We start from the raw sequence: 72,089 nt of genomic DNA, 5'->3' as shown, positions 1-72,089 counted from the left end.
GATCAGTCGGGAAATTTTATTCAAAGAAAAAGAAAAGATCAACTTTAATTTGTAATGTTAAACTGTTAAACTAATACTTCTAACAGCGTTGCTGAACTGAACTCTTCAAATAAAATAAGGATTCTTGTCACGCGCTTTGCAGGCACGCATCCCCGCTGGCTTCAGTCAGACGCGTTCTTCTTCTCATGTGATGTACACCTTGCTGTGGAAGATAGCTTACTTACACGAGGACAATAGCTGTACTTTATCTACCTGCTATTGAAATGTACTTAATGGCGCTAATCGTGCCGATACTCTTCTGTCTCAATCGTGACTGACGTATCTAAACACTTGCTTATTTATGTAGTCTTCTGTTTGTTTATTTAATATTCTTTCTTTTATAACTTTCCATCCTTTGCCATTCTTTGCATACTTTTCTTTTGTTCTCGTTTGTTTTGTGTTGGAATAGTTGGAATAGCATCGATCTACCGCCTCTCTTTTATTGTTTTTAATTAGCCTTCCTCATGTTAAAATCGCACCGCAGGGTGTGTGTGCAATGGAAGGTGCTGTATGAGCAGCCACGTGACAGAGAGGACTGACCAATGCGGGTGCGCGGAGCTCTATAAAAGAAACGGTCTTCTCCTCATCTTCATAGTCTGGTGATTGGAAGAGTAAAGCAAGTATCAGACTGCTGAAGATAGACTTGCCTAGTCGCCGATTACAGTATACACTGTGTGACTCGACTGATCACACTGCCAAGGCTGGGATCAAACCCAACGGCTTAGCAAATTGAAAAGGTAATTATGCTTTTACTTGTATTTTAATCCGTATATTTTTGTTGTTAATTAAGCATTTATAAAAAGAGTTGAGTAGACTACAGCAGATTTTAAGGAAGAAGTACAAATACCTACATTGCAGTAGTTTGCACTGGAGACATGCAATGTAGTTGCTTATAAACTCCTACAAAAACACTGTAAAATGATATAGTGTAGATTACCAAATGCATTACGCAGTGTGCATGAAGCCATATAAAGTACGGTATTTTACAAAATATATATCAGTATTATTATTGAAATCAATATACATTCTAATGTATTAATCGGCACGGGCCTTTCACGATACTGTGCCACCAGAAGCAGTGTAGTCTACGGGCATACCTACAGTATGACTTTTTGATAGCGATAAGAGTTGGTAAAACTATGAAAATGCATTTTATAAAACTTAAAAACAAACTTAAAAATAGATCATGGAGAAATATTTTAACTACTAGATTCGTTGTATGAGAAACTACAGCTTCTGCAATTTTAGTTGAAGTCTTGACTTCTAATCTATGATTGAGCGTTTGAAGTTATGGTTAATGATTTGTAATTTACTGTTCAGCCTGCAACGTTATCAAATGCTAGAGTCGATTCGGCGCTTTATTCGTGTCAGGCGCAGGTGGTTTTAATTTGTAACTCGGTACCTGTTGAGATCCAGGTGGTTTGTGCAGTTTTTTATAGGCGCTGTTAATGTGCCAGTGTTGCAGATTGAGATCTGGAATCTCTCTCATTGACGCAACAGTCATTGTCAGCAATACTCCTCGAGCACCGCAAGGTTTTATTACAGCTAGGGGTTTGAAAGCTGCATTGTTTTACAGTGCATTAGATAGCACTTACAGGTGCTTCCGACACTCCAGTTGCCTATATGCACGATATGTGCAACAGGCTACAAAAATACAATACAAAGGAAAAATAAACTAGATGAAATCACAACTTCCTTGAGGGCTAGGGTGGCATATTCTGTGCGATCTGAATTACACCTGACCACGGTTAATTGTTGTGCAGTGTGGCGCTGTAGCGAAGTTAGGGGTCGAACATAAGTGACTGTGGCACAATGCGCGGTAAAGTGCGCAGGTCACTTACACATAGGAAATCAGAAGACCGAATATTTCTTAATTGGTTTAACGTAATTCGGTATACTGCTACCCAAAACTCTATCCAAACACAGACATGCGCGCCAGTGCGTTGCGCATTGCTGCGCGGGTTGTTCATATAGTGCCAGGTCGCTCCAGTGCGTTGCGCATTGCTGAGCGGGTTGTTCATATATTGCTAGGTCGCTCCAGTGCGTTGCATATTGCTGAGCGGGCTCCTCATATAGTGCCAGATCGCTCCAGTGCGTTGTGCATTGCTGAGCGGGTTGTTAATATAGTGCCAGATCGCGCCAGTGTGTTGCGCAATGCTGAGCGGGTTGTTCATGTAGTGCCAGGTCGCTCCAGTGCGTTGCGCATTGCTCAGCTTGTTAATAGGACATGCGTTCATAAAGTAATGTATATGCAAATTACAAGGTGTCATTGTGAATGGGGGAGTGTATATTGAAGTTATGTGCTTGTGCATACAGTGTGTAATGGAAATTGGGGGGTCTTTAAAGAATCAAGGACTGTTTTTAAACGGCAGTTGTGTGCCAGTCTTGTACAGTAATCTTGTACACTGTACAAGACTTGTAAGTTCCTGAAATATAAATATTATTGTTCAAATACTTTTTTTTCTTTATGAAATGTGTGTGTGATAGCGCTATGGCCAGTTTTTACAATTGCTGTCTCTTTAACTAGGGTTTTTTTTTTTTATCAGAGCACACAAAGGCTGTTTCTTTATTGCAAGGAAAAGTCTCCTACGTCTGCACCTTGCTAATAAATGCTGTATTTTTCTGTTTCTTTAAACAGATATCTGAGCTCTGAGATCTGTGTGCTGCATTTAAAAACCTTTGAAAGGAAAAACAATGGCGCTCATATCTCTACCCATTCTTGGTCCCATCTTGGTGTCCGAGAGCCTGGTCGCCGTGGCAACGTTGTGCGCAGTCTACCTGTTGCTGCGGCTCCTGCGCACAGAGATCCCAGCGGGTCTGCGCAGACCCCCCGGGCCCACACCCCTACCCCTGATTGGAAACGTGCTGGAGCTAGGAGGCAACCCCCACCTCAGCCTGACGAAGATGAGCCAGCGCTACGGGGACGTCCTGCAGATCCAGATTGGCACCCGGCCCGTGGTGGTGTTGAGCGGGAACGAGACGGTGCGCCAGGCTCTCATCAAGCAAGGGGACGACTTTGCTGGACGGCCTGACCTCTACAGTTTCCAGTTCATCTCTAACGGCAAGAGCTTGACCTTCAGTAATGACCATGCCGGGGTGTGGCGAGCCCGGCGCAAGCTGGCACAGAATGCCCTTCGCTCTTTCTCCACCGTTGAAAGCCCAACCAGCAGCTACTCCTGCGTGCTTGAGGAGCACATCTCCCTGGAGGCGGAATACTTGGTGAAGCGGCTCTCTGGGATCATGGAAGCTGATGGGAGTTTTGACCCTTTCCGCCACATTGTGGTCTCGGTGGCCAATGTCATCTGTGCCATGTGCTTCGGCCGGCGCTACAGCCATGACGACCAGGAGCTGGTAAATCTGGTGAACCTGAGCGCCGAGTTTGGGCGTGTGATTGCCAGCGGCAATCCTGCCGACTTCATCCCTGCTCTCCGTATCCTGCCCAACCGCAACATGCGCGCCTTCATTGGCATCAGCAACAGATTCAACACCTTCATCCAGAACATTGTGACCGACCACTACCGCTCCTTCGACAAGGTAAGGGCTGTGCATGTGAGTGGTTGTGCTGCCAGTGAAATACTCTGGTTATGCTATACTCTAGAATACTGTAGTGTTTTGAGCATGGCAGTTTCATACTGAGAACATTACCATAGTGTTGTGAGCATACCCTACTAAGAACTATTAGCAGTTAAGATTTCTACCTACTAAGTCACAGATGCAAAACCAGAATTCCATAATCACACTCAGATCTCAGTCATTTGAAATCAAGCAAGCCATGATGCTTCAAGCCCCCACTTGGCCATTAGCCATGATGTTCATCACTGTTCTGTTTCTCTCACCTCCAGAGCAACATTCGTGACATCACTGACTCACTGATTGAGCATTGCCAGGACAAGAAGGTGGACGAGAACGCCAACATTCAGATCTCTGACGAGAAAATTGTGTCCATCGTTAATGACCTTTTTGGAGCTGGTGAGTTTTTCCCTCAATTTGAATTAACGTATTATACAGCTTTATTTATTTGGTAGATGCATTTATCCAAGGTTACTTACATGTGTTACAGGGCAGTACAGGTATACAATGCAAGATTAATATTTAAGTACAGTAAGTACAAATACAATATGAAATAGGATGCAACAAGTTAGGATTACAACAGGTTATATCTACAGTGACATATTAGTAGTGCAAGGATATTGCATCAGCTGAGGATGCAGTAACGTGATGCCTAGGCCAGGCAAGTGCAGTGCATAGCAGAAGGGGTATAATCAAGAGAATTTAACCATTTGTTCAAACATGCTATTGTAATAAAATCCTTAGTAATGACTTGCCTTCGGTGTTCAATCCCCTGTGCTTTAGCACATCTCAGCACATACCAGGTTGTTGTGTGTTCCATGAGCTGACGTGGTATCCCTTGTCACTTCATTTCCAGGCTTTGATACAATCAGCACTGCTCTCTCCTGGTGCTTAATGTACTTGGTGTCCCACCCTGATATCCAGAAGAAGATCCACCAGGTATTAGGTAAGTCTGTCTAGCACCTTTTTTGCATATTTTTTTCCTGTACAAAACAGCAACACATTAAGGCCACACTGCTTCCCTCCCAGTCACTCGGCATTAACCAATAGGCCACACTGCCTCCCAGTCCCCCAGCTCTAACCCCTAGACCACACTGCCTCCCAGTCCCTCAGCTCTAACCACTAGACCACACTGCCTCTCAGTCCCTCAGCTCTAATCACTAGAGCACACTGACTCCCAGTCCCCCAGCTCTACCCACTAGACCACACTGCCTCTCAGTCCCTCAGCTCTAATCACTAGACCACACTGACTCCCAGTCCCCCAGCTCTACCCACTAGACCACACTGCCTCCATCCTAGTCCCTCGGCTCTACCCACTAGACCACACTGCCTCCCAGTCCCTGTGTTCTGCCCACTAGACCACACTGCCTCCCAGTCTCTCAGCTCTAACCACTAGGTCATCTCCATTTGCTGACCTCTTTCTCTTCCTCTGCAGATGAGCATGTGGGCAGGGAGCGTACCCCCAGGCTCTCTGATAGACCCAGCCTGCCGTATGTAGAGGCCTTCATCCTGGAGACCTTCCGCCACTCCTCCTTCCTCCCCTTCACCATCCCTCACTGGTAAGCCCCACTCTGCTAACTCTTTCAGTTCATCCCAGTTCCCCTTGGAAGACAGGGTTGTGTGCTGTGAACACATGTTCTAAAAGCGCTGGTTCTTTCCTCATTTTAGCACGACGAAGGACACGGCTCTCAATGGCTTTTACATTCCCAAGGACACGTGTATCTTCGTGAACCAGTGGCAGGTCAACCACGACCCGTAAGTTACCTTACCAAAATCTCCCATGCTTTCTTCAGTCTTTTTGCAGCAGGTACATTTCTACAATGAAACGTATTGTAACTAATTATATAAACCTCGTATCACCCAAGATCATCAAATGTGCAGCTATGGTCAAATGTTTTGCATCACCCTACAGAATTAATGTTGCTTCATGAAGTCATATTGCATATCACTTAGTAGTTTTCCATATGCTTAATGAAAAACGGACAAATTGAAAAAAATGTCAATCATGTCAATCTAACATGAAATACTGTATTATGGCTTCTGCTAGACTTTTACGATATCATTTAGTCATTTCTTTGATTGCATTATGTCAAATAAAATATCGAAATTATGTTCATATAGTTTGTTATAGATTGTGTCAGTCCTAAAATTGTAGATGATGCAAAACCTTTTCTCATAACTGTAGACCCATACAGTGCCACAGTGCTTGTTTAGCTGCTGTGCCAAGCTAAGAGAGAGGTTCTTTGGAAGTGATGCTAACCTGCACTTGGGTTATTCCTCAGGAGTCTGTGGAAGGATCCCTCCACCTTCTCTCCAGAGCGCTTCCTGAATGCAGAGGGCACTGGTATCAACAAGGCTGAGTCGGAGAAGGTCATGCTGTTCGGGTTGGGGAAGCGGCGCTGCATTGGCGAGTCTATCGGCCGCAGTGAAGTCTTCCTCTTCCTGGCTGTGCTCCTGCAGCGGCTGGAGTTTCGCAGCCTACCTGGCCAGAAGCTGGACCTCACCCCCGAGTACGGACTCACAATGAAGCACAAGCGATGCCAACTCAGCGCCTCCCTGCGCTACCGCCACGGAGCTGACTCCGAGGAGTGAGACACTGCCCTCCACGGAAACACAGCACGACGCGTGCCAGGGACACCAATCCGCTGCTCCACTCACCTCAACACTGCGGCTAGCTGCTCTGTTAAGTTTTCTGTGCCTTTTACAATTAACTTTTGAGCCTAATCAATGTTTTTTGCAACAATACCTGCTTTTAAGCAACTTTTCTCAAGGTGGGGAATGAGAGGAACCCAACAGACAGATTGTGTTTTTAAAAACATAGTTCGCCTTCAACAGAGCTACAGTGGCTAACCATTGGAAATCTAAAACTCCAAGTACAAACACTGGTAACTGGTCTAGATGGTCATGACTTTAAGTCCTGTTAGAATGTATCAGGCAATGTTATACATTTGTTGACAGGAGATTCTAATCAGTTGAGATATATGCTGTAATGTTTATCAGCTAGGCAGTTTTTCTATTACGCAATGCACAGTGGTTATTTCTACTTGCTGCTTGAGGTTTAAAGGGGGAAGTGGGGTCAATGAAAGCAAGATCAATCTGAGCCATGGACTTATCAAATCTCAAACATGTAAAAGCTGTTTTACCTGGCTTTAACTTACTTACCTTTTACCATTTTGAGCTCAGCTGGCTAGATAACCAGTATCCAATTCCAGTAGTTCACATAGAAGCATTTTTTACACTTTTCTGTTCCCCAGACATTGCTCCCTGTACTTGTAGCCAAGTTGTCTGATCCATTATGGAGAACAAGGATCCAGTTGGTTGCCAAATAGCTGAAGCAACCCTCTGGGTGAAGAGCAGTATATTATATACCCAGTGACGTTACTGTTTGAATAAGACGTGCCTTTGGATTGGGTGAGATGTGTGGGAGAGCTCACACCCAGCTAGCACATAACCCCAGCATCCTGGATACTGAGCCATTTCTTGGCAGCACTTCCTGACTGGTGATTTATTCCCAGTGCTGTGGCGATGTTAAATCAAACTCGCCATTCTACTTAATAAGCTAGGCACTACCAAGCCATGGACTGGAATTGGCTGCTTTATTTCTATGGTAAATGTGCTCCAATAATGATATAATACGATCGATTAATAAGATTGATGATAAAACTGCAAACCTCCATTTCTAAAAACAAACTCCAACACCAGTACATGAACACAACAAAACACTGTCAATACCAAACAAAGCACAATGTTCTACCCTGCAGATTTGTCACCAGAAACCCTCCATAGAATTACAGCCTTGTTATGCACAGTTGGGTGTACACTGTTTCTTATAATTATCAGTAAGAAAGTCATTTTGTAATTTAAACATACACATGAAGGATTTTGCTGAACTGATCATGAATTCAGCTTTTATTTTGTAAATGTACAAGCTGTTTGAATCTATTTGTCAGATGTATCTGTATGTAACAAGCTATTTTCACATTGTTGGTATTTTTAACAAAGTCCAAATGTATCCCGAGAGAACACTTGTTTTAATTGTGTACACGTTTAATCTCTGAGATCATAAAAAGCTATTGGATGTATAACTCCTTGTCGTCTTTTTGTTTTATTAATGCAAGTCAGTTAGTATGTGGAAACTCCATGAGCAAACCGGGGCACACAGTCCACCAGCTCGACAGGGAACAGCTTGTGCTGTGCAGTGCACAACCTGCCCCCAATATACTGACATCAGTGGCCTTGCTAAACAGGCCATCAATGAACTGGGCTTGACAACCAATTCAAACCTACCATATGTAGCACACACTTTTGTAAAACTGCAAATGGAATACCCGGCAAGTATTCTATACTATCAAAGGGCCAATGTAATGAATAACCCAGAACTTTGTGATATTAAGATATTTCTCCAAGCTGAAGATGGGCAGAACTTAAAGAGTAAGTAGTGGGGTTCCACGTGTTGCTACAACTGTGTTAAATAACGCACCTGTAATTTGTCTTTTCATTGTTAACATCCTGACAACTTTTTATACTTATATCTTTAAAGTCTGTTTCATAAGAACATAAGAAAGTTTACAAACGAGAGGAGTCCATTCGGCCCATCTTGCTCGTTTGTTTGTTAGTAGCTTATTGATCCCAGAATCTCATCAAGCAGCTTCTTGAAGGATCCCAGGGTGTCAGCTTCAACAACATTACTGGGGAGTTGGTTCCAGACCCTCACAAAGCTCTTTTCAATATGGCTGCCTAATGCACTGGGGTTTGAGATCTGTCCTCTAAATCTGCAGGAAGAGCGATTTAAAAAAATAAACGTGCTTTGGCTTTTCTGTTCTGTACCACATCATGGATCGTTATTGCTGTGTTACCTGTTTGACAATGTGGGCAATAATTCTATCGGTGCACTAGAGCGGCCATTTTGAAAAGAGCTTTGAAACAGACTTTATGTGTAAAAAGCTGTGAGGATGTTAACAATGAAAAGAAAAATGACAGGTACGTTATTTAAGCAGTTGAAACAGGTGGGGTCGTGGAACGCTATATTTTCGGGAACCCTGCTACTTACTCTAAGATTCTTTATGTGTTCCAGAATGTGGTGGACGGTGCTTTGCAAACCCAATAGTGCTAAATCTGGATTACAGGTTAATCTGGAGTGTAACCAAGTCTTCTTCAAGTGTTTATCATAGATTCCTATCCCTTATAAAAGTGTCCCATAGTGAAAGCATGATAAAGCATAGTTAAGCATTGTAAAGCCCTGTGGCAGAGTGTCCCGCCCCTATTATTATTATTTGTATTATTGTTTGCGGTGCGGATAACAGCGCCGCATATTTCTTATTATTTATATTAAAAAACCCCGTGAGGATGCATGACTGATCAGCTACTGATTATGTAACTAGCTGACAGTCATGCATCCTTGCCAAACGCGTGCAGACTCTGGCCGAGGGGTAATAAGATAATTAACAACTAGTTAACCCCTCGGCCAGAGTATAAGAACTTGCAGCTGTCCGTTCTGCGGTGGTGGAGTGTACAGAGGAGAGTACGGGGAGAGAGCGAGAGTGAGGGCGAGGGCGAGGGCGAGGGCGAGGAAAAATAACATTTAAAAAAACGACTGCTAAACAGTCTTTGTTTATTTGTTTGGCCCTCGTGCCCTTTGGTTTCTGTTTTGTGTATTTAAATCTTTTGTTTTGTTTTGTTTATTAATAAATTCAGCTGAGTGCCATAGCATTCAGCTCCACCCGCCCATCCATTGTTTTGGTTTCAGTTACTTCCTGGTCTGTGACGTCACCACACCTCACCACTGCGAGCCAGCCTGTCACAAGCCCAGAGATGTATGGTAAAGCACATTGAAAACAATGAAAACCATGCATAGTATAACCAATGGAAAATTTGTGAAAGTTTGTGACATGTTTTTTTTCATAGTTATTGAATGATGCAACCTAATCCCGTTTACCGTTTGACCTTTTCTTTACAATGCATGACACACTTGTAGCACATGATGGCCATATGAAACTGATTTTGAGTTTAACGCAAAACAAAACAGGCTTTTTAGAGTCTCAGATTGTATTTAAAAAAGAAAATTTAACCAAATCTTCTTCTTGATTCATTATTGGCTAAAAATCTAAAGTTACTTCAGCCCCTTGGCCCTGGAACTTCCAGAAGTATTTCAAACCAAGATCAGGACCTCCCTTTGGTCACTCTAACTGTACCAGACAGAGATTCCTAACACATGGTCCTTGAAATACCTTCAAAATACTGCATCTCCCACACCCCACACCATTCCACTGCAACACAGCACACAACAAATAATTGAAATACCCTCAAAATACTGTCTGTGCACCTCCCACACCCTACACCATTCCACTGCAATCTCAGCAAACACAAACTGGGTCCTTAGTTACTATTTATCTACCAATTCTGAAGAATATTCAATGTTGTTCACTGCTAATATGTAGCAACAAAATGTAGCATCAAAAGCCTTTGTGCAATTTATCAATAACTCAAAAAGTTCACTTGGCATCATAATGTCAGAAAATCAAGAAAAAGTCAATTTTCTAGATTCAGTTATTCATACAAATAAGGCATGTGGGGCTCAAGTTCCACTGCTCTACTCTTGAGTTCCACTGCTCTACTCTTGAGTTCCACTGCTCTACTCAGGAGTTCCACTGCTCTACTTATGGGTTCCACTGCTCTACTCGGGAGTTCTTCTGCTCTACTCTTGAGTTCCACTGCTCTACTCTTGAGTTCCACTGCTCTACCCAGGAATGCCACTGCTCTACTCTTGAGTTCCACTGCTCTGCTCTTGAGTTCCACTGCTCTACCCAGGAATGCCACTGCTCTACTCTTGAGTTCCACTGCTCTACTCAGGAATTCCACTGCTCTATTCTTGAGTTCCACTGCTCTACTTTTGAGTTCCACTGCTCTACTCTTGAGTTCAACTGCTCTACCCAGGAATGCCACTGCTCTGCTCTTGAGTTCCACTGCTCTACTCTTGAGTTCCACTGCTCTACCCAGGAATGCCACTGCTCTACTCTTGAGTTCCACTGCTCTACTCAGGAATGCCACTGCTCTACTCAGGAGTTCCACTGCTCTATTCTTGAGTTCCACTGCTCTACTCAGGAGTTCTTCTGCTCTACTCTTGAGTTCCACTGCTCTACTCTTGAGTTCCACTGCTCTACCCAGGAATGCCACTGCTCTGCTCTTAAGTCCCACTGCTCTACCCAGGAATGCCACTGCTCTACTCTTGAGTTCCACTGATCTACTCTTGAGTTCCACTGATCTACCCAGGAATGCCACTGCTCTACTCTTGAGTTCCACTGCTCTACTCAGGAGTTCCACTGCTCTATTCTTGAGTTCCACTGCTCTATTCTTGAGTTCCACTACTCTACTTTTGAGTTCCACTGCTCTACTCAGGAGTTCTTCTGCTCTACTCTTGAGTTCCACTGCTCTATTCTTGAGTTCCACTACTCTACTTTTGAGTTCCACTGCTCTACTCAGGAGTTCCACTGCTCTACGCTTGAGTTCCACTGCTCTATTCTTGAGTTCCACTACTCTACTTTTGAGTTCCACTGCTCTACTCAGGAGTTCTTCTGCTCTACTCTTGAGTTCCACTGCTCTATTCTTGAGTTCCACTGCTCTTATTTTGCACACACAAGACCCAGCCTGGAACCCTGTTCTACATCCTAGACTCCTCCCAAGATATGGCACACTTAAGCTAGAATTACCCCAAATTTTAAAGAAAGATATGCACAAGTAAATCACACAAATTGTGTCCAAAATATTATGCACAGTATAACTGAATTATATTGTGTGCTGTGTCTCTTTGAAATGCCAGTTAAGGTCATTTTGAAGTACACATAAGAATGTTATAAGCATTCACAGAATCCTATTAGATTTCAATATGCAGTTCATCTGATACGGATAGTGCTGTATTATGCTATTACAATGTTACTTGTCAGAAAGTATCATTTGCACCAAAAGTACATATTGTATAAATGAAGGAAGTCCTGATTTTAGTAAAAAGAACACAGCATGAACAATAGACTAGGGGTTAAAGGCACTTTAACCTACACATTTTCATGATTATGATTTCCATTACACGAGAGTAGATGTTAAAACTTCATGCTGATTTGAACTCGGCTCTCGCCAAGATAAGCACCAACTAAGACGTAGCTTTACAGTAAACTAATGTGATCCATATGTGTCTCCCTCCATTTACGTTTCCTTCCATATGATGATGTAGATATCCTTCTGTCTGGTGTTAATGGCTGAAGTGTAATGCTGGCTCCAGGGATCAGCTTATTTTGCCTCCCTGGCGCATCAGCACACACAACGGCTGCGATGCTGGCTCCGGGGATCAACCAAAGTGCGGCCTCCCCAGCGCATCAGCATGACAACCGTTTGGATTGAGCTAAGTAGGGTACATCTCTGGGGTTTTCAAGTGGGCACCTTCCATCCTCAGTGTTTCGTCGACTAGCCCACGACACCTCAAGAGGGCTCGACGGCGATTCTGGCGTCCCAGCATCACCCCCCTCCGTCCCCCACTCAACTCAGCCCAGCTTACTTACCTGTCCCCAGCCAGAATCTTTCCGTCTCAACCACAGCCAGTTGCTGCTCCTCTCTGCTGCTTCAGATAAGTTCTTCACTGTGCGACGCAACTCTTGGCCACTGAATCCGACGTCTCTGAGAAACCGGGTTGTAGAGTGTGCCACAAATCCTCGACAACCCACTTCCACTGGGTAAACCCGAACTCTCCATCCTCGCTGTTCCGCTTCAGTGGCTAGTTGAGCATACCGCAGTTTCTTCCTCTCATACGCCTCATCTACAGCATCCTCCCATGGCACTGTTAACTCTACCAGGTGAACAAGGCGTGCTGATCCAGACCACAAGACAATATCTGGTCGAAGGTTAGTGGTGGCAATCTCAGGTGGAAAAATAAGCCGTTGACCAACATCTGCCAGCATATTCCAGTCTCTAGCAGCTTCCAGTTGTCCTGGGCGAGGATTGGTTTTAACACCTTTTCTTGGTGGTTGCTCTCCTGGGCGGAGGAATGTTGTCTTTTGTGTGTAATGTTTTGATGGAACAGGTGGCAACTTATTGGTCATGTTACGCTTGTCTTCCAATGCTAAGGCCAAACATCGCAGCACCTGGTCATGGCGCCAAGTAAACCGTCCTTGGCTAAGAGCCACCTTACATCCTGTCAAAATGTGCCTTAATGTTGCAGGTGATGAACACAAAGGACATGAGGGATCCTCTCCTACCCAGAGGCTTAGGTTCTGTGGCGATGGGAGAACATCATATGTTGACCTGATGAGGAAACTGATCCTGCTCTGTTCCATTGACCATAGGTCTTGCCAGCCAATCTTGCGTTGTTCCACACTCTCCCATCTCATCCATTCTCCCTGTTTGGCCTGGGAAATGGCCTTTATACACCTCATCCTCTCCTCCTGCTTTTGCACCTCGTTGACTACCAGCTTCCTCCTTTGAGCTGGGACCGCCTTGTGCCATGTAGAGTGTTGAACTGAAACCAAGACCCCCTCTTCCATGCTAAACTTGCCCCATGATATCACCAATTCGAAGGGCAGCCTTTGCATCTTCCACAGCTTTCTTTGCCGCCCACTTTCTTCCAGTTTTCAACACAGGTGCTGCCTCCCTTACGCATTTATCGCGTGACTCTACTAATGTCATTTCCAGTCTGACCTTGGCGCACTTAAACTCCTCGGTTAGAGCAGAGACTGGTAGCTGCAGTATTCCTTTACCATAAAGTCCCACTCTGCTGAGGCAGCGTGGAACTCCCAACCATTTCCTGATGTATGAACTGATTAAAGCTTCCAGCTTCTCTACTGTTGTCAAAGAAACCTCGTACACAGTCAGTGGCCACAGCAACCTCGGCAGTAGACCAAACTGAAAGCACCAGAGTTTTAGTTTACCTGGTAGAGCGCAGCTGTCTATGCTCTTCAACCCTTCCACTGCTTGTTGTCTAACTTCTCCCACACGAACTGTGTCCTTTAGATCCCCGTCGTACCATCTCCCAAGACTCTTCACTGGCTTCTCAGACACTGTTGGTATTGCCTCACCATTAATGAAGAATGTTTTATCTACTACTTTGCCTTTAATTATAGAGATGCTCCTTGATTTAGTGGGCTTGAATTGCATTGGTGCCCATTCAATGTTACTGGTTAATTTGCCCAATAATCGATTAGTGCAGGCTACTGTTGTAGTCATGGTTGTCATGTCATCCATGTATGCTCGAATTGGTGGTAGTCGCATTCCAGAAGCCAAGCGCTCTACTCCTACTACCCATTTTGATGCCCTAATGATTACTTCCATTGCCATGGTAAAAGCCAGTGGAGAAATGGTGCATCCTGCCATTATTCCAACCTCTAGGCATTGCCATGTAGTGCTGAATTCTGAAGTTGAAAAACTGAATTGCAAATCTCCAAAATAGGCTTTCACTAAATTTGTTATTGTCATCGGTACACTGAAAAAATCAAATGCTGCCCAAAGTAGTTCATGTGGCACTGAACCATATGCATTAGCCAAATCCAGGAATGTCACATGGAGCTCCTTCCTCTCCTTTTTAGCTGATTGAATTTGTTGCCAGATCACATTGATGTGTTCTAAGCAACCTGGGAAACCTGGAATGCCCGCTTTTTGTATTGAAGTGTCAATGAAGCAGTTCTTTAATAGGTAAGCTGACAATCTCTGAGCAATAATGCTGAAGAAAATCTTGCCTTCTACGTTTAATAGGGAAATGGGACGAAACTGACTGATGCTTGTAGAATCTTTTTCTTTAGGTATAAAGACTCCACCTGCTCGGCGCCATGCTCTTGGTACAACCTGTTTTTCCCATGCCACTTTCATCAATGTCATTAATATTCTCATTCTCTATCCTGCTTTAGATAATCATTTACCTTGCTTACTGAACTATTCCAGCTAAAATGTCATTTTTCAATCTCTTCTAAACGTTGAATTCCTGAAGTTAGGTGGTTTGATCACTTGGGTGTGAATTTACTCACAGATGCACACCCCTAGTGGCCATGTATAAAACCACCCCAGAATTTTTGATGGTACAGTAATTGGAATGTCTTGTATGTATTGTAGCATGCACAGGGGTAGAGGTCAGGGCTGGTAGGTGACGCAATCAAATATGAAGACATAAGCCCGATACCAGCTCCTGAAAGGGAGCCTGGCTCTTTTGTGCAGCAGTATTGGTGCTATATACCAGCTCCTGCATTGGAGCCTGGCTCTTTTGTACAGTGGTATTGGTGCTATATACCAGCTCCTGCAAGGGAGCCCAGTTCTTTTGTACAGTGGTATTGATGCTATATACTAGCTCCTGCAAGGGAGCCTGGCTCTTTTGTACAGTGGTATTGGTGCTATATACCAGCTCCTGCAAGGGAGCCCAGTTCTTTTGATTTCTTTTGTACAGTGGTATTGATGCTATATACCAGCTCCTGCAAGGGAGCTTGGCTCTTTTGTACAGTGGTATTGGTGCTATGGTTCAAAGGAGATCCCAAGTTCGCGTCTGACCCCCGCCCGTGAGAAGCCCCTGCTTGTAGGAACCGAGGCTCACCACAGTATTATTTGTTATGCAAAAGATTTTCCAGACATATATTATTAAATGCATAAAAGTTGCTTCCCTATTACAAGTCCGATTTAGTCACAATGGGTAAGACAGGTAATACAAATTACCGCTGGTGGTGTTTCAGCAGTTTGGAATTATTGTTGTATGTCCGTTATAGATGGATAAATGAAATACTGGATAAAAGTCAGGGCCCTTGCGTGAATACCCGCGAGCCACGGCAACTCATACTGCGAGGACGGCTGGACAGTCTAATTACCTTCTCTCCTCGACAGCAGCAACACGGAGCCGAGAAGGCAAGGGAGAGGAAGTGAGGTAAGCAGCCATGAGGCCTTCAGGAAGTAGCGGACAGAGAGAGAAAGCAGGCGTTACACAAGACCAAGGCTTCGGATGTTTAAAAAGACGCTCGAAACGGCTAATTCAATAAAACCCAAACTTTCATTACGAAAAGTGAACAACAGGAGCAGGTAACCCATTTATAACCACGGATTTCAAACACCGGGTCAACAACACGGTGCGGGGAGAAGATGGAAATAAACACTGGGATTTTTTTTTTTTTTTTAATATTATATTTGTTATCACTATATATATATATATATATATATATTTAAATTACCGTTTCAGCTACAAATATGCCCTTAATGAACAACATTACAATTGGGTTCTCGGGTTGCATTTATTGCGTTGTTTTTTCATTGTTAATGTGGAATTTGTTTTTGAGAAAATGTACACAACTTAAGGACGGACAGTATTATGTAGGCCTCGCACCGGGAGTTTTGTTTGTATTAGCTTAACTAGTGAGGTGTCCTTAGCAGTGTTTTGTATTGTTTTAATGGTACAACAATAAATACATGCTGGTAGTATCGCCGCTAGTTTCTTGCTGCCAGTGACGACATTGCAGCGGGAGTGGTGCAATGTTTTTGTATGATTGTTGGATTACAAACTGAATGATGTACAGCGGACGAATTGCTTCCACTTAAGTCTGCATTCTCAGTTGTTATTTATAATTTTTACAGCATTTCTGCATTCCTTGACTGTACAGGGATATTATTACAGCAATAGTAACAGCTGGAAATAGGTTTTGATAACACGAAAATATATACTTCTGTTTACTGTGTCCAAGCTTCATACATTTCTTCAGTATGTGTGCTATACTATGAGGGGATCTGTGTTCCCGAGATAGCGGTAACCGCGTAGCCCTGTTTCTGTGGAAAATGTAACAAACATACTGAGTGTACATCCAAAAACATACAGAAAGCAATCAAACGTTGAGCTGTACTGTATTACACTGGAGTTTATGAATTATTACTTCCTGCAGATAGAGGGACGGAGGGGAGGGTTAAAGGTTAGCCAAATGCTAAACCTTAACGTTTAACTCTTGTCTAAAATATGCAAACCAAATATAGATGTGAAGCCTTAGTGTTTACGTAGTAGTAAGTGTACAGAGTAAACCAATTGTCATGTGCAGCATTTGTTCACTGTTTATCCCTATACTATTAAATGCTATGCATATCCAGTCTATACACAGATTATATTGTAGGCAGCACTCCATATAAAGTGAGGGAAGTTCATATGGCTTTTCTAATAGGTTACAAACACTCAATATGATAGTTTTAAATGTGTTTTAATACTGAAGTTAAATGTTTAGGAAAATAATTGTCAACCCCTTGTATAAAACCTGAAAGGACTCGAATTGCTGTGTATTGGGAGTCTGACTTTCATTCCTGGGTTGTCTCTTTCTGGGGTTCAGTTTGAATTGCTGTGTATTGGGAGTCTGACTTCCATTCCTGTTTTGTCTCTTTCTGGGGTTCAGTTGCTGACAGGATGGCTGCCGACTGGCTGGGGAGCCTGGTTTCTATAAACTGCGGGGAGACACTAGGAGTGTACCAGGGGAAGGTGTCGTCTGTGGACCAGGGCAGCCAGACCATCTCTCTGAGACAGCCCTTTCACAACGGAATGAAGTGCCCTGTGCCAGAAGTCACGTTCAGGTGAGGCCTCTGCTGTTATACCAACACACTGTTATACTAAGTACTGCCTACTGATCGTATATTTCCTCCAATAAACACTGCCAGGCCCACCATGCTATCTGCTTATTTTTGTAAAGAACAAATGGTGGGGGCGGAAATTGTATAGGGTTGTTCCAGCTCAAGTGAACCAAATTCCTGGGAGGTGTTCCTTCCATTTCTGGTGTGATTGAGAAAATGGTTCTGGGATAGGCTATCTGTGTGCATAATTTTAAAGATGGTTTCAAGGGTGTTAATGACGTAAAAGGGTAACCCCCGCTGGCCCACTTGAATGACCTAGATCAGCGTTTCTGCTAGGAAAAACTACTACCTGTCACAGTGACTGGTCACTAAATGTTTCACCAGTCACAACGCGTAACAAGTCTGTGCATTCTTAAAGCGATACACATGCATGAAATTCTGGAGATTAAATAGGCCAATGTGAAAAAGTTAAATTTAGCAGCAGCCTTATTTTTTGTTATTAAAAAGGACATGAAAGAACATAGTTTATAACAATTTGTTTTTAAAAGTTGAAATATTTTTTCTTATTTAACATTCATGTTTTGCTTGATAATTTCAAATTCAAATATTTGACAATAGTTCTTGGCGTATCTGAAACGACCAGTATAATGTCAGCATGAATGAAAGCATTACTCAACCAGGCACCCCCCACTGCTCTTAATATTAAAGGAGATCAAATGCTGCAGAAGTTCAGAACCTATCGGGTTCTTAAATTCATAAATCATAATTGGGTCTTCTGATATTCGGTTTTAAAAAATGAAATCTGAGTATAACCAATAAACACCAGAAAAATACTGGAAATGGTTACTCGGTTCACATTGACTTTACCCCTTTCCCATTTAAATAAATAAAAAGTAACTATTTCCCAGTGCAGCTGGGCAATGTCCCTTCTTCCTGATTTGTATCTATCATTGATTCGTTCTGTATACTTTAAACCCACCCAACTTCCGAGTTGCAGCAAATTCCTACATTTATATTGGAGACTCCGCTTGCAAGATTTAAAATGAGATTACGAGGCTTGTTCGCAAGATTTAAAGCTGTATTAGAGTTAAGATACATAGGATTTAAAACAGAATTGCAAATTGTGGCAAAATGTTAAATGCCTACACAAAAACCCCAGAAGAATGTGCCTGTGACCATAAGGATTTTGTTGTGGAAGACAGCAAAGGAAAGAAGGTACAACTTAAGTATGCAAGTACTGTTGAGTTACTATACATATTTTGACAGAAAAACACCCAAGCATTTTGGAAAATAACCGAAAACACATATTTCATACAGTATATAAAAAGTGAAAGCCCTGAAAAGAAACGATTTACGTAAAACTTGAAAATAGCCAAAAATAAGCACAGAAAAATGAAATAAAAAAAAATAAACAGAAGTGCTAATCATAATTAATATTTTGGTCTCAATTATATTTGTCTACTGAGTTCCCCAAGCTAATTAACTTGTTTATTCAATATTGCAAACTATGCGTGCTCTGCTCTGCTCACCGTGCCAGAACACTAAGCTCTAGGAAAGTAGTAAGTGAAGTCCTGCTTTCTTTAGATTTTTTTTCTTTTTAAGTGCATCAACTTAATTCATATCAAATTTAACTCGAGGGGAGCTAACTTTTAAAAAATATATATTTAGTGCGATCAGTTAGTAGTAGGGAGATTTAAATGACCACATTTCTTTCTTTTACTTTATAGCTGCGGTCATTTGGAAAAAAAAACAAAAAACTTACACAACCAGAACTACCATCAGTTCTGTCTAGAATTGACAAGCAACCAGTAGACCGTTAAAATTAAAAGTATTACTATAGTACAGCTAAATAAACAGCGAAAAAAATCTTTTCAACTTCTGAGCCATTTATTTCTGTCCACAGCCACGAACATCTTTCAAACAGTTGTTTATGCTTTGGAAGCAGTCAGCAAGAAAGCCTGAAATGTATTTCTGTCAAAACAAGCAACTGTACACACAGGTGATCATGTGAAAAGGGCACAACTCCGTATAGCTTCAGTTCTCTCCATTCCAAGTATTCCCAGGTCCATGTTTTCCACTTCTCCACATCGGGAACTACAACATAAGAGTAGGAGCTTGTAACATTCTGATAATCGAACCTCACAACACAGCTGCATTACCTGCACAATTAAAGAGTCTTGACAAACCCTTCACGTGTAAATGATGCGAGTGCCTGCGTCCAAGAGCCTTGAATATAAATTCCATTGTATTGCACTGTCTACAAATGGCACGTCCCCTCTTCCTTCCTCCAGTGCCATGGACATCAAGGAACTGAAGATCCTGGAGATCCCTGGTGGTGGAGCCCCAGCAGGGCAGACAGACTCTGGCTCCACTGCCCACAACGGGAGGAGCACCAAAGGGCCTGGCAGTGCCCCCAGCAGTGCCCCCATGGCTGTGCCTCGCAAAGGTGACCTGAGAGCACAAGAGGAGCTCCACTCGCCACAGCAGTGTTCAAAAAGCTACGGGGATCGCCACTTAGAGGCACTCGGCCTGGCCAAAGGCTTTCGCCGGCGGCACAACTCCTGTAAGTACCACTGGCCATGAGGTGGGAGGGGGGTTGGCAGCTCGGGGAGCACCTGAAATCCCTGTAAAGGTTTTTGTGTCTAAGGAGTTTGTGACCTGGTTTTATTGAAGACTGACTTTACACATTTTCAGCCAGTACTGTGTGTGAGGATGCTTTGCTATGAACATAGACCTGCTCTTTCTACCAGCACCTGTATTGGAGTGTGGCTGCCGTTTTGTTAAGAATAATTGCTGGTGTCCACCTTATTTATAAAACTGCATCTACTAAGAAAAATGTTGCACCTTTTTGAAGCAACCCTATTCTGATCTTCTAGAATTGAGTGTTGGTCGTTATCTTGGGTTTAATTTCAAGTTAAAAAATTACACATTTATACCTGAAAGAAAGGTAAGCAAACTGAGAAATTTGTTTCCCCTTTTCACTTGGGATGCAAGCTGCTTATGATCAGCTGTTTTTGACATCATCTGTTTTCGGTAAAAAAAATCGAAAAACCAAAATCGAAAAACCAAACTGCATTTGTGCAGCCAAGGGAACATGACATACCATTATTAAACACGTTATTTGTTTTTAAATGTGATGGATAAACTCATAACCTTTGCATCCCTACTTTTGACTGCAACACAAATAAAAAGTAGATTGTTGTAAAATAATCCTCATATGAGGCATTGCAGTTATCCTGCACATGCATTTTCAATCAAGCAATCCTTTTTATATAGCACCTTTCATAGTGGACCACCATCACAAAGTACTTTACAAGATGCAGCAATAAGAAAATCCATAATACTTTAAATACAGAGAAATGCATAATACATGATGTACAGTAAAAAAAGCAATGCATAATGCAGTACAGTGAAAAATGCATAATACATGCTATAGTAGCATAAACAGGAAGTGTATTCTGCTACTAAGGAAGTGCAGTACAACCTCGGAGTTACGAACCCCTTGGGGAATGGAGTCTGGTCGGAAGTCTGAAATGTCTAACCCTGGACATGAGTTTTCAATGGTTTTAATAAATGTGTACACCTGCTTTCTGCACCCTCAATCTGGCAAATAATACAAGGATTCACACTGGTTATGTAGTGTGAAACGGGCGGCGTCTTAATATACTGTGTTTTAGGGCTGAAACGAAGGGTACGTTTTGACCTTCGAAGGTTCCGAACACATTACCGAAGGAAGGTTCAAACCTTCAATGGTACTCATTTGCATAATTTACTGGTAACGTCACCATAGCTGCTTGTTTTATATTTGATTGAAAATCCTATTTTCCAGGTAATCCATATAAATGGAATAAAACATTCACATGTAGTTTAAAAATACGTTGTATAGAGCAGTAATCATGTTTTTTCATTTAAATAAAAAAAAAACATGTTTATTTACACAGAATTGATGCTGCTTGTGATATATACAGTAAGCTTACATTGCAGCAGACTTGGGCAAAACAAAGCTTTATTTAAGTCATCATTCCAAGCAGGTTCAGTCACATTTTACTACTAAAAATATAAATAGTAATACTAATAATAATATGAACTTCTCTTGTCAAGTGACCCTGGAGATTGGTTGTGCCTCCATGGTACATCAACAGTTGTTTGCACAGTTTACATTCAACTTTTTTTTTTTGATCGTCTGGGCATTTAACAAAACTATCCCAAACAGCAGAGGGGTTTGAAGACATTTCTTTCAATACAGCTTACGCTATACAAAGCTTTGCTGTCGAGATGGAGAATGAAGAAATTAAAGGTTTTTGTTTCTGGATAACACGAGCTGGATGGGGAGGGGCGGACGGTGCTCAGTTTTCGAAATTAAAATGATTAGTTTTAGCGTATATTTTGTATGATTCAAACATATTCTACCATAGCACTTCTCTTACACTGTCTTGTACACGAGGTATTCAGTACATATTTTACTGAAGCACTACAACTTCTATAGGTACCCCCCAGTGTTTTGGATACTATACCCTGCTCTGTACACGGCAGCGGCACCATATAGAATTGCTACGTATAATGATTTGGTAGTGGATTTTAATACAACAACTTTTGTTTACGTAATATGCATTATACAAATCCAAAGATCCCATTTTTGCATGTGAGTGAAATTTAATGTGTGATTTCCAGTATTCACACACTGGCAAACAGTTTCTGTTAACACAGAAAAAAAAAAAAAACGTAGTGTCTGAATGAGCTTGACGAACCTTCAACGGGTTAAACTACCTTCGAATTCCTGGCTAGCGAACGAACCTTCAAACACAGCCCTACTGTGTTTATTTTTCTCTGGGTGTCTGGCTTAAAAGTGCTTATTTAACCAATATATTTATGAAAACTATACATCTACATCTAATGTGGCAAATGTTTTTATTACCGTGAATTTATTGTGACTGGCTGTTTCTGTGTAGGCTACTACAGCACTACCTTTTAAAAAAAATAATAAATAAACAAGCCAGAGTTGAAAGGTCACAGCACAGAGGCAGGCTACAGTGTCCAAGAAAAAGGTTTCAGAAAGATGAAGACAGAAAAAAACAGATAAACCTCTCGTTTTAGTTTGAAAAAAGATGTTCACCCAGTCTGAATTATTTTGTTGATCTATGTTTCGTTTTGGAGAAAGTGAGCATTTATTTTCAACAGACTAGGGTGGGACCAGGGGAATAAATGTTATGAAGATACTTTGGGGTACCATGCATTGTGCAAAAGAAGTTGCAAGTAATAGTGTAATTATTAATTCATCATTGTTTTATAAAGGTTGCAACTCTCTTTTTTGGGTTCAAAAATAAATTGGCAAGAGCTGTATGAAGAACAGCAAAAGAACAGTTTAAGTGCTCATGCGCATTTATTTACATATACAAAAACAACAAAACAAACACAGTCCAGCACCGTACCTTCACCATCACAAATCAAACCTGTGATCACCCTTTTTAGACACCTGTGGCCTAATTAATAATGTAATCATTTATTCAATTTATGGCTCCAGCCACATTCCCACATTTTTTGCAGGGAGGAATTTAACCCCCTCCCTGCCAACCAATATTCCCCACACACCCGTGCACCGGCAGGGCTTTCACACTGCTCCATTCCTCCTCATGGAGCAGCACACATGGCAATCTTTCCTCTCATGGATTCTTGTGGGCAGGTTGGTGATCGGGGCTGTGGTGGAAGTGGTCTCCACCTCCTTCTGTCGGGGTGACCCCAATGCTGACAGTGGCAAATGCTGGCAGAGGTGCAGGGCACTCCGACAGCGGAAATGCTGACAAGGGCAGCGACAACACTGGCAGCAGAAATGCTTTAAACGGTGCGGGGCACTCCAGCAGTGGCAATGCTGGCTCCTCCGGACGTATGTGTGATAGTGGCAACGCTGGCAGTGATGCCAGGCTATCCGGCAGTGTAAACTGTATTGATTTTATTTTTGTGTCAATGCAGTGTTTACTGCCGTGTATCACCCAATTGTAATTTAAATAGCACCCCTTTTAATGTAAACGTATAATTAATCCTCCCAGTTGTTTCTTGTGCTAATTCTGCCTTATTTGCTAAATTTAACCAGAGGCATGTAGTGTATTGACTACATCCTTTACACAGTAAAGCGATCAGTTTCCTTTAAGGAATGTACAGCTAAAAAAAATTGCTTTGAGCTCATTTCTTCATCGTCTGATATAATTTAATTAAGAAGCGGTCATGGTTTAACATTGCTAATTATAGGTTTATTAAATGCAAGTAGAGTGTAAAAAATAAACTAAACAATAATTAAATAAGCAATTAATTTAGCTTACTTGCTTTGGAAAGCCCTGCCTTGAGCGCAGTACCTTGGGTCTAAGTTTTTTAGCATGGAAGAATGCGGTGCTTTGCATTTGTTGTCTTTTTTACGACTGGCACTATGGTCTTCATGCAGGGCTTGAATTTCATTTTTGTGTGCTGGGGGGATTTTACACTTGGCCCTATTTCTGCCTGTTTTTTTTTTTTTTTTTTCCACTGTTTTCATTTATGTACAGTACTGTGCAAAAGTTTGACAGGTGTGAAAAAATGCTGTAAAGTAAGAATGCTTTCAAAAATAGACATGTTAATAGTTTATGTTTATCAATTAACAAAATGCAAAGTGAGTGAACAGAAGAAAAATCTACATCAAATCAATATTTGGTGTGACCACCCTTTGCCTTCAAAACAGCATCAATTCTTCTAGGTACACTTGCACACAGTTTTTGAAGGAACTCGGCAGGTAGGTTGGCCCAAACATCTTGGAGAACTAACCACAGTTCTTCTGTGGATTTAGGCAGCCTCAGTTGCTTCTCTCTCTTCATGTAATCCCAGACAGACTCGATGATGTTGAGATCAGGGCTCTGTGGGGGCCATATTATCACTTCCAGGACTCCTTGTTCATCTTTACGCTGAAGATAGTTCTTAATGACTTTCGCTGTATGTTTGGGGTCATTGTCATGCTGCAGAATAAATTTGGTATTGATGGTATTGCATGATGGATAAGTATCTGCCTGTACTTCTCAGCATTGAGGAGACCATTAATTCTGACCAAATCCCCAACTCCATTTGCAGAAATGCAGCCCCAAACTTGCAAGGAACCTCCACCATGCTTCACTGTTGCCTGCAGTCACTCATTCGTGTACCGCACTCCAGCCCTTCGGCGAACAAACTGCCTTCTGCTCCAGCCAAATATTTCAAATTTTGACTCATCAGTCCAGAGCACCTGCTGCCATTTTTCTGCACCCCAGTTCCTGTGTTTTCGTGCATAGTTGAGTCGCTTGGCCTTGTTTCCACGTCAAAGATATGGCTTCCATGAAGGCCACTTCTGACCAGACTTCTCCGGACAGTAGATGGGTGTACCAGGGTCCCACTGTTTTCTGCCAATTCTGAGCTGATGGCACTGCTGGACATCTTCCGATGGCGAAGGGAAGTAAGCATGATGTGCCTTTCATCTGCTGCAGTAAGTTTCCTTAGCCGACCACTGCGTCTACGGTCCTCAACGTTGCCCGTTTCTTTGTGCTTCTTCAAAAGAGCTTGGACAGCACATCTGGAAACCCCTGTCTGCCTTGAAATTTCTGCCTGGGAGAGACCTTGCTGATGCAGTATAACTACCTTGTGTCTTGTTGCTGTGCTCAGTCTTGCCATGGTGTATGACTTTTGACAGTAAACTGTCTTCAGCAACCTCACCTTGTTAGCTGAGTTTGGCTGTTCCTCACCCAGTTTTATTCCTCCTACACAGCTGTTTCTGTTTCAGTTAATGATTGTGTTTCAACCTACATATTGAATTGATGATCATTAGCACCTGTTTGGTATAATTGTTTAATCATACACCTGACTATATGCCTACAAAATCCCTGACTTTGTGCAAGTGTACCTAGAAGAATTGATGCTGTTTTGAAGGCAAAGGGTGGTCACACCAAATATGGATTTGATTTAGATTTTTCTTCTGTTCACTCACTTTGCATTTAGTTAATTCATAAATATAATCTATTAACATGTCTATTTTTGAAAGCATTCTTACTTTGAAAGCATTTTTTCACACCTGCCTAAAACTTTTGCACAGTACTGTATATGTTTAACTACTGGATAGTTTGTACTGCATGAATGTAACATATCAGATGAAAGGCCACACAATTTCCTTTCATACTATAAGTTGCAACAGGATCAGGCATACTATATCATTTTTGGTCACTGCTGTATTTATTGTAATCATATATGGCTTAAAAAAAAAAAACAATGCACCATTGAATCTCAATATGAAATAAATAAACATGGGGGGGCTAAGCTCCTAATCTTTCCATCAATAACGTCCCTTTCAGTCTAGCTGTTACAATGACCGAGCATAGACTCAAAACTCTGTCACATGATGAGAGGCTTAACTTCAGACAGTCGTAGTTCCCGCTAGGAGTACCGCATACCCACACTGAATACGTGTTTGGAAAGCCCCGAGTGGTCTGAACAAGCCAGTTAGGTGGCTTTTACGGTGCCCATGTAATATATGCGTAACCTTTGGTGTGCTGGCGCCCTCAAAATGAATGGAGCGGAGTTTTAAGAGTTAAAGCGAAAGTCACCGCTTACAAAACAACACCTAGATAGACTTAAAACATATATATATATATATATATATATATATATATATATATATATATACACATTTTCAAAACTCTTTACTTGTACTGCAGTGTACAGAGTTTCTATAATGCTTAAAGATAGCGGCCTAGAATCACGTACGAAAGAATGAAGGAAAATAACCAATGCCGCTGCAAACTCTTCATGACTTGACCAGTTTGTAAAATTCATATACAGTACCTTGCGAAAGTATTCGGCCCCCTTGAACTTTGCGACCTTTTGCCACATTTCAGGCTTCAAACATAAAGATATGAAACTGTAATTTTTTGTGAAGAATCAACAACAAGTGGGACACAATCATGAAGTGGAACGAAATTTATTGGATATTTCAAACTTTTTTAACAAATAAAAAACTGAAAAATTGGGCGTGCAAAATTATTCAGCCCCTTTACTTTCAGTGCAGCAAACTCTCTCCAGGAGTTCAGTGAGGATCTCTGAATGATCCAATGTTGACCTAAATGACTAATGATGATAAATAGAATCCACCTGTGTGTAATCAAGTCTCCGTATAAATGCACCTGCACTGTGATAGTCTCAGAGGTCCGTTTAAAGCGCAGAGAGCATCATGAAGAACAAGGAACACACCAGGCAGGTCCGAGATACTGTTGTGGAGAAGTTTAAAGCCGGATTTGGATACAAAAAGATTTCCCAAGCTTTAAACATCCCAAGGAGCACTGTGCAAGCGATAATATTGAAATGGAAGGAGTATCAGACCACTGCAAATCTACCAAGACCTGGCCGTCCCTCTAAACTTTCAGCTCATACAAGGAGAAGACTGATCAGAGATGCAGCCAAGAGGCCCATGATCACTCTGGATGAAATGCTGAGATCTACAGCTGAGGTGGGAGACTGTCCATAGGACAACAATCAGTTGTATACTGCACAAATCTGGCCTTTATGGAAGAGTGGCAAGAAGAAAGCCATTTCTTAAAGATATCCATAAAAAGTGTCGTTTACAGTTTGCCACAAGCCACCTGGGAGACACACCAAACATGTGGAAGAAGGTGCTCTGGTCAGATGAAACTAAAATCGAACTTTTTGGCAACAATTCAAAACGTTATGTTTGGCGTAAAAGCAACACAGCTCATCACCCTGAACACACCATCCCCACTGTCAAACATGGTGGTGGCAGCATCATGGTTTGGGCCTGCTTTTCTTCAGCAGGGACAGGGAAGATGGTTAAAATTGATGGGAAGATGGATGGAGCCAAATACAGGACCATTCTGGAAGAAAACCTGATGGAGTCTGCAAAAGACCTGAGACTGGTACGGAGATTTGTCTTCCAACAAGACAATGATCCAAAACATAAAGCAAAATCTACAATTGAATGGTTCACAAATAAACATATCCAGGTGTTAGAATGGCCAAGTCAAAGTCCAGACCTGAATCCAATCGAGAATCTGTGGAAAGAACTGAAAACTGCTGTTCACAAATGCTCTCCATCCAACCTCACTGAGCTCGAGCTGTTTTGCAAGGAGGAATGGGCAAAAATTTCAGTCTCTCGATGTGCAAAACTGATAGAGACATACCCCAAGCGACTTACAGCTGTAATCGCAGCAAAAGGTAGCGCTACAAAGTATTAACTTAAGGGGGCTGAATAATTTTGCACGCCCAATTTTTCAGTTTTTTTATTTGTTAAAGTTTGAAATATCCAATAAATTTCGTTCCACTTCATGATTGTGTCCCACTTGTTGTTGATTCTTCACAAAAAATTACAGTTTCATATCTTTGTTTGAAGCCTGAAATGTGGCAAAAGGTCGCAAAGTTCAAGGGGGCCGAATACTTTCGCAAGGCACTGTAATTAGTGCTGGGACAAACATGGGGTTTTCATGTCTGACTATTCTTTCAAAACATTAACGAACATTCAAATATTGAATTTGAATTAGCTGGAAAACAAAAGTAAAACTCAGAACCCTATTAGATTACCTGGTAAAGATTTTATTAACAGTTTGCATTGGTTTCCTTTCATGATATCTTTTTGTTTGTCATTTATAAATTCTGTGTTGAACAAATAAACATGGTCACTTTTGTCCATTGAATATAGTTCAAGCAATGTTTTTCGGAATATTGTTCCCAGCACTAATAATAATGCAGTGGTAGGGAAAGCGATCCAGCTCTTGTTTGGTAACTTGAACAAGTAAATAAATAAAATCCAATGTTATCTGGCAAAAGGAAAAGTCTCAAATGGAGTGTTTGCGATGAACAACTTCTCGAGAATCCTTCCTGCATGTCACTGTCTCGGGGCTTTTCCTGTCTGGGCACTGGGTTCCTGGGCATGCTTAACACCACAGCTGGAAGCAATCTGTCCAGTGCGTGTGTGTGTGTGTCCAGTTTGGGCAGCGGGATATAAACTAGGATGAAGTGCCTATAAAGACCCAGTGCATGGTCTGGATTAGGAAGTGCGGTGGAGTTAGGTCTCACCTCCTTGCATTCCCATAGCGTGCTAAGGCACGGGCCAAAGTTCCTCTTTTAGAAAACTTGTGTGACAGAAATCAATAAACCGCAAATACCCCTGAAAGAGAGGTTATGCAAGCCTGGCATACGTGCCGAGTCAGACCTCCACTCATTCTCTCATGCACGCTACAGGAGGCTTTCTGAGCAGCCTGGAGCTTGGAGGAAACAGCCTTGCCTCATGGGAAGTTAGATTGTCCCAGCGTGATAATTACAAGTAAATAAATCCTGGAAGCCGTGTTTACCTTCTTTTTATGCTCTTAGGCTGTGTGCCAAGTTGACAAGGAGCTCAACCCCATTCTGTTGAACAGTTCGATGGCACGGGAGTGCTGTGCATTTCACACGCAATGTGATAGCACTGCTGCCGAGACCATTCGAGGGAGGTGGGGGTGCATGCAGAAGGTGGAGGACTGTAATTGCCAAAAGGCAAGAACAATGTCACTGATGCCTGACCTGGTTATTTTAACCCTGTGTAGTGTGTGTGGTTTCATGGCAGAAAGTGAAGACCCCACTTAATCCTGTAAGATCAGTGTTATTTATCCCGCTGGACTGAACTGGACAAAAGGAGAAGAAAGAAGCTCATTTTATTGTTTATAATTGTTTTTGTAATAAACACTTTGTTGTGATCTAAAATACACCAACTGGATTCTCATTGCAGTGCCCAGTATGCAGTGCATCACTGCTGCACTTCTTGTTTTTGGAAGAAATAGTGATGCCCAGAATGATTGAATAGCAAGTGTATGTGTTCTGGCTAAAGTAAACAAAAGAAAGTACACTAGCACTTCCTCCTTTTGAGACAACAGGGGTGCTGTGAAAGTGCAATCATTGTTTTTATTTATTTTCTCTTCCCTGAGCACGATGACCATGCTGGTAGCAAGTGTGCAATGTGAATTCCCTTCCCATTCTCTTCACTTTACAGAACAGCAGGGTGCGAAAATAACCGGCGGCAATTGCCTTGGTGCCCAAGCCACTTGCTGCAATGACTCTCAAATTAAAAAAAAAAAAAAAAAAAAAAAAAAAAACTTACGGCAAAAGTTGCCTATATGCCCATCCGTCAACACCATCACATCTGATCTACAACCCATTCACAAACTTGCTCAGCGTCAGCTGGCCCGTTCAGTCACAATTCAGTTGAATTCTGTCTAATCTCGTCCTGCGAGAAAATGACTCATTTTCATAATGTATTATTATTATTATTTATTTCTTAGCAGACGCCCTTATCCAGGGCGACTTACAATCGTAAGCAAAAACATTTCAAGCGTTACAATACAAGTAATACAATAAGAGCAAGAAATACAATAATTTTTGTTCAAGTAAAGTACAAGTTTGACAAACCACAATTCAATAATACAGCAGGTAATAGTGATAGTTACATCAGGATATGATTAAATAGTGATAGTTACATCAGGATGTGATTAAATACAAAGTACTACAGGTTAAAAACTTGGCAGATTACAGTATTCTGAAGTACAGGATTAAATGCAGTAAAATAGGGGCTGATAAGAGCAAAAAAAAGCACATTTACATGAATGGTGATAGTGTCCCAGGATACAAACAGAGGAGTTCTACAGGTGCTCTTTGAAGAGGTGAGTCTTAAGGAGGCGCCGGAATGTGGTCAGGGACTGGGCAGTCCTGACATCTGTAGGAAGGTCATTCCACCACTGCGGAGCAAGGGTGGAGAAGGAGCGGGCTTTGGAGGCAGGGGAGCGTAGCGGTGGTAGAGCTAGTCTTCTAGTGCAGGCGGAGCGGAGAGGTCGAGTGGGGGTGTAGGGAGAGATGAGGGTCTGGAGGTAGCTGGGTGCAGACTGGTCAAGGCATCTGTAGGCTAGTACAAGAGTCTTGAACTGGATGCGAGCGGTGATCGGGAGCCAGTGGAGCGAGCGGAGTAGTGGAGTAGCGTGGGCGAAGCGAGGCAGAGAGAACACTAGGCGGGCAGCAGAGTTCTGGAATAGCTGGAGCGGACGGGTGGCGGACGCAGGGAGGCCAGCCAGGAGGGAGTTGCAGTAGTCTAGGCGGGAGAGTACCAGGGCCTGGACCAGGAGCTGGGTAGCATAGTTGGTGAGGAAGGGTCGGATTCTTCGGATGTTGCTCAGGAAGAATCTGCAAGTGCGTGCCAGAGTGGAGATGTGCTGGGAATAAGAGAGGCAGGGGTCCAGGGTGACTCCAAGGTTCTTAGCTGAGGAAGAGGGAGAGAGTGTGGTAGATTCCAGAGGAACAGAGATGGAGAGATCAGAGGAGGGGGAGGAGGAGGGAAAGAAAAGGAGGTCAGATTTAGAGAGGTTGAGTTTGAGGTGATGCGAGTGCATCCAGGAGGAAATAGCAGACAGACAGGTAGAGATACGGGAGGAGATGGTGGAGTCAGAGGTGGGGAAGGAGAGGAAAATCTGAGCATCATCAGCATAGAAATGGTATGAGAAACCATAGGATGCGATGAGGGGGCCCAGGGAGCGGGTGTAGAGAGAGAACAGGAGAGGACCCAAGACTGACCCTTGGGGGACTCCAGTTAAGAGAGGGTGAGGTGTGGAGGTTGCTCCACGCCAGGTTACCTGGTAAGTGCGGTTGGAGAGGTAGGAGGAGAACCAGGCCAGAGCAGTGCCAGAGATCCCCAGGTCAGCAAGAGATGATAGTAGAATAGAGTGATCAACAGTGTCAAAGGCAGCAGAGAGGTCAAGGAGAATTAGGACAGAGGAGAGAGAGGCAGCTCGGGCACATTTAAGTGAGTTGGTGACAGACAGGAGGGCGGTTTCAGTAGAGTGAGCAGAGCGGAAGCCAGATTGGAGAGGGTCAAGCAGAGAGTGGTTGGACAGGAAAGCAGAGAGCTGGCGGTGTACAGTCCGCTCGAGGGTTTTGGAGAGGAAGGGTAGGAGGGAGACAGGACGGTAGCTCTGGAGGGAGGTGGGGTCGAGGGTAGGTTTTTTGAGGAGGGGAGTGATCGTGGCTTTTTTGAAGGCAGAGGGGAAGATACCAGAAAGTAGAGAGGTGTTGAGGAGGGAGGAGATGAAGGGGAGTAGAGCAGGAGCAGCAGCTTGAAAGAGGTGAGTGGGGAGGGGGTCCAAGGCACACGTGGTGGGTTTGTGACCCTGGAGCAGGGAGGAGAGGTCAGAGTCTGAGAGGGGCAAGAAGGTGGAGAAGGAGGGTGAGTTAGTAGGGGTTGCAGTGGGTGTAGGAGTTGGAGCGGGAGGGGGTGCGGGGGAGGGAGAGGTGTTAAAGAGTTTGCGGATATCTGAAATTTTAGAAGAGAAGAAGGAGGCAAAGTCATCAGGGGAGATAGAGGAGGGAGGAGGGAGGAGGAGGGGGGGGAGGGTTAAGGAGGGAGGAGAAGGTAGAGAATAGTTTACGTGGGTTGTTAGTGGAGGCTTGGATTACAGATTGGAAATAAGCACATTTAGCAGAGGAGAGAGTAGAGGAGAAGGAGGAGAGGAGAGTGCGGTAAAGGTCTAGGGCAGCAGGGAGTTTGGTTCTCTTCCATTTCTTTTCAGCAGATCGCAGTGTGATTCTTGCCGAGCGGAGCGCAGAGGAGAGCCAGGGATGGGGAGGGGAGGGGCGAGCAGGACGGGAGGTGAGGGGACAGAGGGAGTCGAGGGAGGAGGTGAGTGAGGAGAAGAGGGTGGAGGTAGCAGAGTCTACGGAGAGTTGTGAAAAGGAGTCGATAGGAGGGAGGTGAGAGAGAGCAGTGGAGGCAAGGACAGAGGGGGAGAGAGAGCGGAGGTTACGGCGAGAGGTGACAGTGGGGGTAGGAGGAGCAGGGAGAGGGGGGAGAGACAGAGAAAAAGAGATGAAATAGTGATCAGAGAGGTCCAGGGGGGTGACAGAGAGGGTGGAGGGGCAGCAGGCCCTGGAGAAGGTGAGGTCCAGTTGACGGCCAGCTTTGTGGGTAGGAGGGGACGGAGAGAGACAGAAGTCGAAGGAGTGCAGGAGAGGGAGGAATCCAGCAGAGTGGCTGGGGTTGGAGAGATGGATGTTGAAGTCACCCAACAGGACAGTCGGGGTAGACAGGGAGGGGAGGGAGGAGAGTAGATAGTCGAGTTCATCCAGAAAGTGAGTGAGAGGCCCAGGGGGGCGGTACAGAACAATGAGCAGGAGTTGACAGGGAAAGGTTAGTTGGACTGCATGAAATTCAAAGGTACTGACAGAGAGTGAGATGAGATCGGAGGGGACAGAAAAGAGTAAGGAGGGAGAGAGGAGAAGACCCGTCCCACCTCCCCGTCCAGTGAGACGCGGGGTATGGGACAGGACGTAGAGAGAGGACAGGGCAGCAGGAGTAACAGTGTTATCAGGGGACAGCCAGGTTTCAGTGAGAGCAAGGAAATAGAGCGAGAGGTGGGAGGCAAAGGCAGATGAAATCAGCTTTGTTAGCAGAAGAGTGACAGTTCCAGAGTGCACCAGAGAGTGTGCGGGAGGGGGGGGAGAGGCAGAGAAATGAGGTTAGAGGGGTTAGAGGAGCAGTAGCGGAGGGAGGGCAGAGGACGAGGACGGGAGGACAGAACAGGGATGTGAGAGACAGTCATAGCAGGACAAAAGGCACAGTGGGAGCAGTAGGGTGGAGGGTACAGACCTGACTAGTAGAGAGCTTCTTCTAGAGCCCCGTTAGGTTTGGATCTATTGGAACAGCGTCTCAGCGCAGGCCTCCCCTCGCTGGACTCCCACAGCTAGACTCCCGGCTCTTTTGTTGAGGCTCTTCTGTTGGCTGGCGCGTCTGGCTGGCGCTGTAGACTCCCACAGCTAGACTCCCGGCTCTTTTGTTGAGGCTCTTCTGTTGGCTGGCGCGTCTGGCTGGCGCTAAAATAGGCTGCTTAGTATATATTAAAAAAAATTTTTTTATTATTGCCATTCTTTTTACTGTGCACCTCCCAGCATTAAGCCTCAAGAAAGACATACTGTATGATTGGTTAATGACGGGCAAACAGAGGGAGGGACGCTGTCAGACTGAGCTCAATATGACCGCACCTCAAGGAATTTTCAGTCACACGTGTTCACTGGCAGTGTCACTGTGTTTTTTTTTTTTTTTTTTCCATCTGTGAGCTCCATGGTAGAGAGCTGTCTAAAGCGTTCTGAAGTGTTCTAGGATTTCTCTAATGTTCAGGTAAGCAATGGGTGCACAACAATTCGTCCCCGATTTAATAATATTAATGTGAACTTACATCAAGTACTGCAGAAATTGGTTGTTCCTTCATATTTTAAGAGCCACTTGTACAGTTTGCATTCCACTGTGCTTGGATCATCATTTAGGCATTTGACAAAAAAATATCAAAACAGCAGTGTTTTCAGGCCACTTCTTTAGCAACTGCAATTTAATTAGTTTTCGATGCTTCACTGTCTGGTATTTCACAGACACGTGAATATCCTTCAAGCAATGTAGACCTATACTTAAATTTCCTTTTTAATTTACAGCTTAGTAAAAAAAAAAAACACACACACATAACCTGTACCACGTTTATACATAATCATATATTCTGTGATCATATATGGTATAAGCAGGTAAAATTGTAAAACTTTAAAATACAACGGTGCAGTACACATTCTGACTCCTTCCATGTCTTCAGTGTACATACATTGCTAATTTATATAGGCATTTCAATGACTGTTGCTGTTCTGTAATTAGGTGTTTTCCCCACAAAACATCAACGCTAAAAATGCTCAAATCCTTGCATCAAAAAAAAAAAAAAAGAGCAAGTAGCTATGTATGACATGGTTCAAATAGCAGCTCCCTGCGTTATGAAACGAGTTGAAGAGATAACATAGTGAACGAAACCCGATACAGAGAAGTGAATCGATTTCTGTTTTTATTTATTTTTGTGTAATACCTTTTCACTATCTTACGTAGTTGTGCTTTTTAACCAGTAGAATGTGTGCTTTCACTAAAGGGGTTACAATGTGTGTGCTTTAAAACATGTGATTCAAGAAAAAACAGCGTGTCCAGCAATGCACCATAACAAAACTGTAAATCCTTTCCAACTGTAAATTTCAAGCACTCTCCATTGCCTGATGAAGTTTCGAGGTTTTTTTTTTTCTTTCTTCAAAGCCGTGGTGTTAGTACAGGTTCCAGTGCAGACACACTGCAGACTGAACAACTCATTTGGCCCCTATCGTTATTACACTCCAGCCATGGGTAAATCTTCAGCCAGTTTGCCTGAAAATCTATCTTTAACTTTCACTTCACTGACATCGCTTATTTGTGCTGTTGTATCACTGTATTTTTTCACACATTGATTTCTCGATTTCCATGAATTAGAACCAGTTCCTTGTAATAATAATATCCAATTCTCCATAAAATCTCAATTTCTGAAAGAATTTTTAGCATTTAAAAATGCACTGATTTAAACGTTCGCTTCACCAGCAGACAGCTTGTTATATGAAATCCAGTTGAACTTGCTTACCCTAAATTATGAAACACATGACAGAGGGTTTTTAAAAGCTTTCATTACAGGACGCAGACAAGCGCTATATTTAGCTATTGTTAACAGACCTACAAACTTAAGTAAAAATAACCTAAATATTTATTTTTTTGCCAAATTACCCTTTTGTATTTTTTCATTATGAAAGAAAGATTAACAACCAGGAAAGACCATGAAACCTAGTGGACAGTGAAGATTTTGTATAATTCTTATGAAAAGAGCAGTGTATGTATGGAGAGTGCTTCAGGAAACCGTTACTGAAGTAAGATACAACTGTGCTGTGTGAGTCACGTGTTGCAAGATCAGCTTAACAAGTTGGCAGATATTGGACTTTCACTAGGCTGAAGATCTTATAGCTCTCGTTTACAGAACAGTATCCTTTACAGTACGAGGAACGGTGGCGCACAGGTCAAGTACATCGAGCTAACATACATGACCAGTAAATCTCACCTAATATGAATTGCCATTGTTTGGTACGTCTCACATTTTGGTAAAGATCCATTTTTACTAGTAGGCTATATTTTGGATTTTTGGATCAAATACACCAGCTGGATTCTCATTGCAGTGCCCAGTAGGCAGTGCATCACTGCTGCACTTCTTGTTTTTGGAAGAAATAGCGATGCCCAATGAATGAGTGAACTCACAATAGGGTGCTTAACACAAAAGAATGGGCGGCTGTGTGCAGAAGAGTGTTGTACTGTACCTCTCTGTCTTCCCCTTGCGTGAGAGAGCAGAGTGCTGTCAGAAGGGAGAACAGCAGGTTTGTCCAGTTTTTCAGTTTTTTTTATTAATAGAACTCTAATCGGATATCTGGTTTCTTTAAGACATCTTTAAATACCATTGTTTTGAGCTGATGGAATACTTCACCTTTGGACCCTTCAAACCAGTTCATGTAAAGTATTGTCACCCTTGGCAGGAAGAGTTGGTGTAATGCTGGCTTTGTCCCTAGCTCTCTGATATAAACCTGTCCCTGATGCCAGGCTGCTCTCTTCTCTGCTCTAATGCTGCCTCCCATATATCCTACCTCTTCCATCTAACCCTTTAATGTTCTGTCTTTTGAAAACTGCCCTCAATCATTTTATCCAATATTACATTTGCAATATTTTAGGGTACGTTCTCATTGCATTTAGATCTATCCATAGGATTAACACCTGCACATTTATTCCCAGACTATTTGCTGTTTGTTCCCTGCTGTTTGTTCCCTGCTACAGTATGTGAAATCTTAGAAACACTAACAGAAACTTAAGTTCAAGGATAAATGTTTTGCCTGGAGGTATTTGTGTCATTTTTTTTTTTTTTTTTTTAGTATTTCTAATTTAGCTGTATTGAGAGTTTTGTAGTTTACAGGTGATTTGCGAAAACAATATCCCTGGCAACATCTGGGACCTGCCCCTAATTGAATGACCTTTTTCTGATTCCTTCCTGTGATCCCTCTCCCTTCAGGGTCTTCAAGCAGCCGGGGCAACAACCAGACGACCCCCAAGAAGAACGGCATGAAGAACGGAGGGGGGCTGAAGAACAAGGATGACGAGTGCTTCGGGGACCCTCTGGAGGAGATCCTGGACACAGACTTTGACTTCGAAGGGAACCTGGCGCTGTTTGACAAGGCGGCTGTCTTCTCTGAGATTGAAACCTCTGAGAAGCGCAGCGGAGCTCGGTCTCGTGGCACGCCCAGTGAGCGAACCCCCGCCCGCTACCGGCACGACGAGAACATCCTGGAGGCAGAGCCCATCGTCTACAGGCAGATCATGGTGCCGCAGAGCGGAGGCAAGGAGTACTGCACTGGTGAGTAGACCCGTCTGCCTTTGAGCGCCATGCTGTTTTTATTGTGCATATTGCACTGACATGTTTTGGAGTAAAATAAGGAACAATGGTATTCTGCATTGGTAGTAACCTTGACTTGCATAAAGAAGGAAAAACATTGAGTGCAATAGCTTGCATCACTCTATTTTCAAGGTGTGGTATCCGAAGCATATCAACAAGCACAGAGAAACATCATCTGTAATTGACAAACCCAGGACTGGAAGACCCAAAAAGCTGTCTAACAAGAATGAGCAACAGTGGCAAACACTGTTGCAGTAGCAAAGGTCATTCAGAATGATCTAGACACCATTCAGAACTGGGCAGACACATGGCAAATGACAAATGATGCTTGGAACTGTAACTGAACTATTTCAATAGTAATAGTGTGTGTACGCATTATGCCTGACTAAACATGAAACGGTACTCCAGTGTGGACACTTTGAGCTGGATTAATTAAAATGTTTTTGAATACGGTTCTCGATCGGTTATGGAGTTGGACAGGGCCTAAAAGTAAATATCCTTAATATTGCTGTGTAAGCCAAATACGAGGAATATTGCTGCCACCTACAGGACGGGAGTGTACCTTAATCAATGCTGTTGTATTCCAGAACAGATTTTTTTAATGTATGGAATTTACGGTCATGTTGCTGCAGTGTAATAGATTACCGCAAATATGCATGTCTGCGTCCCTTTCCCATTCTGTGTGTCCCATGAACGCAAGAAAAAATATTTTTCCGTCCAATGGATTTATTTTGCGTCTAGGACGCAAAATTTTGCATTAACGCGACCTCTTATCAGTTCAATTAAGAGTCTAGTTAAGTAATCGGGCGCTTAGTTGGAATGAAAGCCAGCAGACACAGTGGGTCCCCAGGACTGAGGTTGAGAAACACTGGTATAAATGATGTTGGAGCCAACAAATCGATAAATATATAAATAAATGTATTGCTTTAAATGAACTAATGCACACTGTAGGTGACGCAATCAATACAAAATTGAATTTTTTGCATCCGGTGTTTATTACGTACACCATTCTCAGGCTTCATCTAATTGAACAGGTTAGTAATTGCTGTGCATTTAAATGAACTACCAACCAAATTTTAATCATGTGTTCCAAAAATACCAAAATCAAGAAGTATAACTCGCCTGCTAAACAAAAGCCAACAGTAGATTTGTTTTCATTTACATCCACTGGCGACAAGCCATAATATTTCTGATATTCGGTTTTAACCAGTAAAAACAGATAAAACACCCCCGATACAAACAACAAAATGAAATTGGTGTATAGCCAATAAACACTGGAAATGGAGACTCAATTCCCGTTGACTTGACCCCTTTCTCCTGTGAAAAAAGTTAATGAAATACCTGCAGCTGGGCAATGTCCTTCCTTCCTGATTTGTATCTCTCATTGATTCGTTCTGAATACTTTAAACCCACCCAACTACTGAGAGACAGCAAATTGTACATTTCTATTGGAGGATTGTAACACACTTGCGAGATTTAAAACGAGAGATTCTTATTTTTCTTAGATTTAAAGTATGATAGGGAGGATTTACACGCTTGTGAAACTTAAAACAGAATTGCAAATTGTGGCAATGTAAAAAAAAAAAAAAATGCCTAAACACACAAAAACCCCAGAAGAATATGCCCGTGACCATAAGGATGCAAGTACTGTCTAGTTACTATACATATTGTGACAGAAAAAAACGAAAGTAACTGAAAACACTAATGTCATACAGTATATAAAAAGCGAGAGTCCCGATAAAAAACGATTTAAATGAATAAAAACAGAACAGGAGCCCTAATTTATATTGAACACATTGCTTGTCCTTTCTCTTGTAGAATGCTGAGAGCTTAGCATTTAGCAGAATAATCACAACAATTAAGCATAGACCAGTTTTATACAGGTATCCTCTGTACAATTGAACCCCCTTTTTTCTTTGTGAACCAGTGAGTGACGCTAGATGGTTCTGAAATCTACATAAGTTTTGCCATGCAGTTAACTCAAAACTAAGGCTGGGGCAATGCTTAATTTTTCACTATCGATGTATCGTTCTCCAAAAAAGCAGATGCATTGACGTTAGGTTAAAAAAAAAAAAAATGCAGTAATACATGTGGAGCTGTGGATTACTGTGTAATATTGCTAGTAACTCTTTAAAAACTATTATGCATATTAAATTGATTACATTAATTTATGCATATACAGTACTAATTATATATTTTTTTATTTTTTTATTTTTTATCTTATTCGCATTGATTTGTAACAGTTAGGGGTCAAAGCAAAATCCCCCCCAAAAAAGTTGTTTAAATCCATAACCAGTCAGAGTAACAACCAATCGAGAGAAAAACTAAGGACGACATTTTAATAAAACACAGATGTGAAAGACATTTCCCCTTTTCGTCCCTAGCCAATAATTTTGTTTATATTAAAGTTTATATTATACGATACATCGATGCATCCCCTAAGACTTACTCAAAACATATACTGTACATAAATGCTATTGTATTTGATGCAGTGATTTTAGCAGCCCTGCCGCAGGAGGGACACGGTTACTGGTAGTGGTGTGCTGATTCACACGATGAACCGTGATGTTTTTCTTGATGATATGATTATTGATACAGTAACCCCTGTATCGATACTGTGTTCTTATTTTTTTTTTATTGAAGTACAATGTGATCTGTTAACATAAGCATGAGCATGCACTAATCCGTGTCTACACTGACAATTAGAGAATATTATTTATTAGTATGCACTCAAGCAGCCTCACCTACCAATCACTGTGTTCAGGGTGTTTTTGTCAAGGCCACCGGAAGCTGAGCGGAGGTGTTTAGTAATGTTGATGATCTCATCAGGGCGACGGCGGAATCAGACCTGCTCTGGCCTGTTTCAATTCCACTGTAGTTTTGTGAACCAGAACATATAGATCACTTTGTGTTCCTCCAAAAAAAAAAACAACCTCAAAACATAAAATGATTCTATTTGTTTAAAAAGAATCTGAATTTAGAGAACTGCTTTGTTTTTCTTTTCTTTTTTTGTCGGATTCAGAACTTTTGAAAAACTTTTGTTCCAAGAACTGTGCACATTATTATTTTAGTTTTATTTAGGGCTCATTTTGACCTTCGAAGGTTCGGAACACATTACCGAAGGAAGGTTCAAACCTTTGGTGGTTCTAATTTGCATAATTTACTTGTGACGTCACCATTGCTACTTGTTCATTTGATTGAAAAGCCTGTTATTTTACAGGTAATCCATGCAAGTGGAGTAAAACATTCACTTTTATAGTTAACAAATGTTATATAGAACAGTAATCCTGTTTTTATAATTTACATTTTTTTTTTTTTTTAAATACACGTTGTCAATAATATGAACTAATGCTTGTCAAGTGACCCCAGAGATTGGTTGTGGCTCCATGATACATCAACAGTCGCTTGCACAGTTTGCATCCAACATTTTTTTTTTTTTTGGTCTTCTGGGCATTTAACAAAAAAATCCCACAGCAGAGGGGTTTCGAAACCTTTTCTTTCAATACAGCTTGCACTATACAATGCTTTGCTGTCGAGATGGAGAATGAAGAAATTAAAGGTTTGCTTCTGGATAACACAAGCTGGAGGGGGGAGGGGCAGATGGTGCTCATTTTTCAAAATTAAAATGATTAGTTTTAGCGTATATTTTGTGTGTTTCAAACGTATCCTACCATAGCACTTCTCTTACACGGTCTTGTACACGAGGTATTCAGTACATATTTTACTGTTCGCAGATAAGTACATATTTTACTGTTCGCAGATAACAGCAAGCACACCGATACGTTATTTTAAACAAAATTAACTAGACCTAGTCCGTTTGAAATGGACCCAGTGTGAATGCAGCATTAAACTACCTTTTGAATTAATAATAATAATAATAATAATAATAATAATAAATAATAATAATAATTTTTTACAGGGCTCCAGACTGCAAATGGTTGCCAATGCTGCAAAAAAAAATTGTGAACAAAAATGCTGCCTCTCCCTCAATTTTTGTGACTGTGCTATGACGTCAGTCTGTAAGGGGAAGAATAGCATATCACATGTTTGAATAAACTGAAGCGCGAGATGGACAGTAATAAGTAAACTAATAATAAGAATTTCAACAAATACAAATGCGTGTAAGTGCAGATAGGTGCTGTATTAACACCAACAGAATACTGTAACCCCAGTTTCATGCAACAGTTGTGACAGCAACCAAACATGAGCGAGTGTTGGTGTAAAAATGTAGTGTTTAATATCTTAAATAGCAGAACCAACTCGATGCAATTTAAACTTGTTTTTACTGAAAAATAAAGGGTAACGTAATCATAGGAGCTGCCTGTTTTACATGCTGACAGACTTCGCTAACACGGAGCATGGGAGCAGCAGCATGCTGTCAGATCAGGACTTCACTAACACTGAGCATGGGAGCTGCAGCATGCTGTCAGATCAGGACTTCGCTAACACTGAGCGTGGGAGCTGCAGCATGCTGTCAGATCAGGACTTCGCTAACACTGAGCATGGGAGCTGCAGCATGCTGTCAGATCAGGACTCCACTAATACTGAGCATGGGAGCTGCAGCATGCTGTCAGATCAGGACTCCACTAATACTGAGCATGGGAGCTGCAGCATGCTGTCAGATCAGGACTCCACTAATACTGAGCATGGGAGCTGCAGCGTGCTATTACACATGTTACACTGCACACAATCAGAGGTGCCGTCACCAATTCATATAAACATGCTGAGTTCATTGCAGTCACCAGCTGCATAGATTAACCATTCAGCAGAATGAGGCAACAAACATGTGAGTACAGACCTTACTTTAAAGGTACTGTTATAGTATCACTTTAGTGTCTGAGCAAGTTGTTGTATTCTAAGCAGTTGAATAATAGCAAGCAGCTTGCTTTCCACCCAGCAATTGGATTTGGTGACCTTTTTGTCTGGAGCCCTGATTTGTAATTTAGTTTTAAAGAAATGTATTTTAAAGAATAAACGGGGAACAAAAGCAAAACCAGTTGTGAAGCTCATTTGACCAAACGTGCTTTTACCAGTGTTATTGCAAACACTTGCACAGCAAATGAGAGTGTTTGTTTGTTTGTTTTTTTCTGTTTCATGCTTCATTTACTGTATTGTGATACATATCATATCGTGACCCTCATATCGTGAAGACACTGCCGATACCCAACTCTAGTTACTGGGTAGTTGAAGCCCTCAGGGAGGAGTGCACTTAGTGGAGGTGAATGTAAACCAGCAGACACTTTTTCAAATGTGGATGTAATGAAATTGAATCATCATTATATATAGTGAAAACATCATTCCAAATTTATTGCAGATGTTGAATGTTTTTTTTTTTTTTTTAAATAACCTCTATATACCCATTTTTATGTTGTGTGTTTGTAGTATAACATAAGCATGTCCCTTTCAAATGAATATGTATTGCATTGCAACTTATTCATACTAATGTACCGGTTGTTTTCAGTCATTACAAGGGAAACTGAAACATGCACTTCTATTTTTACATACTGTAGAAGACAAGGCTGCTTGCGGCTCGATTCACTATGGAAAATACTTCTAATGGGGGTGGTCTTATTAACCTTTTGCCAATAAAACTGGTGCTAATACAGTCGGCGCCACTTTATCAGGAAGCCTCGGAAAAATATCCCGAATAAGTGTCTGTCCCAGTTAAACGAGAGGCAGTGGAGATGACCTTAGTCACACTTTTTATTTTGTTTCTTCTTGAAAAGAAAAAAAATGAAATTACATCACATTGAGTTAAATACATCATTTAAAATGTCAATGTTCTGCTTTTATTCCTAAACAAAATGAATCGTTTTTTATTTCTACATGAAATTAAAAAGAATGAAATCACATCTTATCACAAGGTGAGGCACCTGCGATGTTGACACGCCAACTTTCTTTGCAACAGCAGCCTGAGAAACCACAGGAGGAGACGCCTCCTCCTTCAAGAGTTCAACATGGTTTACGGTAGTCACAGTGTACTCACTACACTGTGCTACGCGACCTGTCTTGCTCTGAAAAGCGATCTCCATTCATCATTTGAAAATACTGTATCCCAATTAAACAAAGTGATGTCCCAATTAAATGACATAAATAGCATTGGGAAGAGCCATCTCCCAGAGTTGTATCCTTTTTAAGCAGAAATCCTGATTTATCAGTATCCCGATTTTAGGTGGTGCCAGCGGTATGAATAAGGGCGACCAGTCAAGACCGGGCGCTATATCCAGTAGATCTGGTATTTATATGTAAATTATGTTGTTCTTTTAATTTATATATATATATATATATATATATATATATATATATATATATATATATATATATATATATATATATATTTATTTTAAAACCATCCAAAATAGCTGTTCAGCACCATCACTGTATTGCCAGACTGGCCGTACATTGTTACATTCCTGGTAGCCCATGAAAAGGAACCTATCTGATTACAGGGTAGCAGTTGTAAGAAAAGTCTAACCCCTACATTTCAGAGCCACACTGCATCCTGGAAATCTCACAGAAGAGTAATGTCAGGGTGTTCAGTAACAGCTATCAGGTTGTGTAACACAGGTTGCACTACCTCCTGAGGTCAAATGTAAACATGAAAGAACTTCGAAGGGGGTAGAAAGCTGTGTGGTTTATGTTCATTGAAGCTACTTGGAATTGTGCATTGAATACATCCATTGAGCATTCATTCTCTCTCTCTGTGTCGCTCTCTCTCGCTCAGCAGTAATATAAACTAAGGAAGGGGGTGTGTGAATGTGATTGTTTTTACCACTTAATCTAAACCGGTGTGACACGGTAACAGAACGGCCTCTACATGGCTGTAACCGGATCCAGGCTGGCATTCTTGGAGTACTAAACCGCCCGAAGCCAGAGAGGCTGGCACAGTGCCATGGCAAAGGGAGGCCTGTTTGTTATTGTTACAGTGGAGGGGATTCTGTTGTAGTGTTTTGCAGGTGTATTTGTGCTCTGTTTCTATCTTGGCAGGTGGTGCCTCTGCTTCTTTTCATTTGCAAAGCTTATTTGAACCTTTTGAGTTATTAGATCACTTTCACACACGTAATTGTTGTTGTTGTTAAAGGTATACGCACACATCTGTGTATACAGTAACCTTGCACGTAGGCACCTCTGCTGTGTAACAATAACAAACAGATCTCCCTTTACATGTACAGAGAGAGACTGGTGTGGAAATGTGCAGCTGTATAGGTCATGTACATAGGTAGTACAGTACAAAGCAAACTGACTGTTCCCTGGGATTCCTCAAACACTACTGGCGCAAACGCAGTAAAACAATCCTTCTGAGTAAAGAGCTTTCGCTGTGTGTACCAAGGACAAGGTGTAGGGTTTAACGTACTATTTCTTTAATTCCTGTTCCCTCCCTTAATCTCTTACCTCTCAAACATATAATTAAAGACTGCGCTCTCGGGCACACAGCTCTCTAAATAAACATAATTTACCAAACTGGAAGCGCCAGTATTACCTTGAAGTGAGATTACTGTAAACAGGGACTCATTTTATGTGGGAATGATTGCATTTGGTGATGCTGAAATTGGAACCGTTCGTAACAGTGCAACGGTACACTGCCTTTCAGTGTGCATGTAACCGTGAAATCCCAACTGGATCAAACAAAATAAATTATTTTTTGAAATCAGGGTAATTCACACTGCCTCTCTGTCCCTCAGCTCTGACCCTTAGACCAGAGGTTCTCAACTGGGGGTCCGCAGCCCCCTAGGGGGCCCTGAGGAGGTTTCAAGGGGTTCTTCAAAAATAAACCAGAGAATGTGTTATTTTCCCTGCATGCTTACGACACGCTGAAACCTATTAGCTTGAGCATGTCACAAGCATGTGCAGAAATGAACACGTTCTCAGGTTGCGTATGGAGTAATAGCGCTATTTCAGCGGGAGCACGACGGATTACAAAGCAGAGGAAAACTCAATGGAAACAAACACAATAAATACCAGATATAGATACATTTTAAATTCGACCATCAGCATCAAAACAACAAAACCCACAGAATGATACAGAACTTCCTTCAACAAGTTCAAACGTAAGGGCTGAAGAACAGCAAGGAGGTGGTGTTGTGAGTTAAAAACATAAAGCCGTTATTAACCCTGCAAAATTAAGGAAATACGAAGACAGCTACGTGAACTTCAGTTTTATTTGTACTGGAAGTGAAGATATACCTCAACCTCAGTGTGTAATTTGTGCACAAGTACTGTCCAATGAATGTTTAAAACCATCCAAATTACAGAGACATTTAATTCATTAAATATATAAAAACAAGCAACATTCATTTTTTGTGCGAAAGGCTAAGGAACTGCTTGGTACTAAAGCCGTACTCAAATCCACAACTACCGCGGATAAAAAGCTTGTAGTGTCATTTTACATAGTGCCGCAAAAAATTTCTAAAGCAGAAAGATCGCATACAATTGCTGAGGAGGTGATAGTGCTGTGTAGAAAATACCAATGTGAAATGACACTGTCAAACAATGGATCACTTTTATGTCAGAAGACATAGTTTTGCAGTGCATTGGTCGGCTCCATTGACGTTTCATCAGACAGCTCCCTCAGAACCAAGTTCAGTGAAATGTCGCTGGTGACATTTTGGTGTGAGTGCTCCGATGAATACAGCACTGCTTCTTCTGCAACACAAAGTGTCGGTCCCATTCAGTACAACCTACTTATGCGAAAATGGATTTTCAGCCATGACATCGATGAAAACAAAGTACCGAGCCAGGATGAACATTGACCATGACGTGCGTGTGTGCTTGTGAAGATACCTCCACGTATTGACAGAATCATTGCTCAACACCAACAACAAGTTTCACATTGAGTAAGTAAAACAAAAATAATTATATCCTCAGAAGCAGAAAGGTTGAGAACCCCTGCCCTAGACCACGCTGTCTCCCAGTCCGACTGCTCAAACCACTAGACCACACTGCCTCCCAGTCCCTCTGCTCTAACCGCTAGACCATACTGCCTCCCAGTCCCTCCGCTCTAACCACCAGACCACACTGCCTCCCAGTCCCTCCGCTCTAACCACTAGACCACACTGCCTCCCAGACCCTGTGCTTTAACCACTAGACCACACTGCCTCCCAGTCCCTGTGCTTTAACCACTAGACCACTCTGCCTCCCAGTCCATGAGCTGTAACCTGTGTGTCACACTACCTCTTCGTGTCTCAGCTCCGCTATGCCTTGCAGTCTCTCTGCTGTAACTATTTGGCCAGTGTTTCCCCTGTTCTCGTCTCCAGCTGCTAGTTATTAGGAAGAATCAGAGAGGCCCTGGTTTGTTTGCTACTTTAACAAGCTAATCCACCTTTGAACTGCTCTGTCATATTATTTTTTTAAGATCAAAGAAAGCATGGAAACTCTCATATCTCCAAGCGTGTCAAAAAGGCTTGGAGTGCCAGGCCCATCTTCTGAATTACAACACCCAATCACCAGAGCCCTACAACAGAGCATTGTGCAATGTCATGCTTGTACTTTCAGAGCCAAACATAATTAGACCTGGCCCTGGTCCAACCCCGCCTCCCATTTCCATGTATTGGTTTAAGCTCTGTGTTCTTTCTGCTTCCACACAGCATGCCCTGCACGTTATTGCACTCCCGGCTCCCTGATAACCCAGTTGAGCAGGTTAAACCTTGCGTGTGTGCTGCTCACATTAGAGGAGGGGGTTGCTGGCTATGGAATTCTCTCTGCAAACACACCCAGAGGGACTGTCCTAGAAGCAATTGGCACAAAGTACAACAATTTTTGTTTCTTTATCATTTGCAGGTTGCATGTCAGAGAGTAGTTAACTTTATTCCTCTTATCGCAAGTGTATTTGGATTAGGATCTGAACGGCTTTTTCTTGACACATTGTACTACGTTACCTACCATTGTAAAATAATCCATCACACAAATATAAGGCAGCACAAATGACATGATCTCTTTAAGTGGTGTATATGACATTAGTTAGACTTATCAGTTAGTTAGACTTATTAGTTAGATTTATCAACCCGAATGTTCCTACTATCTTTCTTCTTTTGTTCCTTGTCTAAACAAAGGTAAGGCACAATGGCACTGGCTACAGTGCCTTTTTAAACGCACTGTGCTTTGAAACACATTTTTATTTTTAAGTATAAATTGGTAAATAAAGAGTTGGTTTGTGTTCAGGTCCGATGAATCAGGAACAGTAAGCTGTACCAGCACATAATTGTGTGCAGCAAAGATACTCGTTTCATAAACATAACAGAAAGAAAATACAACGTAACTGAAATGGTATTCTACATTCTGTATGGCATGCATGTGTGGGGATACTAATCTGTAACTCTTAAGATAGACTGTGCTGTTTGTATGTAGGCCTATATTTATATTTAAATATAAATAGTGCTTACACTTGCAGTGCATAAAGGTCACGTGATCATAGGCAAGAAAAAATACAATTTTACAAAAGCAAAAAAAAAACCCATTTAATTCAACAGCTTAATGGCACTGTACTGTATACTACCAAGAGCCACAACTGCACAGTGAGAAACAGCAACAAGCTCACAATTTGAATGAATGTAGTAGTTGGGAGGTGTGGGGAGTCTGAAGAAAGTGTTTGTTTGAATGAATTAATTAATGTAGTGTAGGGGGAGGAGTCTGAGGTAAGGGTGTTTGAATGAATGTAGTGTAGGGGGAGGAGTCTGAGGTAAGGGTGTTTGAATGAATGTAGTGTAGGGGAGGAGTCTGAGGTAAGGGTGTTTGAATGAATGGAGTGTAGGGGGAGGAGTCTGAGGTAAGGGTGTTTGAATGAATGGAGTGTAGGGGTGGAGTCTGAGGTAAGGGTGTTTGAATGAATGTAGTGTAGGGGAGGAGTCTCTCTCTCTCTCTCTCTCTCTACACGTGTGTGATGTGCATTCTTGCTGCTGCATCAGGAAGGAAGCACTGCAGCAGGCTCCACCTGTTAGACTGGGTGGTGGCTGTGACCCTGGCTTTGCGTGACAAGAGCTGCTCCTTCAAGCAGCCACTTAAGTTAGCATGCAACTGCACAATGCTTGACTCTGGTCTTCTTACAATTGTGTGACAGTAATGGGTGTATACAAGGCATTTACCTTCCCCTGCAAGTGGAGGGCTGAGGGAATGGGAGGCAGTGTGGGCTATGGTTAGAGCTGAGGGAATGGGAGGCAATGTGGTCTAGTGGTTGAGCAGAGGAACTGGGAGGTAGTGTAGTCTTGTAGTTAGAGCTGTTAACTGGCAATGTAGTCTTGTGGTTAGAGCTGAGGGAATGGGAGGCAGTGTAGTCTTGTGGTTAGAGCTGAGGGAATGGGAGGCAGTGTAGTCTTGTGGTTAGAGCTGAGGGAATGGGAGAGAGTGTGATCTATGGTTACAGCTGAGGGAATGGGAGGCAGTGTGGTCTATGGTTAGAGCTGAGGGAATGGGAGGCAGTGTGGTCTATGGTTAGAGCTGAGGGAATGGGTGGCAGCGTGGGCTATGGTTAGAGCTGAGGGAATGGGAGGCAGTGTGGTCTATGGTTAGAGCTGAGGGAATGGGTGGCAGCGTGGGCTATGGATAGAGCTGAGAGAATAGAAGGCAGTGTGGTCTATGGTTAGAGCTGAGGGAATGGCAGTGTGGTCTTTGGTTAGAGCTGAGGGAATGGGAGGCAATGTGGTCTATGGTTAGAGCTGAGGGAATGGGAGGGAGTGTAGTCTTGTGGTTAGAGCTGAGGGAATGGGAGGCAATGTGGTCTATGGTTAGAGCTGAGGGAATGGGAGGCAGTGTAGTCTTGTGGTTAGAGCTGAGGGAATGGGAGGCAGTGTGGGCTATGGTTAGAGCTGAGGGAATGGGAGGCAGTGTGGGCTATGGTTAGAGCTGAGGGAATGGGAGGCAGTGTAGTCTTGTGGTTAGAGCTGAGGGAATGGGAGGCAGTGTGGGCTATGGTTAGAGCTGAGGGAATGGGAGGCAGTGTGGGCTATGGTTAGAGCTGAGGGAATGGGAGGTAGTGTGGTCTATGGTTAGAGCTGAGGGATTGGCAGTGTGGTCTTTGGTTAGAGCTGAGGGAATGGGAGGCAGTGTGGGCTATGGTTAGAGCTGAGGGAATGGGAGGTAGTGTGGTCTATGGTTAGAGCTGAGGGATTGGCAGTGTGGTCTATGGTTAGAGCTGAGAGAATAGAAGGCAGTGTGGTCTATGGTTAGAGCTGAGGGAATGGGAGGCAATGTGGTCTATGGTTAGAGCTGAGGGAATGGGAGGCAGTGTAGTCTTGTGGTTAGAGCTGAGGGAATGGGAGGCAGTGTGGGCTATGGTTAGAGCTGAGGGAATGGGAGGCAGTGTGGGCTATGGTTAGAGCTGAGGGAATGGGATGCAGTGTGGTCTATGGTTAGAGCTGAGGGATTGGCAGTGTGGTCTTTGGTTAGAGCTGAGGGAATGGGAGGCAGTGTGGGCTATGGTTAGAGCTGAGGGAATGGGAGGCAGTGTGGTCTATGGTTAGAGCTGAGGGATTGGCAGTGTGGTCTATGGTTAGAGCTGAGAGAATAGAAGGCAGTGTGGTCTATGGTTAGAGCTGAGGGAATGGGAGGCAATGTGGTCTATGGTTAGAGCTGAGAGAATGGGAGGCAGTGTGGTCTATGGTTAGAGCTGAGGGAATGGGTGGCAGCGTGGGCTATGGTTAGAGCTGAGGGAATGGGAGGCAGTGTGGTCTATGGTTAGAGCTGAGGGAATGGGTGGCAGCGTGGGCTATGGTTAGAGCTGAGAGAATAGAAGGCAGTGTGGTCTATGGTTAGAGCTGAGGGAATGGCAGTGTGGTCTTTGGTTAGAGCTGAGGGAATGGGAGGCAATGTGGTCTATGGTTAGAGCTGAGGGAATGGGAGGCAGTGTAGTCTTGTGGTTAGAGCTGAGGGAATGGGAGGCAGTGTGGGCTATGGTTAGAGCTGAGGGAATGGGAGGCAGTGTAGTCTTGTGGTTAGAGCTGAGGGAATGGGAGGCAGTGTGGGCTATGGTTAGAGCTGAGGGAATGGGAGGCAGTGTGGGCTATGGTTAGAGCTGAGGGAATGGGAGGCAGTGTGGTCTATGGTTAGAGCTGAGGGATTGGCAGTGTGGTCTTTGGTTAGAGCTGAGGGAATGGGAGGCAGTGTGGGCTATGGTTAGAGCTGAGGGAATGGGAGGTAGTGTGGTCTATGGTTAGAGCTGAGGGATTGGCAGTGTGGTCTATGGTTAGAGCTGAGAGAATAGAAGGCAGTGTGGGCTATGGTTAGAGCTGAGGGAATGGGAGGCAGTGTGGGCTATGGTTAGAGCTGAGGGAATGGGATGCAGTGTGGTCTATGGTTAGAGCTGAGGGATTGGCAGTGTGGTCTTTGGTTAGAGCTGAGGGAATGGGAGGCAGTGTGGGCTATGGTTAGAGCTGAGGGAATGGGAGGCAGTGTGGTCTATGGTTAGAGCTGAGGGATTGGCAGTGTGGTCTATGGTTAGAGCTGAGAGAATAGAAGGCAGTGTGGTCTATGGTTAGAGCTGAGGGAATGGGAGGCAATGTGGTCTATGGTTAGAGCTGAGAGAATGGGAGGCAGTGTGGTCTATGGTTAGAGCTGAGGGATTGGCAGTGTGGGCTATGGTTAGAGCTGAGGGAATGGGAGGCAATGTGGTCTATGGTTAGAGCTGAGGGAATGGGAGGCAGTGTAGTCTTGTGGTTAGAGCTGAGGGAATGGGAGGCAGTGTAGTCTTGTGGTTAGAGCTGAGGGAATGGGAGGCAGTGTGGGCTATGGTTAGAGCTGAGGGAATGGGAGGCAGTGTGGTCTATGGTTAGGGCTGAGGGAACGGGAGGCAGTGTGGGCTATGGTTAGAGCTGATGGATTGGCAGTGTGGTCTTTGGTTAGAGCTGAGGGAATGGGAGGCAATGTGGTCTATGGTTAGAGCTGAGGGAATGGGAGGCAGTGTGGGCTGTGGTTAGAGCTGAGGGATTGGCAGGGTGCTGGGAAGCAGTGAACTGGTTGTTTTATCTCGCGTAGTTCAGCCCTGGTGCCTTATTGACAGAGCCCTGTGGGACTGTTTCTCAGGGGAATGCGCTCTGGGCAGCCCTTTGTGAGAAGTGTTCTGAGGTTTCTTGGCAACCGCAATGAGGTATAAACTTCTTTTGAGGTGGAGCTTAAACAAACAGAGGTGCTAACTCTTTGAAAAAAGAGGGTGGGGGGGCAGTGTACATAAGGACTGCACTGACCAACGATAGACACTAATGTCATGGGACAAGTGAGAGAGAGAGAGGTCTGGTGTTTACTGTAGTGTGGTTTCGTCTGGGAGGGATCTGTTTTAAAGTTGTCCTACTGGGACGACATGAAGTACATTTTTGCAATGTTAAGTACAGGTAATACAAGGAGGCTGGAGAAATGACAGGCTTGTTCCTGTAAAATCACCTGTTTGTTCCCACGGTGATTTATTTTTATAATTTCTCTTTGTTACCGGTTCATGGTTTACAAAGTGACCTTGAAAGAAATAATTGTTCTGCATGTGTCATGTAAGATTGATAGGGAATATGCCATGACCCAACTGAAAGTATCACATTTATTTTATGAGCTATCCTTTGCCTCTTGACCTGCACAAGGGGTGGAGCAAACCTGAGCCACGAGTGAGGTGGAAGAGGTCAGGCTAACGAGTGAAAATGAATCCATATTTGCCAGAACCTGTTCCTCGTTCATTGGTTTGGTGTCACTCTCAAATTGACTCGGTTACTGCCCGCTTTTCATTCTGTTTGTACTCTAAGGGTCTCGATCAGGCTTAAGTATTTGAAAGTGAATGATACATTTTTGCAAACGTTTCACTTTTTGTCTGGTATTTAAATAAATAAATACCGTACTTCAACTGAAAATACAGTAAAATTAGATCCGACTAAAACAAGATAGGTAAACAGTTCGTAAGTGTGCGAGTAATGTTTTTCTCATACTGATTTCATTTTGTACCTATGCATTTTGGAGTGCATGTTCTTTTCTTTGTTAATCTACTTCATTAACACAGCTCACAATACTGTATTTATTTGTTTGTTTATTTTTAAATAAAGGCTACATATTTGATCTTTTTGGGAAGAAACTATATCAGTGTAGTCACTGTAGATAAAGCGTTCTAGGGCCGTAGCCAGCCATGATAAATCACCGGGACATTCATGTATAGTGAGTTACAGTGTCTACCTGAAATCATCTAATAATATTCACAATTAAACTATTGTTAGAGCTGTTAACATTTGCATAAACTGGGTCCGCTAAACTGCAGTTTACAAGCCACTTCCACTAACGATTTAGCATTGGAATAATAAGCTGGATTCGCTAAACTGTGGGCTGCCGGAATGTATTCCTTATTAGGCTGATATCTACTTCTTTAGTCAACATTATTACAGTACTTTGCCGCACCTTGTAAAAAAAAAGTCAATCATCCTTGGTTGTTTGGAAGCCATTCGAACACATTTAACTGGCTATGGTGGTATGACCTGAGTCGTGCAGTGTCGCTGTAGTCTGCAATGACAGGAAACATTTTTGAAGAGCACAGCAGAGGCTATCAGCGGGACTTGGGAATTAATGTGTGCACACAAGGGATGACATGCATTTTATTTCGCGGCAAAACAACTGAACAACGTGTAAGAGCCTAAATAAATAATTGTTACTATGATTTTATCCGAGGCTTGTGCTTCATAGCTGACTATGGGCCTGGTATTGAAGCCACACGGTTATATGGGTTTGTTATCACTGACCTGAACCCAACAGGATGTTGTTGTGTTCTTAACGATTTAGTTCCTGAGAAGAATAGTCGCCGCGGTTATTATTATTGAGGTGTACTTGCCGCTGTTATTGTTTTCTGTAAAACCTTGATACCCTGTCAGTTGAGAAAAGGCTTCATGCAAAGCTTGTTTTATTAACGTTGCCAGAGACCAGCGCTCATAACTGCATTGAAATATTTTCTACATTTGCTTTAAATTCTAAAATTAATAATCAAACCCGGGTAGTAAAAAGAAACCCAGGTCGGGTAATTTAAAACCTCTGGGGGGGGGGGGGGGGGGGCGGAGAAACAGCGATCACCGCAACCCCCTGCAGGCGAGGCAGGACAAGTCATGCACATGCTTCCGCTTTGTGGAAGTAGTTGTCAGCATATAATCTTCTATATCTATGGTTGTCAGTAGGTAGATGCAGAGTCTGCATCATAGGATGACGATGGGCTGTAAGGGTTTAAACGTTTAAATGGTAAATGTGGATTAAAAATGTTTTCGTTTTAAAATTTGTATTATACGTTTAAACGCAACTTAACAGTAAAATATATTATCAAATTATTTTTGCATATTTTCCGCAAAGATATGTTTCCCTTTCTAAGCATTTCCCCTTTAAGGAAATCTGACCTGTTCTTCCACGTGATCACTCTAAATACGTCGTGCATAAATTAAGGACAGACCAGCTTGTGTTATTGTGTATCTCCATCGCATTGCCTTTTTTCTATGGAGTCCGTGTTAACGAGAGCACGGACAGAATCAAAAGAATATTAATGTGGAATTAAGTGCTGTACGAAAAAAATGCATTTGGCAGTAGAACATTAGGCTTGAGATTTACATATTTGAAGGGAAAATGTGCAACTAATGGTTAGTACAGGCCGTGGCGTAACTTTGGTTTCAAAAGTGGAGGAATGGGTGGGGTGGGTGGGTTCTGTAGCTGTTATAAATGAGGCGGGGTATTCTGTAAGGGATAAACAACGAGAAGGGCTGAATCAGTGAAAATAATTCACCGTTCGAGTGCGTTAAATAAATGCAATCATGGAAAATAAATAGAAACCTTTTTAAGGACTTAAAGAATTAGACAACATTGCAGACTATTTTTATCGCTATTACAGCAGTCACTTTGAACAGTACGATCCCAATGTTCACACAGAAGATTTATGGTAGTGAAACCATGGGCATAGCAGTAATACAGAATTGATCAAGTTTAAAACCAAAAGTTATGAAACACGCCTATCTGTTTGCTTTGGATCGCCCCACACTGCACTAAAAAAAAAATACAACCCGTTTTTAAAGTTAACAATACTATTTTTCAATACAATTAGATAAAATAATTCTTAATCCAATGAAGACGAACGCAAACCAAATGGAAAAAGTAGAAGCCTGTAGGTTTACGGTTTTGTGTTGTTCACCTTGCCTGCGGTGTGCATAAGTTAATTTAAAATTAACCTAATTACATTTTTTTTTAAACGGTAAAAACGGAAATCAAAAAAACAAATTGGAATCAGAGCAAAATAACACGAATTCCATAGGGCCCTAGTCTTAGTACTTACTGTACATTATTTCAGTAAAGTGAATAGCCTGTGTGGTTAAGGCACCTCACGGCTCCATTCACGCCACAGTAAAACACTGTAACACATTGGAAAAGAAAAACATGTAGCTACTATTTATTTATTTATTTATTTATTTATAAAAAGAACAGCGAATAATGTCTGTTACAAAGTGAGTACACCTTTTTATTTGTACATTTTATTGTGTGTGTTCAACAGGACATCTGCAATTACAGAACAGCTTTTAGTTATTCAAGCGGGCTGAACCGAGAAGCCGTAAAGAGAGGAACGCTGGGAAATGAAGTCTTTATTTTTTCACGTGAATGTGCAAGCGCTGCTGTGAAAGAGAGGGATGCTGGGAACTAGTATCAGACAACGGCTTTGATTTTTAATGAAAAAAAAAATAAAGGTTTTTGGTTCTGGACATGTGTTGTTTCCTGCCAACAATATACAAGTGAATGAAACTAAAAATGTAGTCTTGTCACTGTGTTTTAAGTTTAATTTAAATAGAGTTGTTTTTTAATGTTTTTTCGAAGTTGGATACACACACTTTTTATGGAGCTTCTGGAGAAATGGTACGTTGTAAAATCGACAATGTTTTTTTATGCTATTAAAATAGATTACATTTTAGTGCTAATTTACACTCCTCCTTTATGCTTTTATGTTTGCCATTGTTTGATTGTATTTAAGTGGATCTATATGGTATGCGCTTTGAATAACAAACCAAGATTAAAATATGACTTAATATTGGAGTATTGGGGGGCGGGGGGGCGGGCTCCCAGCGAAGCTATCATTTAATCACTATAGTGAATTAAATGACTGTGCTCAAAAGACGAGCTTATGAATGTTTGGGAACATATCCTAAATTGACAACATTTTTCACACAAGAAGAAGCTCAGACAGAACGTGTTGGGGAAAGTTCAACGTCTAGTCCTCCGTCAGCTTTGAATTTCGAGGAGGTAGCTGAGACTGGGAAAACTGTTGAGGCTGGATCAGAGGATATTGAGGAAACACAGGACCCGCGAGGTGAGTCGATGACCCAAAGATGTGAAATAGTCAAAACAGGTCCGAAACAAATTCGGATATCGAATTTCCCCAAAATAATGATACAGTTCCCCGACGCTTTACAAAGGAGAGCTATTATATTCATCTTAAAAATGGCGACAAAGTTCTCCAGATTGTGGCTTGTGTATTTCGAGTCGGCAGATAAAATATTTTGGTTTTGTTGTGCTCTTTTTGGAAAACGGGATAATACTATTTCGAAGGATGGCTTCAATGTGTGGAAGTGCCCTCATTCAAGCCTCAAAGAACATGAACCCTCATCTGCACATTTGCGCTGCATGGAGGTGTGGCGTAGTCTGAAAACAGGAATTGGTGAGAATAAAACTGTGGACAGTATCAACATGGAGTTAATCGATATGGAAAGGAATTATTCGAGATCTGTTCTAACGAGAATTGTTAACATAGTTTGTCATTTGGCAGAGTGGAATCTGGACTTTTGTGGAACTACAGAAAAACTACATGATCCTAGCAATTAAAATTTCCTTGGTCAAGTTGAACTTCTGGCAAAATTTGACCCCGTAATGAACGAGCACCTGAGGCAAATTGAGAAAAGAGAAATCGCAGATTATTACCTCAATATCCAAAACGAATTGATTGCTAGAATGGGAAAGCACATCCTTCATTTCATTGCCGAAAGGGTTCATTATGCAAAATATTTTGGTGTGATAATGGACAGCACACCTGACACTAGCCACACTGTGTCAGCTGTGAGCTATCTGTTGGTGCTTCAGTTACAGAACATTTTACTGGATTTCTTGCTGTTGAGGACACACTGGTGAGGCACTATGTGATACTTTTTTAGGACACCTCGAGAACCTGGGAATTAATGTTAATGACTGCAGAGGACAGAGCTAATGGAAACAATATGAAAGGCAAAAAGCAGGGTGTACAAAAAAGAGTGCAAGACATTAACAAAAAGGCTCTGTTCATGGTAGCAGCCACAGCCTGAATCTGGTCATATTGGATGCTGCAAAATCATTGGTGCTGTCTGTGACATTTTTTGGGGTGTTACAGCGTATTTTTGCCGCTGAGGCATGAAGCCTTCCACAAGAGATATCTTCAGGACACTTCATAGTGTGCATTGTTGTATGGCACAATGTTTTGTTTCATATCAGTCGCACAAGCAAACTCTTTGACTCCCACTGTAGGGATGGAAGCTCTTAACGAAATTCAGGCAGTGCTAACATTTCTGCAAGATTTCAGAGAAAATGGGTTTGCATCAGCTCACACATCTGCACGGGAATCGCAGAACAGATCGGGATTAAACTAACATTTCCTGAACAGAGAAGACAAAAGAAGAAATCAATGTTTGATTTATGAATGTCCAGACGAGGTCGCCAACACTCGAGGAGAGCTTAAAGCGAGATTTCTTTTTTCCTCTAATTGATGCCGCCGTAACGAGCCTGAACGAGAGGTTTTCTCAGCTGGATTTTTTTTTACAGTTTGTTTGGTTTTCTTTTTAGCACCAGCGAGATAGGGAAGGCTATATAAAAGTTGCCAACATTTGTCGCACGAAATGGGTGACATCAATAATTAACCCCTGGAGATGTTAAACTACATTTACGCTGAAAAGCTGTTGGATCTGTACCCAAACCTCAGCATCGCATTGCATCTGCTTTTGAGTGTACCTATAACTGTGGCATCGGGAGAGACGCTTCTCGCGTTTTGAAGTTATTGAAGACTTACTTGCGGAATACAATGTCACAGGACTGCCTGAATGGTCTGGCTGAGATTGCCATCGAACATGACATTTGTCGGAAGTTGGACTTCTCCAAAATAATTGAAGACTTTGCCTCTGCTAAAGTAAGGACGGTCCGCTTCTAGTAGGTGATTGGGGTAAGTTTATCACCTTTTAATATTCTTAAGAAATGCATGTTTGTGTTGTGCTGTATATTATTATTATTAGTAGTAATAGTAGTTGTTGATAATGATTAAGTTTTTATTTGTAGTTTATTGGTAGTAAAAGCAGTAGTACCCTTTACGTTTATTTTTGTTTGGGGGGGGGGGGGGGTTAGACTAACGCCGGCCCTGATGCTACGTTCCCGCTAGCTGCTCGCCACAGCGAAATGTTTTTCCTTGTGGCTCAACTATTTTTCCCAAAGTTCACCACGGTGGCAAAGGCTTTGAAAAATGTACTTGTGTAAGACTGCCAGCACATTCAACGTGTGCTGGTAGATGAATCAATACAGACTATTTAGTTTGATTTCATTTTGCCCAATGAAAGCCCTTTAGCTTGATCACATAACATATGGATGCCACAAACGTTGTGTTTGGCGGGAGGACAGACGCTCTAATTAGAAACAGTCAACGGACGGTGCTGCTTTTATAAATAAAAAAATTAATTAAAAACAATAAAAAAAAAAAAAACACATGGCATCCAAACGGGGGAAAAAAATGTTATAAAAAAATTGTACAGACCAATTACCAGAATCATGTTCCGAAAGATGTAGCCCAAGGAACACCAGTCACCCATGTACACACAACTAAAATATGACCGTGATACTAGTCACAGGGAGGTGAAGCAGTCATGGTTTCAAACATACCCTCTGGTCCCGAAAGAACATTTTCACAGACGGCAAGCCAGAAAGACGCAGCTTCAAAAAATCACAGCTAAGTTATGTCAGAATAATGTAAAGGATTATGCAGTACATGAATATCTCGGCAAACCTATTCAGAATTTAGGAAATCTGTAATGATGTTTTTTTCACGTGCGACTAAGTTTGGCATTTATTAAGTGGGAATCAGTAATAGTGCAATTTAAATATAATATTTGTGTATTGTAAATGGTAGGGGCGGGCAGTTAAATGTCTATGTGTTTTTAAATAAAATACACATGTTTTTGCCTTGCTGAAAAAGTATGTTTATAACTTGTTTATAGTATTGTTAAATGGCTAAAGTTTTTCCAGCGTGGCTAAAAAATGTTGTTACTTTAGCCACAGAGGCAAACTAAATGAAAGTCTGAGAGGGAACGTAGTTCTGGTGTAATGATAAAGATCTGCAGTGGTGTTGGTTGTTACAGAGCTGTGTATCGGGGGCGCATCCACGATCTAGTGTCATCCGTCAACGGGGGAATGTGCTAATAAAGTTCAGTGAAGTTCAGTCTCGTCTCCGTGTTGCATACGTTACACGCACCAAACTAAAGAACATGCTGTCGCAACCAACCCATTGAAGAGTATTGAGAGCTGAAAAAAGTATTTTAAGCAAACCAATTTCTCACATAAAGGAATAATCAACAATGTTTCACAGGATTATTATTATTATTATTTGGCTGTTGCGCACACTGAAAAAAAACGTCATTTTTCCAGGTAACAACATAACGGCCCGTTACACTCAACAGCGCTGGCTTGAACCCTGCTCAGTGCGCTGCTTATGAGAACCACAAAGATTGTGTCTGAGACATACGAGCTGTTCAGCAAAGCTCGGCTTCAAGGCGGTTCAACGTTGCGTGGTAACCAAGCCTGCTGTAGAGAAGCAGCAGGTCTTGCTCGTGGCAGCAGCAGACAGGGACTCGTTAGGACCTGTGCATGAGTTTACATCCTGACAACTTGAGAGGCGGACCAAGACACAGAAGTGCACAGTCAACGAGGGGAACAGAACAAAACAATACGCCTAGTACTCCCTACATATATTGATATGACACACAAATCAGGCTGTGATACATTCTAGAAGTGACAGTGTTTGTTAGTGCTCTTACCCTGCAGGTGAGAGGAAGGGCCTGCAAAGATCCAGCAGCTCCTTCAACACGAAAGCTGGCCTGGGGCTAGGCATGTACTTTTAGCATTTCCTTTTTTTTCCTTTAAGAATGAAACCTTTGTTTGTGTAAACAGCAAGGGAGTTTCGGTGCTGCAGGCATAGCTTATACTCCCTCCTCTGTGTTGGAACAAAGCTCCCAGATCTCAGCGACACATGTACCAAAGAACAGGGAGAAAACACCTTGCTTTACTTACCCCTGATTGGTACAGTGACAGCTGCTTTAGCAGGGCTAGATGGGTGAGTTCTGTACAACTGCGTTGAGTCCATTCAGAAAAACAGTGGTTACCCAAGTATTTTAAAGCTTTTTTTTTTGTTTTTTGCATCTGCATTATGATAGTCACAACAAAGATCATAATCACTTATACAAAGTTATCCATTCAAAATAGACCTGGCTTTCATTTTTTTTATACACCACACTGATAAAATACAGAACCAGTCTTGTATATGTACTTAGATATTACACACCTTATTATGTCACAGAGCCTAGAGTTGGTTAAAGCTGAGAGTCAGTGGGGCCCAGTGGATATTTCAGAGACTAGGGGACAGTTGTTTCACCCAAAAGCCCACACTCATGACCCTGGTTGCTCAATACTTCAACTCTGTGTCCCTTTCAGACGCTGGCCTGGTGGTTCCCAGTATCTCCTATGAGCTGCTCAAGAAGCTGCTGTGTGTGGCGGAGCGGCACGGGCTCACGCTGGAGCGGAGGCTGGAGATGGCGGGTGTGTGCGCCAGTCAGATGGCTCTGACCCTGCTGGGGGGTCCCAACCGGTAAGATCAGTGAGGGAACTGCTTCACAGAACCTCAGCACTGCACAAACCACAGTGACGGACACAGTCATCAGAGTGGCATGCAATAGAACTGGTCCATCTGTTTTCCTTTGAACTGTTGTTCCCAAGCTTTCTCCTGCCAACTACTTCAGGTGCAACTCGTGCAGCACACATTCTCCATTCGGATCCGTCCCTTCCAATATGCACACCCAATTCTCAGCGTTTTGTATTGCGTAGATTCTGATGTTCGGATGCCTCGAAACCCTCAATCAGTGCTTTGTGCTCAGAAAATGAATGGCAGCTATTTAACAGAGAACTCAAACTCTGTTAAATAGACTTGGTGTGTTGCCTGTGCTCCTTACTGCTATGGATCTAGGTATTGAATCGCTGAGACTGCGGAGCTAGCAAGTATGAGCCCACTAGTGTACAGAGCAATAAAACACTCTGCATCAGCACTGGTGTGGGGCTGTTTATTACTAACTATGGGACAGACACCCACTCTGTGAAAGACACCCGGGCATTCATTCATTCATTCATTCATTCATTCATTCATTCAGCCCAAGGCAACAATCTTCCAACAATACATCACCTTGTCACATGAAGCCTCAATTCAAACCAATTTGCACACTTTAATTAATATTTGTGTTGGGTGTCAATCTGTTTAAACAGAGGTGGGCATTTACCTAAGAAACAGAACCGATGGCAACAAGAGGCTGAAGCTGCCGTTGAGCTTCTATGAGACCAAGTTAACTGTCGGCTACACCTGCAAGCTAACTTTCTTCAGACAACAATCTGGGTCTGCTTTTTTTTCTATAATACTATAGGTATTATTTTATACATTTATTTTGTGTGGCTAGACCGCTCAGTCTCCATAAGCACTGTGCTGTGCTGTACCAGCCCTGATTTCAGGCTTCATTGCTGTCAGCCCCTGGTTGATCACACATGTTAATCTGAGCACCCTTAATTAAACAACGCCTGGGAAGTGAACAACAGAGTTAATCAGATTACATTTAAACAATAGTGTCCTGTTGGACAAATGTCGTGCTCCAGTGGAGGAGGGAGCGATAGTGTCTCTGCTCCTTGGGAGCACTGTGCTTATTTATTTATTTATTTATTTATTTATTTATTGTCAGGTTTTATTTAAATACTGACAGGAGATAAAGCAGCCGTTTCTATCCACACAGAGAATAGTTGTTCCCCTAGTTATATCCATACAGAGAATACTTTCCCCAGGTTTTCTAACACACACAAAGAGTTCATTGAATTGCCACTTTCTAGTGTTGATGACGAAGGCTCCTTGGAGCGCTTAAGCCACTCTACTAGCCTGTTTTCAAATGTGACACTTGCTGCAGTGATAACCAAGGCATTCAAGCCATGTTCTTAACTTTCCTTTGGAACACATTGGTGCTTGAGGAAACTGCAGCCATACAGTGCTGTAACTGCATGAAATAAACAAAGCAAGAGCATAACTAAAAGTTCCCTTTCAAGTACAAAATGTAGCCATTACCATATGGGTGCTTACCTTCGAAATCTGAATAAGATATATCAAAGCTGCTCGACAATATTAAAACAGCCGCTTTATTAGTTTTTACTAATTCTGCGTATTTGTGCACTACAGCCTGGTGTTTGTTACGTCCCACTGCGGACTTCCCATGGATCCAGCAACACAAGTTGGCTGACTTTGTCCTCTGCCCCCGGCTGGAGTTATTTATTTCTCGTTTTGGCTTAGGCAGTTTGTATATTTTATGCAATTGTTACAATTGCTGTATTTCTTTGAATTAGTTTTTTTCTGTTTTCACAGAGACTAAGCGTAGCCCGTCTGCAGCGTGGTGCTGTGAGCACACGTGTAGCGCCAGCGGCTGCTGGGCTCAGCAGCACTGTGTAGGACCAAGATAATTGCTTCGGTTGTGGTTGCTTGCAACCTCTCCAACGATACAGTTGGCGACGCCTAATCAGGATACTGATAATCAGGATTTCTGCTTTAAATGGCATACAACTCTGGGAGGCGGCTCTTCCCAATGCTATTTATGTCGTTTAATTGGGACGTCACTTTTTTTTAAAAATTGGGATACAGTATTTTCAAATGATGAACAGAGATCACTTTTGAGAGCAGGACAGGTACGCGTAGCACAGTGCAGTGAGTATGTGATTACACTGTGACTTGCGTAAATTGCGTAAACCTTGAAGGCGCTGGAGTCTTCTGTGGTTTCTCAGGCTGCTGTTGCAAAGAAAGTTGGCGTGTCAACATCGCAGGTGTTTAGAAATAAAAAAAAACTATTGATTAAATTATGTATTTAGCATTTAATCGTAATATGATTTGATTTTATTATTTCTTTTTATTTAGAAACAAAAAAGTGTGACCTAAGGTTGTTTCAAGTGAAATGCTAGGCCGGCACTGAAGCGCTATAGTGGGCGTGGATTGAAAGTCAACATCCCACGTGACCTGTATACCAGGCATGTTGGCCTGTATACACGCTTTTATTCCACACCCCATGGCTCTGTGTCAAGGGACACCGGTTGATGCACACGGGAAAGTAGCCCACACAGGAAACTGTCTTCATGGTCTTTCTCATCTTCCTCTTCCTCTACCTCTTCTTCTTCCTCTTCTTCTGCTTCTCCTTCTCCTCCCACGAGGAAGACGAGTCGCCGTTCCAAGCGGTCGGTGGAATCGGAGCAGATGGAAAAGCTCTGGGCAGCTGTTTCCCACCAAGGAACGGTTCTCACAGAATTACTGAGTGAACGTTCGGCACCGCCTGCCCTGCATGTCCCCTTGGGGCTCAGGGTGCTACAAGCTCAGATTGGCAACAGGAGGACATACTGTCCATCGGTGCCTCTGATAAGGTGGGCGAACAGGAGCTGATGTTCCCGTCTGAGGACGTGGAGTCAGACAGCACGTCCCCTGCGGTTGACAAGACAAAAAGTTGGAGGCAGTCCGAACAATTTGTCTGCTATGGGGCGAGGTCCCATGGTCAAGCCCTGTCTAAGCAGCAGCTGTCTGAGTGGATAGCAGACACAGTCAAGACTGTTTATGAGCTTGCCAACTTGCCCCCTCCAGAAAAACTCGGCCCACCAGGGGCATGGCTACTTCGTGGGCTTTATTCCAGGGTGCATCTGTCGCAGATATTTGCTATGCAGCGGTGTAGGCTTACTCCCATACCTTTATTAGGTTCTACAGATTTAATGTCGTGGATCCTCAAAACCCTGGTTTTGGAACTAGAGTGTTAAGGGCAGCTTCTCAGTCGACACTTACAGTAGAGACATAGAGGTGAGTTTCTTCCTCAATTTTTTAGTCCTCGCTACTTGTTACTGGGGTTCCGTATTGTAACACACAAGGCAGCCTCTGTTTAGCCTGTAGCATTCCAGTCATTCTGCAATATTGCCCTTGTGACAGCTTTGATATACTCACCCATACGGTAATGGTTACATTTTGTGCTTGATAGGGAACATTAGGTTATTGTCAGAACCCTGGTTCCCTGAAATATAAATGTAACCATTAACCTTCAAGATCGCTGCGTCCATGATTGCAGCAGCCTTACGGAAAGATGCCGTTGAGTTCTGTGACTGCAGTGCTTTTACGTCCTCGGGGACGGGCCATGTCCACGTCTCAGGCTCGTCGAGCAGCTTTGATATATCTTATTCAGGTTTTGGGTCTTTCGAAGGTAATGGTTATGTTTCTGTTTCAGGAAACCAGGGTTATGATAATAACTTAACGATCTTCAACACAGCCATAATAATGTTGCTAATAAGGCTTGTATCACTCCCATTAAATTGATGTGGCAGATTATGTACTAACCTGTTAATTTAAATATTCTTTTTTTAAGGCTCACCCCTAAGAATGTGCACCAGCGCCCCACGGTGGCCTTGCTGTGTGGCCCCCACGTGCAGGGCGCTCAGGGCATCAGCTGCGGACGCCACCTCGCCAACCACGAGGTCCATGTCATCCTCTTCCTGCCCAACTTCGTCAAGATGCTGGAGTCCATCACCAACGAGCTAATGCTCTTCAGCAAGACTGGCGGCAAGCAGGTCTCCAGTGTGAAAGGTACTGGGGCAGCATCGGGCAATTAGGCGAAAAGGATCTTAAGGGGCTTGGTGGAGATTGTAGGCTTAGTTACACATGGTCTCCGAGCGGGGCAGCTTGGGTGATTGAGCATGCCTACTTCCTATAAAGAGGACATAATAAGGGCATATCTAATATTTGAGTCTGGAAGCTAGATGGGGCTGTGTGTTATAGAGCAGTGTAGACTTGTCCTGTGTGCTCAGGCAGAGTTGTTCCTCTGCTCTTTTAACCAGGGAATGGAATCCCTTCACTGGCTGACTGCCAAGTTACGCTGAGTAGTTCCATTTCCCTTTGAGTAACGCTGGTGGCTCTTCAAATCCAGTATATCAATTGTGCAGTTGCTGAAAACTGCTTTGAAACATGTAATGCAATATTGCCACCTGCTGGTATAAAAAAAATGACTATCAGCCAGAGTTAGAAGTTTGAGTCCTGCACCCAGAATCCATTAAGTGTAAATTTAAATGACCAGGAGCTGGGACTTTAAACAATCAGACTCCTGAAAATGGGTTCTTTCCCTATAGCTTTGTGCGCTTGGAATTGGAATTGATTAAAAGGGAATGGAAAATGGAGATGGAATTGACCCCAACCCTGTTTGCGATGTTTTGCATGTGCAGAATTTAAAGACTGAAATGGAAAAAATAATATTGAGAATTCATGGAAACTGGAAACTGAGGTAAAAACACTGAAGAGCCTACTAAATCTTGCTAGGAGAAGGGAAATCTGAGAAGAGCGCTAAAAACCAGAAAACAGCCTTTTTCCTAATGGTATATAGGCTGGTGAACTCTTTTTATAAAAGACTGCATTCTTTTTTTATTTTTGGTTTTTGCTCTCTGTAGTTTAAAATTCACATTCATAATGCTTATGTCGGCTCTTCCTGCATTGTTCACGTGAAAATATGCTGTGAACTCTGCTGGGGTCGCTCCCGATTACTTCAGGTTTGATTGGTTATATATATATATATATATATATATATATATATATATATATATAAAAAATAAATCCCAGGGTGGCGTGACACATTTAGCAACATCAATTCAGTTGTCAACAAGAATTGGTAATACAAATTGCTTTTGTAGACCTATCTGGTGTTAGGTGAAACTCATTCATGCTGTGATGACAAATGCGATCAGCCTGATTGCTAAAATTCCTGGCACCTGGTCATTTCTAACAAACTAGTGCATTTAAACAAGGTGAGTTCTGAAAGCCAGGACTGGGTGCTGTATGAGTAACCCTTCAGCCCTACGTCTAACTTCCATGTTTGTCATTTAGTTTTCCAGATTGTAGGTCCCTACCCTTCCCCTCTCCCTCCCAAGTACACTGATCCCTCTTTACCACTGGCACATCCAAGCTGCGAGGGCCCCAGGCCCTTACGGTATGGGTGCTTTTCCACTGGCTATTTGTCTATCCGAGTGAGAACCAAACCGTGAAACTCTGGCCGTGCAACACATCTGTATCTAACTCCGAGCTGAGCAGGGCCAGGGGCGGGGTTAATGGTTTTTATCATTACATTCTGTCAGTCAGTACACTTCAGTCAGGAAATCTAATTTAAGACAAAATCTGATTACATATGTCATGGAGAGTTTGAAAGAAGCAAGCATGAGAAATCGATAACCTTACCTTTTTTTATCGTACGTTGTCTACACCACCCAGGCACTGCCAAGAAAAGGCCGTCCCTCAAAACTCAGCGCACAAACAAGGAGACTTGTGAGAGAAGCCACAGAGAGGCCAACAATCACTTTGAAGGAGCTACAGAGTTCACTGGCTGGGAGTGGAGTAATGGTGCACCAGTCAACCATATCAAGAGCTCTGCATAACACTGGCCTGTATGGGAGGGTGGCAAGAAAGAAGCTGTTACTCAAAAAGTACCATCTGAAAGTACATCTGGAGTTTGCCAGAAAGCATGAGAGTGACCAAGCTGCGATGTGGGAAAAGGTTTTGTGGTCAGATGAGACCAAGATAGAGCTTTCTGGCCAAAACTCAAAGCGCTGTGTGTGGCACAAACCTAACACTGCCCATGCCTCAAGACACACCATCCCTACAGTGAAGTATGGTGGTGGCAGCATCATGCTGTGGGGATGCTTGTCATCAGCAGGGACTGGGCATCTTGTTAAAATTGAAGGAAGAATGGATGGAGCAAAATACAGGGAAATACTGCAAGAGAACCTGCTTCAGTCCGCTAAAAAACTGAAGCTTGGGAGGAAATTCACCTTTCAGCAGGACAATGATCCCAAGCACAAGGCCAAAGCAACATTGGAGTGGCTGGAACAATGCAGGAAGAGCTGGCATAAGCTTTATGAATTTGAATTTTAAACTACAGAGATCAAAAATATAATAAAAAAAGAATGGGGTCTTTTATAAAAAAAAGACAGAGTTCACCAGCCTATATACCATTAGGGAAAAGGCTGTTTTCTGGTTTTCAGCGCTCAGATTTCCCTTCTCCGAGCAAGATTCTGTGTTAGTAGGCTCTTCAGTGTTTTTACCTCTTTCCAGTTTCCATTAATTCTCAATATTCTTTTTTCCATTTCAGTCTTTAAATTCTGCACATGCAAAACATTGCAAACAAGGTTGGGGTCAATTCCATCTCCATTTCCCATTGCCTTTTAATCAATTCCAATTCCAAGTGCACAAAGCCATAGGGAAATAACCCATTTTCAGTAGCACGGCTCGGTCTCTGCAGTGGTAAAACATCTTGGCTCCTCCTAAACCCGGCGTGGCTTCGTTCTACAGTGTAAAAGCGGTATTATAGCAATGCTACAACAGATAAAATATATGTAGGATATTATTTGCCTGTGACAATAAAGTGTTAATGCCACGTGACTTTTAACTGTGAGTTCACTGTTTTATTTTTGATTTTCCCCTGTAGATTTGCCAGATAGCCCAGTGGACCTGGTAATAAACTGCCTGGACTGCCACGAGAACGCCTTCCTGCAAGACCAGGCGTGGTATCGGGCGGCCGTGGACTGGGCCAATCAGAACCGTGCTCCAGTGCTGAGCATCGATCCGCCAGTGAACACACGAGAGCAGGTCGTGGATGCCAAGTGGTCCCTGTGTCTCGGCCTGCCCTTGCCCCTTGCCGAAAGCGCGGGCCGCGTCTACCTCTGTGACATCGGCATCCCTCGCCACATCTTTCAGGAGGTCGGCATCAACTACCACTCCCCCTTCGGCTGCAAGTTCAGCATCCCCTTACACTCCGCCTAGCACCGTCCTGGCCTTCCCCAGCCCTCTGCTTTCCAACGGGACAGCGGCCAGATCAATAAACGGCCTTCAAAACAACCAGAAAGAAAGATGTTGAAAGTTTGTCTCCAGCATTGAAACTGTCTCCATGGTCTCTGCCATGCTCAGATGGAGATTAAGCAAAGGGTTTTGTTGAGCCGTTCTCTCGAGATTCTAGCCCTGTTAATGTGTGCCATCAAAAGGAGCAAGGATGAAAAGGAATTGCATTTATAGAAAGACTATTAAGCTGTTTGAGCATTAATGCAGCAAACACTAGTTACAGTTGTTATGTTGTGAAGGCATGACTGAGGCAGGTGATTAGAAAGGACTACTTGCACTCAAGTTTAAATGGGGACTTTATATATATATATTTTTTTTGTTAGTCTGAAAGTGAAATGATGCTATGGAGAGGTGAGGGAAGATGTTGGAACTTGAATAGGCTGAAAAACAAATAGCAAAAGTATTGTTTCAGTGCACTGGAAGCTGTATTCCATCCACCCTACACAGCGCTGGAGTCTTCAACAGACATGGTTGTTACTCAGTGTATTCATGTAGGAATGTTTTCCCCCAGCCCTGGCACTGGTTCACTGATTCTGACATGGCATATTTGCTATATAGGTACTATGAAATGTTTTAGTCAGAACAAGAAGCCTAAACAGCAAAGAATAGGATCACTTTCAATCACTGCAATCTCTGAATCGAGTGTGCTGTGACCCTAGGCAGTGTTATAAGCGAGTGTGCTGTGACCCTGGGCAGTGTTATAAGCGAGTTTGCTGTGACCCTGGGCAGTGTTATAAACGAGTGTGCTGTGACCTGCTAGGCTACAATGCGCTGCTCAGATGTTCTTCTGATTCTTGACGCCCACATTACTTCAGAATATGGGGAGCGAGGGAGAGACACTGGCCTGCTGAACGGTTCTTGGCATTGCTGTTTATAGCTCTCCCTGTTAGACAGGAACATTTCATGGTACCTTTTATAAGCAAAACGGATCATTTTCTGCTTTCTTTAGGAACTAGCCCTGAGAGGTTTAAAAATCCTCTAAATTCCCTCTGATACAGACTGACTTGCGTTTGTGTGATATGTAAGAGCACTGATGACAGGCTTTTTTTTGTGCTGACTTGTGGTATCGTGGCACATAGATCATATTAATCTTTCAAGTGCTGCTGTTTGTAGAGTCCCTGTATTTTTTTTTTCTTCCATACCCAGATTAATACTGTGGAATGTACAGTGATTCCCTAATACAATTTGTTTCATCTCTACAAAGCACATATTGATGTAACGATAGTGCAGTATGAAGGATTGTGCAGAATTAATTCAATCCATGTCAGGCATAACACATGCTGCCAAAGCTCCATTTAATAAACATAATTCAAAGCAAAAAGCAAAGGTATGTCCTCCTGCATAGTAAAAATCGCCATTCTAAGATATCTCTTCATTACGTTGCTGGTACACATTTTTAATGCTAATGGAAACAGTGAACAAAATGACAATTATTACCAATTGAAGATAATGATATGAACCAGTGCCATTTGAGAATGAGGGACCAGAGCACTTGACTGGGCTTATTGTACCAAGTGTCTGTTAGGAAGTACATCCAGCACTCTTTGATATGGAATGTCCTTAAAATAAACTTTAAGGCGCTACTGCAGTGGTTCCAAGAAACTCAATGTATTTAACATAATCCTGATTTAGTTTTTATATTTGTATTCCCTTACTCGTGTCATAAACCATGATCCCTGAAGGATGGTGCTGTGATTGGAATGGGTTGTGTGTTGTGGGAACATGAACTCAATAGATAAGACAAACCCTCTTTCCAGAGTGAAAATCGAGAAATCTGCTGGGTTTTGTTCCACAGATTTATGACCCTTGATCTGTGATAAAAATATCAAGACAAAACAGGATGGAGCAAAGGTAGAATAAAGTGTTTCATGTAAACGCTGGCAGGTGTTCTGGGACCCTTCAACTTATAACTACTGCCTGCCTGCTAAATTCCACCTGGGTCACCTATTGCATCACCGTAATGGCTGTCTTTAAACAACTGGCTTGAGCCTTAACTTAGTGAAGAGTATCTTACTGGCAGAACCTACACATCTTCCTAAAATAACTTGAGACAATTTATTATACATAGCTCAGTAGCAGGGTATCTGAGCTCCAACACATCTAATACAGTGAACAGTGCACTGGGATCTAAGATCAATCACATTCGGTACTTAGTCACAGACCTCTGTTTAAGGGACATGTGCTTCCAATATGCAGGCAGTAGGGCACTGTGCTGTTCTATTATGACACTTCAAGGGAAAACTTTCAAGAAACAAAGTAGACAAACGTTTCAGCTAATGCCTCCTTCAGTGTCTAGGGATCTATTTCAACTAATGCCTTCATCAGTGTCTAGGGATCTATTTCAGCTAATGCCTTCATCAATCTGTAGGGATCTATTTCAGCTAATGCCTTCATCAATGTCTAGGGATCTATTTATTTTTCTGATGAACAGATCTTGCAGTACCGTAGGTAATTATTAAAATAATTTCAAACATTCAGTAATAATTTATATGGTACTACATCTAAGGCACCTGCTGTATGGACTAAATGAATGTGTGAAAAAGCCATTGAAGGAGAGCAGTCTCCATTATGTTTCAACACCCTAACGAATGTTAGCCTCGTCTCTTCAGGTATGGGGTCTGGTCTTATTGAAAGGTAGTCACGTTTATTTGTGTAGGGAACAAACAGCAGTGTTGAAGATCCAGTTTGCATTCCATATATAATGGTGCATGGTGGCGTGCTTGTGCAAAAAAGGGCAAGGATACAGAAGTAATAAGGGGTTTACTTAGAGGATCTTTCCATAATCTGTGTTGAAACAGATGAGATTTATCAATAGGACTGATCCATACTGGGGATGTGTTTAAATTGGAACTGTTAAGTGCCAGATATAAATGAGTGTGTTTTGTAAGACAAAACCACTTCATGACTGCGAAAGCATAACTGCACCTGTCATCATTGCCTTTTGGCAGTGTTGTCCGATGCACACATTCACGCACAATGGACCACAAAGCTACTGGGATAGCCTCTCCATCACAGTATAAAACATGAAACTAATGGAGATCCCCAAACTATTTTAAAAGCGGCCTGTAAAGTGGATTTTCCTGGGATTGGTGTTTTTTTTTTTTTTGCTTTTGAAAAGGGACACACACAGACGATCCAAGTGGCCATCCATTGGGACTGCACTGGCCCATCAGTTTCTTCAGCCCCCAGTATCACAGCAAAGGAACGGGTGAGAGGGCAGCCCTGCAGTCGAACTTTCTGTGTTGTGCCCTGCTGATTGCCTTTGGACAGTGTTACAGGGCCTGCAAGGTCCCAATCAGACAGGGCACTGAGAGACTGAGGCTACATTTCCATCTGCACCACAGAACCGGCTGGGAAGTGCATCAAATCTTTTTCCACTATACAATCGCCTGTTTATCTACATGGTCCATGCTTTCTTCTTTTCAAATTGGATTGACGGTTCCAATTCAGACCAGTTTTTGATTTTGTACTTATGATACTGATGGATCAAACAGGATTTCAGATGTCTTTCAATTCAGTCCAGATGGCAGATTAAAATGTAGCATGAAAAGCCTGATTAGGTTGTCTTTGGGCTTGGCGGATTGTGAACTGTATGTTACTGCGGTCATGATTCAGTAATGTCAGTACACGCCCAAAACCACCTTTTATTCCACAGTGGATTCAAATGTCTTATTTCAGGGGCCAGTGCTGATATCCGCACCCCCCTAAAGAGGTTTAAAAATGAAACTGGATCCAGACCATTTCCATTACATAGGAGGTAGTGCTCATGGGACAAATCTGGATTTTTTTCATGAACGTTCAATTTAAGGCCACAGTGGTCATGTCACTGTTTATCAAGTGACTACATCGGCATTTTGTTATTGTTATTGTATTCTGTTTGAAGAAAAACAAATTTCAAAGATAATTTAGTAGGTTCAGTTGTACTGAGATTTTCCAGCTACTACTGTTGGCATGCATAAGGTTAAAAAATAGGATTGTTTTTGTTTTTCACAGATCCAGTGTTTGTCTCAGCACCGATATGAGGAGTCTTAAGGTCTGTGAAGAACTCCTCTGATACACTCCGTTCATGTTGCTGGCTGAGGGCAAGAACAGCGTAACTAGTTCACATTTGTTTATATTAAAATGAAATATTCAGATCTCAAGTATTGGGTTTGTTACCTGCTGCGCTGTTGCATTTAGCCAGCTACGTTAGCTTTGTTATTTTGTGTATTTGTTGTCCTGTTTGGCACAGTTGGGCAGCTCTGTTGTGCAGTGTCATCTAAAGGTTTCTGTTACTGTGCTCGTTTTGGATGCAGAATGCAATGAGCGCCCCTCCCTGATAGCTCAAAGTGCTTTCCCTTGCTTGTTCTGCTTCGTGGAGAATGAGTTGCTTCCCCGGTGGGAGCCGGGGCACTTTTGAGGAAGTCGGAGGCCCTCCAGTGTGGTGAGAGGCAAGTTAATCAGGGTTTGGATGCCAGACACTTGCGAAAATGAGGATTTCCTTTTGATATTCTCTTCAATGAAAATAGTATTTGTAATATTTCTTTACCGAATAAAAAAGATGAATTGGAATAAGGTATACAGTGGACCCTAAAGCTTTAATCATGTTTTTCCAAAATGTGTGATTAAATAAAGGATACATTGGTTTGAGTGGCGTATCAGATTTTTGGGGCAAGGCCCTGAGTCCGCAGGTTTGCACCCTACTGGACCAGTGGACAGACTTGTGTAGAAGTGCTTGAATAAGGCAGTTAAAGGTTCTATGTAATGAGATGTCTGGCAGCTCCAGTACTGCCTGACACTTGTGGATTTTAATGTCATATTCTTAATGTATTTACTTCAACACAAGGACTTGATTATAAATTACTGGACCTTGCGAACCCTGTCAGATGTACATTTTAAATGTTGCAGAACTGTGGTGTGAATTTGTCCTTAAATGTCATCCCAGTGTATACCACTACACATCACTTTCAACAAAGAAGGCAAGGTCCAGTATTTTGAACTATCAGTGCTTCAACAGCATGGAGAATGTATTTTCTCAACAGTATGATATGGCAGTGGTTGAGACTACTGTTATGAATTTCATGAATACCACATTCCTTTTAATAAATCAAATCATACTTGGGTGGAAAAAAACCATTGCAATCCCAGAAGTCCAATAACTCCGTAATTATCCAGCTCGCTCAGCTCCTTAATACTGCCCCACATTCTATTATGCACACGATATTTCCACCCCCAGTAAACGCTGGCCTTCAGAGCGGAATGCCAACCCTATACTGTATACCTCTAAAATTGTTTTCTTTTTACGTCAAAGTGCTTGGAATAAAACTTTGATGGCCTTTTATGTCCATGTATTCTGCCTTGTACACTTTGGGTGTATTTATAAAGTATCATCCACCTGCTGGAGGAAAGAAAAAAGCCAGAAACCCCAAAATGAAAATGAACTACAGTTTTGCTTTTTGGTCAATAACTATGTG

The 72,089-nt window shown here is 42.5% G+C and overlaps 2 protein-coding genes across 3 annotated transcripts; both read left to right on the top strand.

Annotated features, from left to right (window-relative positions):
- The first annotated feature begins 632 nt into the window (after positions 1-632).
- On the top strand, positions 633-7,694 carry LOC117963034 (cytochrome P450 1A1-like). The gene is made up of 7 exons (XM_034915773.2): positions 633-776; positions 2,678-3,573; positions 3,882-4,008; positions 4,466-4,555; positions 5,045-5,168; positions 5,278-5,364; positions 5,892-7,694. The coding sequence occupies exons 2-7, from the start codon at positions 2,734-2,736 to the stop codon at positions 6,199-6,201; spliced, it is 1,578 nt and encodes a 525-aa protein (XP_034771664.1). The 5' UTR covers positions 633-776; positions 2,678-2,733; the 3' UTR covers positions 6,202-7,694.
- A 7,679-nt stretch (positions 7,695-15,373) lies between these two features.
- Positions 15,374-71,265, top strand: LOC117971998 (enhancer of mRNA-decapping protein 3-like). Of its 2 annotated transcripts, none has more exons than XM_058998389.1 (7): positions 15,374-15,490; positions 16,989-17,163; positions 19,452-19,723; positions 36,096-36,437; positions 59,154-59,307; positions 63,128-63,345; positions 66,227-71,265. In XM_058998389.1, the coding sequence occupies exons 2-7, from the start codon at positions 17,000-17,002 to the stop codon at positions 66,559-66,561; spliced, it is 1,485 nt and encodes a 494-aa protein (XP_058854372.1). In that variant the 5' UTR covers positions 15,374-15,490; positions 16,989-16,999; the 3' UTR covers positions 66,562-71,265. The 2 variants fall into 2 exon arrangements, with proteins under 2 accessions (XP_058854372.1, XP_058854371.1); XM_058998388.1 differs by lacking the exon at positions 15,374-15,490 and adding an exon at positions 15,501-15,642.
- The last annotated feature ends 824 nt before the right edge of the window (positions 71,266-72,089 follow it).

This window comes from Acipenser ruthenus, chromosome 24 (assembly GCF_902713425.1).
Source record: "Acipenser ruthenus chromosome 24, fAciRut3.2 maternal haplotype, whole genome shotgun sequence".
NCBI classification, from domain to species: domain Eukaryota; kingdom Metazoa; phylum Chordata; class Actinopteri; order Acipenseriformes; family Acipenseridae; genus Acipenser; species Acipenser ruthenus.
Note: the sequence above shows the minus strand (reverse complement) of the source record. Positions and strands in the feature narration are given on the sequence as shown.

Bases quoted from the DNA above. Each gene is read 5' to 3' on its own strand.
- LOC117963034 (XM_034915773.2), top strand. From the start codon at position 2,734: ATGGCGCTCATATCTCTACCCATTCTTGGTCCCATCTTGGTGTCCGAG. The intron at 3,574-3,881 runs GTAAGGGCTGTG...TCTCACCTCCAG, and splicing joins ACTACCGCTCCTTCGACAAG to AGCAACATTCGTGACATCAC. The intron at 4,009-4,465 runs GTGAGTTTTTCC...CTTCATTTCCAG, and splicing joins TAATGACCTTTTTGGAGCTG to GCTTTGATACAATCAGCACT.
- LOC117971998 (XM_058998389.1), top strand. From the start codon at position 17,000: ATGGCTGCCGACTGGCTGGGGAGCCTGGTTTCTATAAACTGCGGGGAG. The intron at 17,164-19,451 runs GTGAGGCCTCTG...TCCTTCCTCCAG, and splicing joins GTGCCAGAAGTCACGTTCAG to TGCCATGGACATCAAGGAAC. The intron at 19,724-36,095 runs GTAAGTACCACT...CTCTCCCTTCAG, and splicing joins TCGCCGGCGGCACAACTCCT to GGTCTTCAAGCAGCCGGGGC.